The sequence below is a fragment of the Thermobia domestica genome, chromosome 2 (assembly GCF_964235325.1).
Source record: "Thermobia domestica chromosome 2, izTheDome1.hap1.1, whole genome shotgun sequence".
Taxonomy (NCBI): domain Eukaryota; kingdom Metazoa; phylum Arthropoda; class Insecta; order Zygentoma; family Lepismatidae; genus Thermobia; species Thermobia domestica.
In genome coordinates, this window is record NC_137455.1 from 141,551,038 (window position 1) to 141,623,126 (window position 72,089).

Consider the following 72,089-nt stretch of genomic DNA (forward strand, 5'->3'; position numbering starts at 1 on the left):
GGAATCCTGTATCTCTTTCTACTTGAACTAAGAATCATGAACTAATCAAAGTACATAGAATTTAGTTGAGTTTCGAATCCCAGCCTTTCTTAACAAGAACAAAATTAGCACCCAAAGACTGAGGATTACTTTATACAAGATTAACACGAAAGCCCCCACTCCAAGTTGCATTATGGTATGGAAGGGAAAGGACACCGTTGGAAAAGAAATTTTTCATGTTGAAATAGTATTTTGCATTTGAAATATTTCTGCAGGAAAATTTATAAGGGGTAACTCGAAACCACTAAATATAGACACTCGCTCGATGTTGCAAAACAATTCTGAAATTTCATCCTTTATTCATCTATTGTGAATTCAAGAGCAATTTATGGAAAAAGGAACTCTGATACCCTTAACAAACAATTTAATAACTAGAGAAGGTGTCACCTCTTCACTTCTTACGAGTTCAATGGAAATTCTGTAAAGGATTCTCTCACTTAGTTTGCTCAGTACAGAAACGATTCCTGAAACCGGTTATTTATTGGGAGATGAACAATGGCTCTTGTGAAACTGTTTTTCTCAACTCCATACTGATTTTTTTTATTATTATTATTATTACAAAAATTCAACTTATTCATCCGTTGGATGTTCAAAACAATCGCTGAAAATGTGTCTCTGGCTCTTAATCTCACCCTTATTAGAAATTGTCTTGATCTGAGAAATCTATAAGAAAAACATTTTCATTATCACGTTTACTTTTAAGTGAAAAATTTTGTATTTTTTTATTTTTTAAAAACGAATTGCTATACACGTTATTATTATTATTATTGAAAATGAACTGCAACAATAAATAAGTGGTGTTTATTATTTTCCTGTAGCAGCAATCAATTCCTTCTACACTACATAATTCACCTCGTATCTACAGCGACGCAACAAGGCTAGTTGTCGCCCGGGGAAAGAATTCGCCTTAGTGCTCCTCCCCACGACCAATCAAACCTAAAAGCTCCCCGACTACACCTGATATTGGCATCACTCCATTTTTTCTTCAAGTAGTAAAGCTTTATTTTATCATTTAATTTTTAGTACAAGATAAAACACAAAACTAATCAGTATTTAATTGCCAAATAATCTGAGAGTGGCATGCTTGACACATTCTTATAGTCGTATCATAATAACTGCAAATCACAATGTTTTTGGAATTATCGGGATGTGCATATGTGTAGAATGAATCAACAGTCTGTTGCTTTAGAATATAATATTTAATTATAGCAAACAGTCAAGCTGTTGTCTCGAGTAATACATTTGGACAGTTTGCAAATCTCTTAAATCGATGTAAGTTAAATGGAAACACAAAAAACTGGAACTAAAATTTAACTTTGCGCGTTCTTTTGGCTGCAAAGGTTTTCACAATGTCCTCAAAAGATAGTTTTGAAGCTAATTTATGCTCTATGGATATGATCCTAAGGTTGTGATTGTTGTCCTGTTTAGCTTCTGAGATTTTTTTTTATCATCTTAAGTTTGCTTAAATTCCTTTCCTTGCCTTATAGTGAAAATAAATATTTGCCCAGTTTTGTGCTGCCCCAATCCAGCGCCCGGGGCGCAAGCTCTGTTTGTCTCCCCTTACTTACGTTAATGTGTTTCTACGAATCTTTCTATTTCAAAACATTCATATCAAATCATTTTAAGAACGATAAAAGGAATAACTGCTCACGAATGAGGCCTCCCTCAACTTCTAAAAAAAGTCATACGTATATCGTAACATCCTGCTAAATGCAGATAATGGGCAAAGTACGGGATATTAATACAACGACAAATTAAGGTAATTATTGCAAAAACATATAATGTATTTTGCTACATTCTGTTGCTTAGCTGGATTGGAGATTAGCGTATCTTTTAACACTGACACTATATGAGACGTGGACTTACAGTTTACGGTAGGAATCCGAACCACAGTAATGCATTCAAATTTCAAGCCCCTCCAACAAGCAAATAAAATGAACCCGGAGTTCCGTGTACCAAAGGCGCGACCACAAGCTACTAGACCGGCGGAGAGGGTTCTACGGAAATTGCGTGAAGTGCCTACATTTCTCTGTCCTTGCTCCCGGGGCCGAGCAAGTTTTGATGTAACAAATAAATCCCATTTATTTACCAATTTAAAGCAGAAGCAATTTATTTTAGTGGCTTCCAGAAGCTTTTTAAAGCTGAAATTTATAAATTATTATTACTTGCAACCAATTATGGAACACTGATATCGAAATCTTATTAGTTGTCAATTAAAAGTGAATTGACTAAAGGTATTGATTTTGATAAAGTATTTGACGTTAGTAAAGGAAATTTATGTAGTCAACATATAGTATAAAGTACTAGGGACATGTGTAGTACGGTAATTTATGGGGGGAAAAGCGAGACCAGGAATTACAGCAGCGGATGATATTAATTCTAGTGACACTATTGACTTATTCCATCAATGTCTTCTGACAGAGAAATTACGTCGAACTCCACTTATCTTCTTCACTGGAACTGGACACCACATCGCAAACGGAATGAAGAAACTCTACACTTGTGTTCTCGCAGAATTTAATGGACCAAGAGTAAAACAAAATGTTTAATAAATACCTCGCACTTTGTTTGCAATACAAATAACTGACGATGGAAAGATTTATCGAGAAGACCAGGAGGAAAGAGAAATACCCATTGGCATGATATTGGCAAGTCCTTCACAAACTCTCAGCCTCGACCAGTATGCCACATGTACCCATTTTTCACAGATATAGCAGCACACGGCAAATCTGCTAACTACGAAGGTAAAATACAGAGGTTGTTCAGTCTACATTTGGCCAATTTCGACTTGCCTAAAAATTTAGAAGAATCCTTGGCGCCAGGTCCGTAAGTGCTCGATGTGTTTTCCTTGATTCCTAACAACAGTCTGACAGCGTAATAGGCTTCTTTGAAGAACTGGGAGGGGAATCTTGTCCCATTCCCTTTGCACAGCTTTCCAAAGTCCTTCCACAGTTGTCACACGCCGTTTTTCCAAAGCCCGCTTCAGCAATCCAAATCCACACTAGTCTATAGGACTTGCATCTGGAGATTTAACAGGTATCTCATTGAAAGGTATCACCTGTATACCACTTGCCTCCTCCATCTCACTGTAGATTGCGAGGGACGATCGTGAGGTATGTGATGAGGCCTTGTCCATGTGAATGCGCACCAGATTGGCGTCATTTCCGTACATTGTTGGAATCTCATGCTCGTAGATCGGCCGCATAATCTGCTCCTGAAAATACTGCGAATTTATTTTGCAGTTCTTCGCCACCCTACGAATCTTCAGTTTACCTCGGTAACTGTAGCCAGTAATGACCATGAACCCTTTTGGGAAGGATTCTTTACAGACACGGACCCACCTTCTGAAGTTCTTGGTGCCTTTCTCTCGGTACATGATGGCTCTCGGTTTGCCGCAGTCGGAAAGGTAAATCCATGCTTCATCGAGCGTTACGACGTACATCCACCTTTGTTTTGCCAGATGCCGTTCGTACAGCTTCCGGGCGTTACACTTTCGTTCCTTTTGGTGGGCATCCGTAAGAAGAAGATCGTGAGCTTTCGTAACTTTTTTCAGTTTGAGTTGATGGTGTAACGTCTGGCTCACAGTCCCCAAAGACACGTCAAGACGATTAGCCATACACCTTTGTGCTGGCCGATTTTCTTGCATTGCCATTTGGCGAAGTTTCCTCTGCATGGTGAAGGTGGCCTTGGTGCATTCCCGCTTCCTAGGCAACTTCGTTGGTGATCCAAATGGTAGAGCTTCGTTACCCTTGTACTTTTTAATAACATTTTTCATTCCACTTAAACTGATGTTGCAACCATTCTTCTTGCACTGTTTTCTAATGACAGAAACACTAAAGTGGGCGTCATAAAGAGCTGCAATACAGCCTTCCCAAAACCGGCTTAGTTTGGGTGGCATTTTGGTCACAGAACGGAAACCCACACACTTGGAAACAAATTTAACACAACTCTCACAACAATGGTCCTGTTTTGTGCGTTATTGTAATCTGCGCGGAAAAACAACTCCGTTCCTAGGAAGCCACTGCACAACACTGTAGGACACCACGAGCCAGGTCGGGTGAGTCCATTCTGCCCGGGAGGAAAAGGAACGAAATCGGCCAAACGTAGGCTGAACAACCTCTGTATATTCTTCCCTTGACTTACCACTTTCGTCGATATGATATATATACAGGGTGTAACAGCTCGTTGTTTACAACACTTAGGAGGTGATTTTAGACATGAAAACAAGGAAAATTGTCTATGTAACAAAGTTGAATACCGCATCTATCCGGAGTTACAGGCATCCGAAAGTGTGAAGAAATGAACATCCACTTGGAATTGTGGCAGAACGACGAGTCATAGAACTGTGGCGACAGGCGGCACACAAAGAAACAGTACGCAAATAAGCCAAAGGCGCAGTAATCGGTTGTGTACACTGAGGGCGCAAGAGATCCCCAAAAGAAAGAGAGGGATTCCTAACAGTTTTTTGACAGATACATGGACCAAAATAGGCGAAATGCAATCACCTTCATGCAGTCTATACGACATGCTTTGATGGATGTTGATACTGTACGCTGATTCAAGATGGCGGACGAAACATGATTTGCGGGGTTGCATACCCACATGCAGGAAGTAGTACATGCGTAGCCTAATGGAGCATGTAATTAACACATTCCCAGTGATGGCATTACAAATATTGCACACTATGGTATGCTGATTGGAATAGCAAGAATATTATCAGTTGGATAAAAACATTTTGCCAGTCGGTAAGCCGGCGTTCGATATCTTAAGGCGGCCACGTTGATCAGGATTTTGCAGTGTTTCTCATCATCACACTAGGCAATGCTAGGACGACACCTTTCCTGCATCCCTGTCCTTTTCCCTACCCTGGCATCGTCAAAGTTGCTGCAATGTCATAAAGAGCGTTTAAATGAGGGCGGCCTACCGTCACCTTTCATAGCCAGTTTGTGGGTGGATAAGGGGACATATGCATGATGTCAGCTAACTCCATCAGGGATAAGATTTATATGCTTGAAGGAACACCATCATTTTCAGTGCACGAGTTATACATACATTTTTTTGGGGGGGGGGGGGACGGGAGAGCGACGGAGTGCTACCTGTAGACAAGCACTGACAGACAAAAACAAAAAGCAGTGCTCTGTTTTTCATTTGTATCAAGAATACCACAGGTACAGGTTTGCAGGCAATCCGCTAGAGGTCTTAACAAGCTAGTTTTGTGTGACGCTTGCAGTACTTCGCTTTGCAGTCAGTGTTTATACGATAGATTGCACATTACATCAAATTACATCCCTGAGTTAAAGTGGGTAGTTACGGAACGTGTGATCTGAAAGAATACAGCAACGGGAAGACAAGTGTTTTGGTGTTAACTGAGATAGTTGTTTGTATGTGATATCACGCTGTGTCCAGGATGGCACATCTCTCACTATCTGAGCTGGTTGATATGCATCTCATATATGGGGAGGCAAGGAGTAATAGTGAAGAGGCGAGACGGTTGTATAGAGATAGGTTCCCTAGTCAACAAATACCGTCTCATGTCTTTTTTCAACGACTCGATCTTCGTCTTCGAGAAACAGTATCTCTGAGACCCCAAGTGGATACTGGAAGAATTCGAGGTGTGGGAACTGTTAGGTTTGTAGAGGAAGTTGTTGCAGCAATTCAGGCCCGTTCTCAATCAGCACACGCGGTATAGCCCAGACATGAGTGTGTGGCGTGTCCTCCATGACGAAGATATGCACACACACTCAAGTTGCAGAAAGTGCATGAGCTATTGCCAGAAGACTTTCCCGGCAGTGGGGACTTTTTCCAATGGTACTTACGTCAAACTATAGCCATTCCGAACTTTCCAACTGTGATTTTGTGGACCGACGAAGTAATATTTATCAAGACGGGTCTCAACAATCATGTGTGGGATTGGAAAATCCATATGATACTTTAGTGCCTTACGTGTTGCCTAACCGCCTTCGTCGTGACATGTAGCTCACATTTCTCCGTGAGGTCTTACCGGAACTTTTAGAACACGTGCCCTTGGCACTTAGGCGGGGGGCTCCAACAAGGCGGTGTCCCTGTGCATTTTGACCGTCATGTTAGGATCTTTCTCAATGAAACGTATCCTGAGCGGTGGATTGGCAGGAGTGGACCTGTGTTATGGCCACCTCACTCGTCTGACATCACACCGCTTGATTTCTTTCCGTGGGGAGAGATGAAACAACTTATGTACGAAATCCCTGTCCTAATAGCCCAGATCTCACTGCCCGAGTTGTCACAGCTGCAGCGTTTACTTCGGACACGCCAGGCATATTTGATCGCATGAGACAAAACCTGCTTCGTCGGTATCATTTGTGTATTGAGATAAATGGTCGACAGTTTCAACACCGTCTACAATTATTATTATTATTATTATTATTATTATTATTATTATTATTATTATTATTATTATTATTATTATTACTGCGTAGCAGTATTTGAAATATGTGTCTACTTCCTGAGATCATTATGCACATTACTACGCCTGTGTACGTTAATGTTGTCCGTATTGGGTATGTAGTGTTGTCACTCGATTTTTACCTGTGCGCGTATCCTTCTTGCGTGTTGGTACGCAACCCTGCACAACGTGTTTAGCTTACGCTATTAACAACCATCAACGCATGTCGATGCACTGCAGCAAGGTGTTACATGCGCCTATTTTGGTCCATGTATCTCTCAAAAAACTGTTAGGAATCCCTCTCTTTCTTTTGGGAATCCCTTGCGCCCTCAGCGTACACAACCGATTACTGCACCTTTGGCTTATCTGCGTATTGTTTCTTTTTGTGCCGCCTGTCGCCACAGTTCTATGACTCGTCGTTCTGCCACAATTCCAAGTGGATGTTCATTTCTTCACACTTTCGGATGCCTGTAACTCCGGATAGATGCGGTATTCAACTTCGTGTTGCATAGACACTTTTCCTTGTTTTTATATCTAGAATCACCTTCTAAGTATTGTAAACAACGAGCTGCTACACCCTATATATATATACTCACATTCAACTAATATCGATCAGTTCACAGCAATTAATTAAAAAAATAAAATCTCTTTTATAAATTCTACAGAAATCAGTTACACTAACATATTACCAGAAAAAGTACGTACACAGAAAATTATCAACTATTTTAATGTTGTAGAGTTCAAGAAATTAAATTATCCTTTAAAAAAAAAATACTCGATCGTTAAGCCGAAATGTTCTATTTAGTCAAGTAAATTACAATTCCACCACATTCGTAACAAAACTCTTATCCATTAGAAATACAAAATTCAAGCCTACACACTAGACTCCACAAGCAGATTTCTTCATTCACTCTGAACTTGGCCACTGAAGGAGAAAAACAATTCACAAGCATATTTCTCACAAATGAGCATCATGTAGACGAATAAATAAATGCATCTACTTACAGTTTCTTACATGATGATTCACTTATAGGAGAAACGGATTTTTCTTCTTTTTAACAGTAACTGAACCAAGGCAAATTAATACGCTTATTACGCTAAAGAAAAATTTAAAACTAGCAATTATTATGTGCTCTTATCTTCTAGACTATTCTACGACAATATAGTAACTAATGTATACAAAAAATAAAAATATTAAGAAATACAATATAGAAATTAGCAACATTACTCAATTGGGATATGTAATACATGGTATATCCTACCCTGAAAATGTACGTTTCGGAAAACCAGTTGAAAGAACACTTTCCAACATCGAACGAATCTTACAGCACATGCAAATAACTACGAGGGCTACAAGTAATGCAATATTGTTGTCGTTACCAACAAACCAGGTTTTGCTGTTTTCAGCATGTCCAAAGGAAAACAATAGTATTCAACAAATTCAATGTCACCGGTTAAATCTATGTAGACGGTACCGGGTTCTACATGTCTCTTGAGAAATCTGTGGCAATAAAGTTGATCCACATCGGACGGCCGCACATCAACATATACGAGCCCATATTCCTTCATGATAATGCCCGCTGTTGTAACTTTTAATATTGTTGTGGGATTATTCGAACGCTATGAGTACTCATAATCATCATCCACGTTTCCCTGATATTGACCTCTGTGACTGATCACTTCATCAAAATCAGGAAACACTGAGGCGTCAGTGCTCCCATTTTCGAAATGCTGTCTTGTATGTAGCAGAACGCTATTTCGCCTTCAACAAACATGGCACAATAAAAGTATCAGCTTCTCATATACGGCTACTTATTTTATAAGTATATTGTCACTACTTTCCAGCCCTCGTATTTATTTAACATTTCTACTAAGAGAAAACTATAAATAATGATCTGAATAATTTTATTTTTTAATTCTTTTAAAATTTCTTGTACTAAAAGATACTGCCAGTGTTAAATTTTTGCAATTATTCAAATATATGAACATGGAAGCCAGCAGTATTTTCTGTCCGTATTTCTGAAACTTTTATTTAGATTCAGGGAATTATTAACGTAAGAAAATATATATATACGCTAGAACTGCAATACAAATACCTATTTACAGTATTGTTATCCTATAGCAAATTCTAGTCCGTGAAATTTGATGTACACAAACTTTACACTATTTTACACCTATGATGATACCTGTCACGTTGATTATACATTTTCTCTATTCTAGATACTCCATTCAAAACAAATCAAATAAACAATATATTACTTCCGTATACTACATTTAATTTTCAACTTAATATTATCTCAATTATAATAATACTCTTTTTACGGTATATCTTTAAGAAACCTTTTTTAAAGTACTTAGGATTTAAAGCTTTAATATTTCCCTATACTTAAAATCTCCTTGATGCTGCAGGCTCTAATAAGACTATATAAATAGACAATCAATGGACAATGTATTAATACTCATTGCAGGTATTAATGAATTGCGAGACCGGTATTCGGAATTGAGTTGATTTTAGTTTAGCGTCCCGTTCAGCAGCAAGGCTATATGAGACGTGGACCTACTGATTAACGTGGAATCCAAACCACATGAGCTCCCGCCGGGAATCGAACCCGGGTCTCCCACGCCACCGGTGTTCGGAACATATCATCGCAAACAATTCCGATTGCAATCCTGATCTATACACTGTAATTCATATTTTCTTACCGGAACGGAAAGCAAACGCGAATGCCTTCAGTTTGAGTACTCTAGATTACTTTATTGTCTATCATGAGTAATACACTTGAAAAAATAAAAGACTAAACCGAAGAACTGCTTCAATTAACAGAACATTCAAAATATATACATGGAACCAAAACACTAGTTCACTTTCGTTAAGTCAACACAAGCTCAACACCAAATTCAATTAACTGATTTTGCTTTTATACATTAATGGGCACGCAGACCGTTATTCAAGATCTTTGACAGAGCGGGCCATTCTAAGAACAAATTAAGTGAACATTAAAATACACTTCTAATCTTTACCTATGCACGCACATCCATACATATTGTGGTTTGATAATGAAATCTGCGTACCAGTTTGGCAACGACTGAACAATACTCAAATGTATACTTACATACATACACACGCACAGTATTGCTAATTAATCAAACATGAGGGAGGTGATGTAAGAAACTTTAAAATTATTTCAATGTAAAATATCATTACTCTTTTCTTTGTTGTAATTCACTCGCTTCATTTTTCCGTTCTATTACAATGAAATGACAAAAAGGATAAATACGTGTGTTCATTACACAGAGTTAGAAACAATGAAAATTTACACGTAGTGTTGTAGCTGCAAAGCTACTGCGAGGTATGAAGAAAAAAAAATGAAGTAAAATAATAAGACAATTTCGTTGTGAACACATCTCTGATACCAATCCCTGAGCTCCGCAGATAAATGCACATTATAATAATTAAAAAAGAAACCATGCATATGCATCATCAACTTCGTCAAACATACGATATCTTCTCATATTTTTACTTAAAACATGAAGTACCTATTACATTATACGTAGAATCAATTATACTTTCCATTACAACACTGTTAAACTATACCTTCCATAAACCAACACAGGGCAGGAACCATTGGAAGACATTTGACCCGCGAATACTGTAAGATGTGATCATGATCCGGGTTAAATACACTGCAATATGAGTTACAACGAATTACTATCCCACAGATTACAACGTATATGGAGTGAGCATACTTTTTAAATGCTCCTACCATTCAGTAGGTGAAAAAAGAAAGAAAAGAAACAAGAATAAAATATACTCATTATATTCATCACAGAATAAAATACGATTTCATATTTGCACTATGAAAAGCAAGTGTATTTAAGAAGGTAAATATAAATGAGAGGAAGTAATATCAAAATTTAACCACTTCATATAAAATATTTACTTTCATATTTGCGTGTTTCTGATACTGGTTACTAGATAACACAAACAGATTCCCTATACACACAGTTTTTTGTGCTCCATACAGTAATAAATATATTTATACCGAAAACATCATATTTAAACGTATTTTCCAAACAATAACTCGCTGTTCTGCATATTTTCTTAGCAAAAGTCTTTTAAGAACTCTTAAATTTAAATTAATGAGATTCCTTTTCTGCAATAATAATAATAATACTCATAACAGAGACTGGTTTCGCAGTTTATGAAACTACTAATCTCAAACACACATAACAAGCGGGACAGGCTTTTTCGTAAGTTTTCTTTCTCCATTCATTTGAGAAATGACAATTGTGAAAGTTCAATGTGCTTGAACATAAAACGTATAACAAAGTAATTTAGTATGATCTTAAAGCAAACACAGAATAAATTAAAACCGAAAAAGAAGAAACATTCTCATTTAATACAACCTTTAATGAGAACATTACTTCGACTATTAGGTTGTAAGAATAGAAATAAAAAATGGTATCTCTTGCTATTTAGTACATCGATACTTTTTTTGCTAACACAATACAAAATCTTCAGTCAGTTTAATATAAAAGTTCAAATACTGCTAGCTTCCACATTAAATTTTGTCACAGTTAGTTCAAACAACTAAAGCTTCAATTCATAAGACTATCTTTAATATCCTAATAGAGTAATGTAATTAAAATATCGCATACTGTGAAAGTGAAAAAATAAATCATTACTTTATATGCACTAATATGCCAATCTAATTACAACTTCTTTGTGCAATGGACCTTCAGAAATAAAATCCATTTATCCAATGGCCTCATAATACTGACAATGCATGTAACATGAGGCACAATCTGTATTGCTACCTGTTACCGAACGATTGCTTAACCAACCATTACAAAAGATCATACATTTAGGGAACACTTGCTAAGTATACGGGTAAATTTGTGGAAAAGATTACAACTAAGTAAAACTCGGGAAGTTATACAAACAACGCACGATAAACGAATTTAAACGATTGTCTGGCTCACTACTTGTTTGTAAATTATCGCATCGAATCCAATATTAATGTTAAATCACTCTTCATTCCTCTGTCACAAATACGTTAGAAACATAGTATAAATGAGTTTGTACATACATTATTAACCATTCCGAGATTAGAATTAAAATGTATCTACTATACATATATATAATGTATTTACCGATACATAGGTGTCATTGCTACAAACTTAAATATATATTTAATATATGTTAAATAAAGTCTTTTCTTTGCATGTCATACCGCGTACAATTTTTCATCTATTAAAATATTTGAAAAAATAAATGGAAAAACTAATTTCACCGTCACCACACTAAACCAAAAGGTAAATAGGGGAAGGTTAATAGTTTTAAACAAGTGGTTTTCTTAAGAATGAAATGACAAAGTGTATTACATCAAATTCTTTTTTTTTTTTTTTTTTTTTTAACATTATTTTGTTAAACCAAAGAAGACAGAAAGAAGCAAGTTATAATGAAAACATCATTATACATCAAATTCATACACATGAGTTCTATTTATACTCCCCGTCTAACACCCTGTACACAAAAGAGGCAGTTCTGGTTGAAGACTGGAGAAAACTGTCTCCAGCTGAAGATATGGAACACAGTTATCAGTATAACGTACACACATGTTGGTATTTTGAAAAAAAAAAAAAAAAAAAAATCCATTGTGTACACGAAAACTGGTAGTTTTAGGGAGAGCTTGTGGATCCGCCCATATCCAGACGTGGCCTTTTCCTTGATCCAGTTTCTTCCGATTGTTCTAAGTTTAAGTGATCCCGTTTCTTCTGTGAATTCTATAAGAATTACATGAAAAACAAAACAACTTTACTTTGTATTCAACAATACGAAAAACCAATAAAAATGACAACTATATATTGTATACATGATATTCTGGTTGCATTTAAAAATAAAAACACTAAAAATAGCTATTAATACATTTAATAATAGATTATGGAATGATGAACATAACTCGCAAAATAAAAACAATCCTACTTTTTTTTTTTTAAGCATTTTTTCTTGTCTGCATTTATTTGTTTATTTATTTTGAGTTTTAAAGTTTCTTCTCCGCTTTAATTCTTTATGAGACAAGAACTTACCACAGAATTTGAATACCTAGTACTTCCACTGGGAATCAATCTATGGATTCCTGCACCACACATGAGACCATTAACTAACTATGAACAAGCTTTATTCCAATTCTTACATAGTAATTAAAGAAGTTATTCAGCAGATATATATATTATTATCGCCATTTCTTTCCTTTCAGTAACTCGGATTTCTTTGGTGATTTTCTTTCACACAAAAAGGGTTTTAAAAAGTCTCTGAGAAACGGAAAGAACTATAGCTGCTAAAATGAATGTAATTTCCCAAATGAACAAGGTGCGCCTGGACCAGAGATCGAAACCATTTTTCACTTTTCAATATAGATCCGTTTTAAGCACTATGGTACCTACTCTTCTCCCACCCCAACTAGATATTTCACTCTTTGAAACAGGCTTTCTACGTTTTATGTCCAACGTGGTGTAGACCTGACGTCTGTTGATCTTGAAAAAACAATAATAATTTTTGAATGATTAGCTGAATTGTTTAATTACCAATATAGCAAGTAAGCACTACTTCGGTTTAGTATTAAGGACAGGACAGAGTTTTTCATACACCTAATCTTCAGGTTGGACTGAATAACATAGTTGTTAACGCACCGAAATGGTAAGCCAACGACCTGGACTTGACACCTACCTCAGTTGCACTGTTTCACTTTTGAAATTCAATGTGATTTCTTGTATGGTAAAATGTTGAGAAAAAGCAAAGCAGATGATACCTACATTTTTCGGAATAGATATTAAAACTGACAATTATATGGTATGTTCCAATGTCTGACTCTGCTTCACACTTTTTTTTTTAAATTTTGATAAATGTAAAGAAAAGTCTCTTCTCAGCCTCTTCCCCAGACATTAAGTCCTGTCTACACTACTGAACCTCGTAAATTATAAACCGTGCAAGAGTGTCCAACAGTGAACGTATTCTTTTGGTTCGAGTTTTCAGCAAATACGCTTCATTCAATATGAAGTCATGAAGTAATTTTCTACTGCGAACTGAGTGCTATCTGCTTGCCACTAGTGCTTATCGAAGCAAGCGTTAGCGAGCCTCTACAATTCGACTCGATCGGAATTTCTGTGTACGGCTGATTGCCTGCCTGATCCACAATAACTCTCGTAAAACTTACCCTATTTTATTGACATTCGGTATGTAGGTTCGTCCAATTTTTCAACATAACCCTACAGTTTAGAGTTGTAATAATCCATGAAGAATAAAGGGATAAATGGAAGATAAAATCAACCCAATGTTGCAAGTTTGAACACATGCATATAATTTTGCAGGATTCACGTTACAATATATTAAAAAAAATATTCGATTTTGACAAAACCTAGTATATAATATTCCAATAGGGTTCCAATGATCCCACGGCTTAGTGTTAAAATCTTTCAATAATGAAAAGATTAACTACCCCCCCCCCTCTCAATTTAAGAAATATGCCCCAAAGTAAATTTATTTAAAATGTTTGATTTTGATACATTACGACGATTTTTTTCTTTGAGGCTTCCGAATCATCACCGATTTTTTTTTAAATGTTCCACGATAATTTTCGTAAAAATTCTTCTCTTTTGGTATAATACTATAAACATTTTCTTTGAGGCTTTCCTACAGTCTCTAGTGTTTGGGATTACAATCTGCAATTAGGAATGAATTAACTCCTTGATGCAGAGTGACTCCCCACCCACTCCGATTTAAAAAAAATATATATATATACATGATAACGTGCATAAAAAATATAGATTTTATGATAATACAAGGCATATTTTTTGAGGTTTCACAGAAATCTCCACTAATTGGATTTAAATCAATTGACAACTAAGGAGTGAACTTTAGCATGCTTTTTGAGGCTCTCATACAGAATCACCAATGCTTGGAGTTAAAATCGGTCAAAAATGACGAGTCACCTTATCGCTCTCCCCCCCACCAAGAAAACACACACAAACTATGATTTTTTTTCGTAAAATAAAATCATTCGATTTTGGTAAATATGAAATAAATTTTTCCCTGAGAATAGCCCATCTTTGCTGAAGAAGTATAAATGAGTCAATAATGGAGTAGTTAATCTGCCCTTCAATTATAAATAAAGCATTCCCCTGAAAAATTCGTAAAAATACTCTAGTTTTTGTAAAATATAATGTGTATTTTGTTTGATATTAGAGGTTTACTCGTATAGTTCAGGATTGAAAGTAGTGAAAAGGAGTGAACTAAGTTAAGAATCGCTTTCTTTAACAATGTACATAGTGTATGACTTAAGAGAAGCATGTTCGATGAATAAACGATGTTGAAATATGGCCATGGCATATAAATGTGCATTTAAGAGCAACATACACTAAGTTGATATAAGGTTACCGTAATTTCCGGTGAAGAATAAAGAGTATTGTCCGCCTTTAAATTTTCACAGATAATGTCTAAGTACTTTAATTTTTCGTTTGGCAAATGAAATCTAACGCATCTCGGTTATACCCTTAAGAAACGATGGTTAATGAAAATGAATGACAATGGAAGAATTCATAGTGAAGAAAAGTGGAGTAAGCATCAATGGGAAACCTTCAAGCAACACAACACACAAGTATTTTTCTATTACAATATCCTCAAGAGTATCATAGTTGGGATCGAACCAGAATATCATATGTCATACTATAATAATAATTCTAGCACTGAACTACAATTATTTAATGAAAATACAAAACAAATTATTGTAGTTTTAAAGTTTATTCTAAAGAATTATAGAAAAAATGATAAACCTACTAAAGCAATTGTAACCGAACTTGATACACATATCACTTATGATCTGATGACACTCCCGATGCCATTTAAACGACCGATATTAGTCCATAGTTTTTGGGGGGTCACTGAGATGAATAGTAACACCTCCGATGTCATTAAAGTCCAAAATAATCAAAATTAGTGTTAAATTGATAGTTTTCTGAGTCGATAGCTAAGCCGTTTGAAATGACTTTTCGAACATAACAGCAACCTTAAGCCTTTTTATCATGTCACTTTGACTAAAGGGTATATGTTAGGATGGACAGGGTGTTTCAAAATTGGGCCAAAAGTAGATTACCTTATGAAATTTTATAATTACATTTTCATTGAAACACAAACCGTAAGATATAAGGGGATTAAAATATTTTCCATAAACCTGTATTCTTCCTGTCCGAAGAATGGACATATCAGCTAGTAAATAACATAAAATAGAATAAAAACGTATAAGCTAGTCAAGCAATTAGTACTGATTAATTTAAAATTAATTGATCCCAACATATGCAAAATTATACTAAATTAGAGTTCACTTGAATTCAGTTTATTTAGGAACAAGACAGAAATTACATGTAAAAAATTTAAGAAGCTTTCTACTGTATGTGTTTTGTGAGCAATTTGACAGCATGATCAAGCCTGAGTTCTAAAATAAGAATTCTGTGAGTAAAAGTCTATTACATCATGCAATTACAAACACAAATGTAAGTCATATTACAGGCTTATTATATCAGCTTTGTAAGACTAAACAGAACAAAGTACATCAACATATTTCGAATAAAATCTCTGGTCAGCCTTTAAAAAAAATTAATTTAAAAAAATTAAAAAATACTAACAGGATGTGAACATATTGAACACAAAAGCAAGTTATGAATATACGAGGTTCTAAAAAGACATCTAATTGCTGTATCTAACCAACGAATGATACTGGATAGAGTAAGTAAAACTCACCTTTTTATCCCATTGCTGATGCAGAAACCTCAATAAGATATTCGTCTTCTCAGTAACTATAACTGAAATGAAATCAAGCCATTTGATAACTATTTAAAATATTATGAAAGAAAGTAGTAATAAATACATATTTGTAAGAAATATGTTTTATTACAAAATTTAATTATTTTGATTACTGAAATCCTATGTTTATGAGTATGCATTTTTTCTTAATTTCAAAAGGTACATAATCAGATTATTTGTTAGACTATCTGACAACAAGAAACGATTGCTGTCCAAGATTTAAATGGTCGCGAACAGGAGCGCCTAAGTGTAACTATAAACATATCATAGTAATAATTTAAGAAGAAAGTTTGTTACCAAATTTGCACATAAATAATAATCACTTTTGTTACGATCAGAGCTGCGAAAAACCCAATTAAAAAAAAAAAACTGTGTTTTATTGGGCAAAATTGGATTTTTACTAAATTTTGTACCCATATTTAAAGCCCTACTCCCATTTCCACTTAAAATACTATTTAAGCATTCATGTTTTATTGTACACATGAACATATGGCATTCCTTTGTGGGACCGCGATGGCTCATATCTGGCGCAGGTTCCTGGTTCGATATCAGCTCTTGCGAAGTAGGCTTTCTGGGGACGAACACCTTGCGCATGAGTTTCCTCGAGATTCTCCAGTTTCATTCTACTTTCGTCATGCTACCACTATTATCCATCTCATCATCACTGTCTCTCTCTTACCTCTGGTGCATAACCGTGAGACAATGAACTGTTAAAAAATAAAAGATAAAATGCCGTACAAAGGCATCAATGAAGCCCCATCCGCATTTCGTGGGACACATTTTGCACCACTGACATTCTTTTATATTTCAATTTCTAGAAAGAAGTATACAATTTTGTAGAGTAACAAACAGGTGCGAAATTCTATATAATACAAAGCAGGAATAAAATCCCCTATTATACATTATACCTTTCCAGTCAGGATTATATAGAGAGGACTTACTTCAAAGTGCAATTCGAAAAAAATATTCCAGTTTTAATCCGACCAGGAATTGGTAACTTAGACGAAATATTTACTTAATTGTTATTATAATCCTTTATGCTCTTATTATAATTCTCGATAAGTTATGATTTTACAATTACAGAATGAAGAACGAAAATAAATGTAATATTCCATTTGTTAAGAAAACCTTTTAAACTGATGATTTCAGAGGTGACCTGGGAGAGAATTTGAGACCCCCTCGAGCTTAGAAATTTTCCCCTTCGGCGCCATATCTTCGATCGTGCTCAATGTGGACTACCAGTATTTTTACAGTACTCTCGCTCCCCCCCCCCACACACACACATTGACAACACCCTCCCCGGGGAAAATCTTATGAAATCGCATTGTTTATATAGTTTTTCGTTACAAATCAGACAATAATAATGAAATCAGGGTGGAATAAAATCATGATTTTTTTTAAAAAATAATTTTTGTTGATTTTTTTTATTTAAATCGATTTTTTGATTTAAATCAAATCTTTCTCTTTGTATAATACAAGTCGCGAACTGAAGAAAAAGCATTAGGAATTAGTATTAAATGCTAATTATGCCATTTAAGTGAAAGTATTGGGGTTGAATTTTGAATTATCCCCAATCGTTAACCTGTATCAATCCCAAACAATGTTTCTTAACCCTTTTTAAATTATACTTTCAGTCAAGCAGCTACAGCATCATCCCTATTTATCCTAGGATCATGGTACATACATCACTCTCTTTAGAATAGAACAGCTTTTGAAACGGTAACATTCACATTTCCCTATCATGTCCCTGAAGCGGGAAATTTTGAGTAATCGGCATTTTTTTAAACTTTTTTTAAAATTTTGATCCCCTCTGGATTCCCCTGTGTTAACGCACAGATCTCAAAATCAACTGGGAAATACTAAGAGGTGTACTAAATGTGTGTACAAAATTTCAAGCTTCTATCTTGAGTAATAAGGATGAGGAAACTATTTAACAATGAGCTAAGAACATTCCCACAATGCCCCAGATGACCCGGATGTAATATAACAATTTCCTCAGACATCCCTATTTATCCCAGGATAAGGGTTGGCAAAAAACATGATTTTTATTGAAAAAACAAAAACACTTTTTTTGGGTTTAAACTCGTTTTTTTTTAACCAAGTTTTTTTTTTTGTTTAAATAATTTTCTCTACGTACTTATACCACATATGGACAGAAACAAGTTTTTTTTTTCCCTGGTGTTATTATGCAACAACCGGGTTATGCTAGAAGGGGTCACATAAGCCCAAAGTGGAATCCAAACCGCTTCTCTGTTTACATCCGAGAAAAATTATCCTCCGTTTGAATTCTGAACCGGGACTAATTGACCACAAATGCGATACGTCTGCCGACTCACTCACGAAGGACTCCTGATAAAAAAAAATACGTTGTACTAATCTTTACATACTTGTTAATATAACTGTAAAGAGTCATTTCATTAGGAAAAAAGATAATCAATTGCACAAGTGAAACCATTATACAGAATTACACATATACAATTTCAAAGTACTGCAGAGTACAGAAGAACTAATTTTGTCCAAGTTAGTTCACTACGACTTTTATTAGTCCAAGTTAAAGAAATACAACGACTTACTGTAATTTGCGTATCAGTAAGAAAAGTGAATAAAGATACAAATCATTTGAGTCCACTTTGGCTCTGACCCATTTACACATAAATAGTTACAAAAGATACTTCTGATTTCAATAAATGCCTCTCGTGGGGGTTGTATACCCCTCCCCCAAAGTACGGCATTTCAATCTATTTTATCAATAGGAAACATTATTAAAACGAAACAATATTTAGAATTTCTTGGATTGCAGTAACAAACTATAAAAAAATCACAGAGGAAACATTCATAAACTTATATATTAAAAAAAAAAAAAGTTGCTTTTGTAGTATAATCTCTTTGAGTAATGAATGGGGAATTTAGGTCTGAGTATAATACGAATAATATACGGGAGTGAAACGTGATAACCCACAAATGTGTGTTCATCAAGATTTTACGAACACTTACACTTTTACGACATTTTTCGTTTTTTGGCTTAAGCCAGCTGGTTTTAACCACCTTGGTTTAAACCAGCCAACCCTGTCTAGGATCATGATTTGTACATTATTCTCTTCAGAATAAAACAAATTTTCAAACGGTACCCTTCAAATGTCTTCATCATGTATCTGGGGCGGGTAAATCACGAAAAAAAGAATTCTTTGTTAAAAATATATATTTTTTAAAAATTTTTACCTCTGTGGACCCCTCCCCCTGTTTTAAGGCAGAGATCTGAAAAATACTGAGGGATGCACTGAGTAAATGTGCAAAATTTCAATCTTGTAGATGCAAAAGTAAGCCCGCGAAAAATAATATTCCACAAATACCCCAGATTCCCGTATAAAACAGGATCTCAGGTAACAATTTCCTGAGGCATCCCTATTTATCCTAGGAGCATAGTGAATACATCATTTTCTTCAGAATAGAACAGCCTTTCAAACGGTACCATTCATATGTCTCCATCTGAGGCGGGAAAATCACGATCCTTTTTTTAAACATTTTTGCCCCTCTGGACCCCGCTGTTTCCACGCAGAGATCTGAAAACATCTGAAAATTATTAAGGGGTGCACTGAACGAGTGTGCAAAATTTCTGTCTTCTGAATACAAAATGTAACCCGCCAAAAATTAATAATACGCATAACAAAAAATATCTTTTTAAATTTATGACGTCATCACACACTATGCCTTAACGCAGAAACGCGTGAAAGCATATGTAACGTGTTCTAAAATGCCTCCAGTCTTGAAGAAAACGAAGTAAAAAGCCTTATTGGTACTTTTTTAATCGAATAATGAAGATTCTACCCTATCACCTAAAACTAGGTGATATAATTTAAAAGGTTAACCGTTAAGGAAAAAGTACAGCAACGTTTATGAAAATGACACTTTTTTTCACAAAAGTTATTAATATTTGGCAGGGGCCTATTTTTAAAAACTCAGAACTAGCTTGCGGCATGAAATACATAAATTTCGCGTAAAGTTATAAAATTAACAAACAAACAAAAAGGAGATAGAACCCCTCTAAATACGCCCTATTATCTGGGAACAAACAAAGAGGCAAAAAAGAATTTTCGTCTTAAATGTCGATGGTGATTTCCCCGTTGGAATAGTTAACGATTTTAAAACGCAAACCCAATGTTACGAAAAGAAGAAAGCAGGATTGCTACGTTACCTGTTCAAAACGGGATTTTCCCTAATCATCCTCTGCATGACACTTGTTTTCATACTATACTGTACATTTGAGTCTCATTGTATTATGATTATTAACTTCCATAATCGAAATAAGAAAACAGAAACGGGATTTTACTTATTTTCACTTTAAATTAATTTATTTCGGAATTCGATTTAAATCAATCCACCCTGAATGAAATAGTGAACATGCTCAATATTTTGTTTTCAGCTATGGATTTTAGATTTGTAATACGCATAATTTTCCTTTCTAATCGAATTGAAGAAACGGAATTGCCAAGAGTTATTCGAAGAAATTGTTGTTTCCGGATGAAGATAGAAACATAAAAAAAAAAAAAAAAAAAAAAAAAAAAAAAAAAAAAAAAAAACCCTATGCGATCATGTCTTGTTTTGATTTTTGAGTAAAGAAGTTTTCTGATTCCCACTCGGTTTTGTTTAGATCAATACGAGTATGCGTTTGCGGTGAATATTTGGAAGTTACAGCTCTTGCAATGTATAAAAGATGTTGTGAATACATCACATTCGACTTTACGTCCTAATAGCTTATATAAAAAAGGTTGAATTCGTGAAATGATTGATGTAGGAGTAATTGTAAATGTTTTCATAGTTAGAAGTCTGGATATGCATACCCACTTAAATTGGGGACTTACTTTATTGAAATAAGGCACGTCTAAGTAGACATATACGAGCTAGCATGAGAGAATGAAATTGACAGGAGCAAGAGGAGTAATAGCAATAGGAAAGATACTTTTTCAAAACACCAATCAATTCTTTCTTTTTTCAATTGTTAGAGCCTAGGAAAATGGGTATAACTGACTTTCAGATTTAATCGGTGCTACTGCCGAACACCAGCCCTAAATTAGCAAAATTTTGAAAGAAATTTGTTACTTTACCCAAAAAGTGCTAATGCACTGAAGTTGTGCAGGTTGATATGACTGAGAATGCATAATTTCGGAAAGCTTATGCAATACTATGCTCCCCTTACTTTTCATAAAATCAATATTAGTGAAGTTTGCCCATACCTTTTTTGTACGTTCGATCCTATTCTCTTATATGCTAATTTATTTCTCTGTATTTTTACTTTCAAGCGTCGGTAAGAAAGAAGAAAGTATGGAATTTGTGGAAACAATCGAGTTCGAGATATCAACAAGTTTACACGTTCCATGGCCCATATATTGAAAAAGTGATTTTTGTATATCTGTCCGTCTGTTCATCCATTTGTTTGTCTTTCCCAACGTATACACTTGCCTAAATGCCATACCGTTCAACGTATCCGGACTAAATTTTAAACTTAAGGGTTTTCGTAAGTCCAGTGGTTGTTAACCAGTGTCCAGTGTCGAAAGTAAGTCCAGTGATCGTTAACCATCGTGAAAACTTGTTCCGAGAGAATTGTAACTGTCTAGCAGAAACACAGAATTCCCAAGAGCAGCAATAAACTGCCAGGTCGTCCACATAAAACATTCCATGAACGGGAGAGACTATTAGTCAAAGTACCATTTATTACCACTGCAAAGAGAATCACACTTAAGACACTGCTTTGCGAAACGCCAATTTCTTGTAAGAAGGCGGTCGAAAAGTGTGAATCCTAAACGGATCGATCTTCAAGAAACTGATGTAGAAAGAAGCCTGGGATCGAATTAGGGACTCCTAGCACTAGAGGTGAATGCTTTACTACTATGTCCTCACTATGAGTCACTATGCCCTCACGTTTACGGTTTTGTTAAATACTTTTTCCACAACGAACTTCTATATATACACCACCCCACTATTCAGTAAAAACCAGTCATCAAGACAGGAAGTCGCTTAATAGGGAATGGCATTCTTTCGTTGCCTTCTTTTTCATTTTAAACACAGCATCGTTGCTACACATACTAAACACGTACAGTAATGTGAATGTGGGCAGGGATTCTTTTCAGAAGAAAGAAATTTGAATTAAAACTCTTACATTGTCTTACAACTACACTAATATCCGTTTTTCACTACTTGGAATTAAGCTGACTGTTTGCACAGCTAAGGAGTAAACAGTTGTAAGCTGTCTGTTTGCTATATTTTCTCAAACCTTCTCAAGTTAGTGTAAACATGTGAAATAAGTCATGAATACGAGCTTTATCATCACAATTTATAAAATTTGAATGTTATGCAATTGCTGTACAGTTTTCAGTGTTTCTGGCTATAACACTGATGTCTCTTTCGCTGACTGTATACTCAGAACAAGAAAGAACATAATAATGCATTATTCTCCTTTATTAATCAGGAACTACAGCTGTCATATACAATAAAGACAACTGAGTTTAATTACAAGGATAATTTCACACTCCCCGATACACGAAAGTACTTGTGTTTTTCTCCTCTCTCTCTTTCTTATTTCTGTTGTCTGTTTCTGTTTGCGTAAAGCGTCACAACACACATAATACAATTCATGAGTTTCTCTAGTCGTGTGTAAAGGTGAGGAAGAATGGCTTCTTATGAAAGGACTAATCTAAACACACATCTGAACGGATCAGTATTGAAGAAGTACTGAAGCAGTATTTTTCTCGTGTCTTGACAGAAGTTTTGGGATAAGTCAGGAAATTATTAAAATAGTAATGAAGATGGACGATAATAGTTGTAGTAGTCACACGGCTATAATTTTACCCATTAATAGAAAACTCTCTCTCTCTCTCTCTCTCTCTCTATATATATATATATATATATATATATATATATATATATATATAGGGTGTTAATGAACCATACCGACAAACTGTAAGAGATGATTCCTTACATCAAAATAAGAGAAAAAGTTCATATGGACCTATGGCGAAAAGTGCATAGTTTCAGAGCTAGGCCTTCCAAAATCGCGAAAAAGCTAAATTTCAAGAGGTCCTATTTCGAATTCTAGAAACTGTGGATGATGGTTCTTAACAGCGTAAAGGAAGCCAGGCATACACAATCCAAAAGTGCATATTTCATTAATGTTCAATGGCTGTACAGAGTATTCCATACAGGGTAAAATTCCCACACATGCCATCAACCGAATTTTGTGATATGCTCTGACTTTATGATTGGTCCGAAGTAGGCAAACGATAAGCCTTCATTGTAGTGAACATGGATTCCTTTGACACGATGTCGGAAGTGTTAAGGATCGTCAGCAGCATGGTTTCTCGTACTCAGGAGAACGCATTCTGCAATGTTTTCTTTCACGCTTATAAGTGAAGAAAACGTGAAATATACCGTCACGAAATACGTCGCATCACACGTTATTCAGAACACAAAAAGACATGAAGCTGCCGGTTCCTAACATTTCCAACTCCCTCCGAAGCACTGGATGTCCATAGTTGTGAATGCTTATCTCCTTCTTATTTTGGGCCCTCCTTGAAATCAGGGTATATCTGAAAACTCTATTGAGAGCATATGTGAGAATTACACCCTGTAGGAAATGCCCTGTACACTTATTGAAAATTGACGAAATATGCACGTTTCGATTGTGTATGCGTGGCTTCCTTTACGCTGCTAAGGACCACCACCCACAGTTTCTGGAATTCGAAATAAGACCTCTTGAAAATTGGCTTTTGCGAGATTTTGGACAGCCCTAGCTCTGAAACTATGCACTTTTCGCCATATGTCTATATCAATTTTTTTTTTTTTTTATTTTGATGTGAGGTATCACCTCTTACATTTGTCGGTATAGTTCATTAACACCCTGTATATATATTTGATAATGCTCACGTTCATTAATGCGAAATCTAGTTCGACGTCAAATGTTAAGATGAATACGTAGCACAGATATAGTATACAGTTTTGATGCTACATTAAGAAAAGAGGCACTATTGAATACATTATCTTATTAAGTAATCTTAATAAGGAAGGCTTTTCCTTATGGCTTTTCTCAATTTTGAAAATATTAAATGTCTGGAAAATTGGAAGGAAAATCTATCTTCGTGTTTGTATTTTATGTTAATATAATTGAATTATCTGTTCTACCAGACGAATTGAACATTTTGTATATCTAACAAAGTACCAAAATTTCATGATGCAGAGAGTAAGGGATTTACTTCAGTTGAACACGAAAACCTGAACAAGTAACATTATGTAATATTTGTCAAATTACATAATTAAATAACATTATGTAATTTTAAAAACCTGTAATTTATCTTTTTAAGAGAAATCCGGTAAAATTTCGAGTTTCGAAACCATAGAACATGCAAACAGTTAATGTTTCACAGAGAATATATGAATATATTAATTATCTGTAACTGAGGTTATAAAGGTATTGAATTCAGTAGCATATAACCTTATAAAGAGGATCAATTTAAATTTTCTTCCTTTAAGTGCTAGAAGAATGATATGTCCCGACAACTATCAAAAGCTTTGAGAAAGCAAAGAAGCTAAATACTGTTATGACACCTTTCTGAACTATTTACTAAGGTGGTTGAATTCTTCAATTAATACAACTCGAACTTGAGCTAAGTAAGCAGAAAAAAGTATTAAATTCTTTTCGAAGCTTGAGTTTAAAGTTCGTTAACTCATTATCATCAATCTCTCATTGGGTTTGATCAAATGTGTTAGGGATAAATTAAAAAATAAATTCACAATTTTGTACATACGACAGATAGTGATAACTTAGGATAACGAGTAGTATCCTAAGTTACTAAGGTTGGTACAGTTTCATTTCTGTATACTTGGTCATGATGCATAAGTTGACACCCTCTTACCGTGCATAACCAACTAAACTGAACAGAACGTAAAGCCTACCAGAACATGATCTATTATTAATCTATGAAAGAATCTATTTAAGGATTTGATTCGACGTGTATTTTACATAATTTGTAAAAGCTTATTGCAATCAAATACTTTTTAATTTCACTAAACTGTTTCAGTAATCTCTGTTGTCTTCGTTAATAGACCTGGGAAACTCACATGAAAGGTTTTTAATTCTCAGAATTTCATTTTGCACTTCATTTCGTGTCTCAAATTGAAAAATGATGTGGTTTAAGCTCTTGTTAATGTAACCTACTACTGAACTATTACTGGAAATACTTCTGCACTAGAACTTCTTTCATAACTATGTATGCAATGAACAATTAATTTGGTAGAATTATTTTCCCTTTTGAAAAGCACTTGCAAAATAACTCTTGTGGTTATAACCATACTGTATGATTATATATGTGCTTTTCAAACTTACTACGCACTCGAGCAATAGGTACATAAATGTTACAAATTTCAAATCTGAGTTTCCCAGAGCTACTGACGAAGGTAGAAGAGATTGCCGTGAAACAGTTTAGTGAAATTAAAGTGTATTTGGACGCATTTTATATATATATATATATATAAATTACCCACTACAACAATCCTGATGATCCAATATAATTTGAAAAAATCATGCCTGTAATTTCAGATATTTTTAAAAGTAATGCATTACTGACAAAACTGTCATGACATATCAATATTACAAGTCCTGACACGTGCACACACACCATCGAATGCATCTGATTGTCTACAAAACCGAAGCTCGAGCCTTAAACGTTGGTTCCTCTACTGCCAAAAAATACACATTTTTCGACTCTGCTTTGAAGCAACATGACTTATGTAAACGGCCATCAACTTACGTACACATACAGTGTTATGATAATACTACTTCATTACTTTTTTTAAAAAAAAAAAAAAAAAAATAAGATTTACGAAATATTACGCTTAAAAAATCACTAATATCCTACGCCAATTTTCCTAAAACTGTATCCATGTTATTAAAATTAACTAGAAATAATGTTTTAAATTACTTATGAGAGTTTTAAATCAAAACTTACTTTGTTCAGAGGGATATTCTTTAGTTGGAAGATATACCGAGGGACGTTTTACACATGTCCGGCTTCCGTTATCACTATGGAATCTAGCAAAGTTATTTTCATTGTAAGAGGGTAACCCCTTCAGGAACTCCGCCACCGACTAGAAGAAAAGAAGACAAAATAAATCTCCATACGCAACATCCTGAATTAAGTTTTTGATTCATTGATCAGACACTGATACAGCCAAATATTAATATACTATTAGTATCATTCTAAAACAAACATCTATACAAAATAAAAATGCTTTACAGATAGTTTCTAATTCTACACGATTGATACGATACTTATTACTACATACTCTCTCACATACTACATACTATAAAATTTAAGGTACAATTTTATTTATTAATCTAATTACAAATAGTTTAGCAGAAAAAATCTGCAAACGGTTTCTAGTCATGCCTCCTCTTCCTCAGCGCGTCTAAAGAAATTCTGTTGCTACATAAAAGACATGATGTATGAAATTCTCTTCGCTTATCCATCTCATAGAATAAAAGTGACGGGGTAAGTCTGGAAGCTTGATTTCCTTCTCTTCCTATTTATTGGTGATGAAAAAGTACCTTGATATGCAGTTCTCTGTAAGATCACAAATAACAAACATTCAATTCAGAATCTTGAAGCAACATTTACTTCACTTTTTTTTTTAAATAGTTATATAGTAAGATAATAAAAGTAATCTATATGCATTGGGAAAGGTAGAGATAAGGTACCTTTCTGTATAAAATGTTCTGAGGAAGAGGGGAAAAAGTGTCTCGAAACCGTTCGCTTTTTTTTTTTAATGTTTTAATATATGAAAATTTATATTTACTATTAATAGATATCCATAGTATAATTTTGTCTACAACAAGAATTTAATAAACTAGGATATGAGTTAAAATCTCGTGCATCTTATTAGATTTTATGTAACAGGTTAACGTCATCTTTGTTTTGACAAGGAATTACGTTTACGAAATTGAAGAAAGGTACTTAAGAGAATAATTATTTTTATTTATTTATAAAATCACATAATCCACCTGAAATCAAACAATATAAAATGTAACTTAATTCCTTCATATTACGGAGCAAAACAACCTACTGAAAATATATAAATTAATTTCGAAATATTTAGAAGAAACCAGTTGTTTGAAGTTAAAAAGGAACGTGATGGTAAGTAAAATTGAAACTATCTCAAATTACTGACCTAGTAATATTTCTGTCAATATTTCGAATGTGACATTCATCAAGTCCTTTCCGACAACAAGACTGTCATATATTATGTCTTAACAGTAGTAATATATGAATTTTGCTTAAATTTTGTCGATGCTTACGATTGCCTACCTTTTCGAATACGTGATAGGTTGCTCTTATTATTTTATTACTTATAACAATATATAGTATGTCCTAATGTTAGTGCACTAACTTATATACTGATATCCTTTTTTTAATTAGTGTTTTAAGTTTTCCTTCCAAATTAATCGTTACATTCGTGTGAATGTAATAGTTACATCAGTACAGACACTAGGACATACACACATATATTGTTAAATAGAAAGATAATAAGAGCAATCTATACATTGAGAAAGGTAAACCATCATAAGTACCAATAAAATTTACGCAGCATTAATAAATAAGACATACATGCCCACACAAAGTGGAGACCGTGCTGTGAAAAAGAACGTAAAAAAGTGCACGAGTGTCTCACTCGAAATATTGGGAGGAAAGATTGACGATAAATATTACTAGGTGAGTAATTTGAGGTATTATAATGTGTTCCGTACGCTCAATAAGTAATTACTTATATAGTTTATTTATTGCAACTTAAGCGACCAGTGGCACTATGAAAAAAAAAAAAAATCCCGGCCGGAGTTCATGTGGTACGGATCCCACGTTAAGCTGTAGTCCAAGTCTCATATAGCGTCGCTGCTAAAAGGGACTTCAAAACTCAAAATCAAATCAAAACTAAAAAATAATGACCACTACCATTGTCATTAAAAAGTACTTACCCCAAAAGCATCGATAATTATCTATTTGTGATCATTTCAGTAAATAAATGTTATTGCCTTCTTCAGCATATATGTTTCCAGAAAACTAAACGGATATACTTGCTGATGGATGCTATGCGATACATGCCAATGAATTATAATTAACTTACATTTGTATCTCGCAAATAATGTCTGTTAATCCTTGTGAATAATTTCGGACCTAGCTGGGTCCTTCTTCAACACCTGCTACAGCTACAAACTTTACTCATTTCTAATGTTTTACAGCACAACAACGTTATTGTAGCCGTAGCAGGTGTTGAAAAAGTGTCCAGTGGGGTCTGAATTGTTCACAAAAGATTAGTAGATATTATTTAAGGTAAGCTAATTATAATGGAATGTAGCTCTACAGACAACGTTAGATGTGTTCTGAGGAGGGCAATAACATTTTGCTGAAATGTTAAAAAAAATATTTTTTAGTACTTTTGGAAATATATATATATATATTTTAAGTTAAACATCGCACGATTATGTCCTTTAGGCTAAAAGAGACGGATAATAAATGAATGTGAATGATAGTGAAATTAAATTTTTGAGGTCTCTTACTGGGAATCGAACCTGGGATCACGTGTACCAAATGCATACGTGCTAGTCATTAGATAAGCGAGGAGAGCTTTGGTGCTTTGGGGTTAAGTACTTATTAATGAATATAGAATATGACCGATTCCATTTCAAATGATCCAGGCAAAACAAAATTGGTCCCCATCATAGTCTCAGATTTCATTCATTTTTTTTTTTTATATGGGATTTACATACACTATTATTAAACCTGTATCTTTTCTTTTTCCTGAAAAAAATTTTCCTTCCATATACAGCCTTCCAAAATGGCTGCCCTCCTCTCGGATTGCTCGAAAAGCTGAAAAACATGTCAAATTAATATTTTTATTGCAGAGAAACGAGTGTACTTAGTAACATAATCGCAATAGCAGGAAGATTATAAAGTAGTGTGTTTCGGTGGAAGGAAAAAATTCGTCTGTTGGTCCAATAGGAATTGCACAATTCACTCGCAATGATGCCAACTTCGGTGAAAATTTTGCTAATTTCAAACATTTTTATTTCCTTCCTCACGAGCTATATCAACCATCTGCTTCTACCATCGAAATCTATTCGATAAAGTCTCTTGAAAATGTAACGGACTTGCGTTTCTGATTATTACATCCGTTATACCATAATGAAAAGCTGAAAATTTCATTAAGACGCCATGTTTGGCCGCCATTTCCTGAAAAAACCCACCTCTAAAGTCTGAATTTTTTACAACTATTGGAGAAGTACCTAAGTATTTAATATCTGTTAACCGTTCATGCGGCTGCAGCCCCTAACGTTCGCAATTAATAACTGAAAATTCATTTTTTTTTTTTTTTTTTATTGGAATGTAAATATTCCCTATGGGCATTTAGGTCCTATACACAAGGCGACTTGAAAAGCACTATGAACACTTTGAGAGATGAATCCTGACACCAAATCAAGTAGAAAAGTTCCTATAAACATGAGTCGAATTTCGCTTCGTTTCTGAGTTACAGGGTTTCCAAATCGGGACCCAAAATCACCTCACGACAATGGAAAATAAAATATATATTTCGCGTTAAATCAGAAACTATGCGTTAAAGTTATGATGAAGTTCTGAGAGTTGATTTATATCAATATGATGATTTTTATGTGCGTAAGGGCGATGCAATTTGGTTGGAGTGGTGCCAACTTGGTAGATCTTTTATTTGTTTCCAAACGACACTACATGGGTTTTAATTGATATTTGGTATTCATTAATGATTGTAAACATCACATCACATGAAGTACAATTTTCCCCATATCACCACAGTTTTCGAAAAAACATGTATTTTATTAAAAGGTTTTATCTCGTGCGTTGTTAATAGTTTGCAACATTCAGTGTGAATTTCACTTAATGCTCACCATCATTAGTAAAACCAAAATGTCGAATAAAAACTACGTTTGTGTAAGTTGTCATAAATAATAATAATACAATGAAGAAGAAGAAAATTATTCCACCAAATGCAACTTATAGTGGACAACACTGTATACCTGCTTTCTCACGTCTCATCTCACTTTCTTAATTCCACTATTGCGTTCATCATCATCATCACAGTTTACCTTAGCCTCAGAGAATAATGGTGTGACGTTAAACTAAAAAATCGGCAATTACGAAAGGTTGTATAACTTACCTCTATTGATTGGTCATATATGAAGTTGATATATATAATATTTGGTCTAGGAATTAATTCGTGCGGGTGGACAAGAGATGGCGCAACGAACGGAGCGTCCCACAGTTCCGTGTATCCACACATGTGTTGCAAACCCCTGTCATCGCGTATCGTTCGTAGTATAGGGCAGTGGATTAAAGCGTCAACAACAAGAGTTTGTAGTTAAGTGAACATGGCGCAATTTGTGCCTGATAAAGTGTTTTTGCGGGGTGTCCTGCTGCATTACTTTAACATGCAGAAAAGTGCGACTGAAAGTCATCGTATTTTGGTGGAAGTGTATGGTGACCATGCTCTAGCTGAGCGAACGTGTCAGAAGTGGTTTGCACGGTTTAGAAGTGGTGATTTCGGCTTGGCAGACCAAGAGCGAGCTGGACAGCCAAAAAAATTTCAAGACGAAGAATTGACAGCATTGCTCGAGCAGGATTCGTGTCAAACGCAGGAACAACTTGCAGCAGCATTAGACGTTGATCAAACAACAGTCTCCAAACGCTTGAAAGCCATGGGAATGATTCAAAAGATGTCACATTGGGTTCCACATGAATTGAAAGACAGAGACGTTGAAAGACGAAAAACCATTTGCGAATTGCTGCTTCAACGACAGAGCAGAAAGGGGTTTCTGCATCGAATTATTACGGGTGATGAGAAGTGGATCCATTACGAGAACCCTAAACGAAAAAAGGCCTGGGTGAAACCAGGTGAACCAGGTCCATCACAACCAAAACGAGATATTCACTGTGCAAAGGTTATGCTGTGCATATGGTGGGATATGAAAGGTGTGGTGTACTATGAGCTGCTGCAACCGGTGAAACTATGAATGGAGAACGTTATCGACGACAATTAATGCGTTTGAAGCAAGCTCTGGCCAGAACACGACCAGAATGGGAGAACAGACATGATAAACTTATTGTTCAACATGATAACGCTCGCCCACATGTCGCAAAACCGGTCAAAACCTATTTAGAAAATGTCGGATGGGAAGTTTTACCCCACCCGCCGTATTCACCAGACGTTGCTCCTTCGGACTACTACTTGTTCGATTGCATGAACAACGATTTGATTGGACAGTGGTTTACTTCTTCAGAAGATATCGAAACATGGGTCTCTGACTGGATCGCTTCCAAGGATGAGGGCTTCTTTCGCCACGGAATCCGTACATTGCCTGACAGATGGGCGAAAGTGGTGGCTAGCGATGGACAATATTTTCCTTAAGGTATTTGTGTATTTTGTGTTTGTACTACAGCTTCAATGTGTGCGTACCAACCGCACGATTTAATTCCTAGACCAAATATATTTACCCACTTGAATTTTTCTGTCCCTTTAAATTGACAGTTTGGCAACAACGCACTCGAAGCATTTTCAACACACTTTGTTCATTGTTCTTTAAAATATTCAGCTACTATATTATTACTTAATACAGTGATACAGTGTTACTATCCGAACAAAACAGTACCCTGGCAAATGCAGAAAACTTTTTGTAGTTACAGAACATACATACGCTTTTCGACCAAAAAAAGAGTAAAAAGCAAAGAGGGTTGCTAAGGAGTTCCTTAACTATCAATACAACTGAAAGGCAGTCCTACATTTGTTTCAATGACTGTGCGTGTTAAGTTCCTTCTTCATGTTGGGATTCAAAATCTTTGAAGCTGGTTGCTTTTATTAACCTTTTTCTATTTAAAAAAAAAAAAAAAAACTTTTTCACTGTTCTTGGTTTTTCAGTTTCTGAATTTATGATTCATCTTCTTCCTTCTTTCTTCAGGAAAAGTCACGCTATTCACCGTTTGTATCTGCTATTTTCCAAACACTAAGGAAACGAATAACCTGAGTATTTTTTTCTTAAGTATCTTTCGTTTTAAGAGTACATAGACGCTACTAAACTGTTACTAATATGGGCTAAAGAGTTTACTCTTCACCGTGTACGATCTGACGGGGAAAGGGGGGGGTATGTCAAGAATTTCCCCCTAACTAAGGTATATGCCTCCTTGAAGAAGAAAATTTTTATTCTTGGTAGGTATACCTTTTTCCCCCTATAGAATTTTTTCGAATGTTCATGAGGAGAAATATATATTCTTTTTGTACTATAATTACGAACAAAGCTTGTTAGGAGATTGGTTTACAAGAATTCCGTTATATATTTAGCCTGCCAGTCCGTCTGTTCGAGAAACCAAAAAAATCTCAAAGACCATTTAATGGATCACAACTAAATTTGGTTAGTATGCAGATCAAAGGTTAGAAATCGAGTTTCGCTTATGGAGGCATTATTCAAGCCGGGCATGACAGAAATAAAACATTACCAGCTTTTATGTTGATCATATAGAACAAAAATGGTAATGGATATCGAGAACCTGTTTTCTGCGATCGATTAAGCGTCCCAAGAAAACATTTAATGAATATCCTTTTACTCTCTACTAAAACTGGAAGCGAGAGAAATTCACTACAACTTTCGGTTTCAATGCCGATCCACACAGGAAGTTACATTTTGGATTCATACAGAAACATGCACTGCACTAAGTTGTGCAACATACAGAAATTATGATGTAGATACATTAGTATAAGACAAATAAACAAATAAAGGTAGCTGTTAAACATAAATGCAACTATGAACTTTAGTTCAATATTGGTATACCTTAGAAAAGCAAAAGTGCAACATTTCTAATTTGTTTTTATTGTTGCGTGGAATTGTTACTATATGCGAAATGACGTAAAGATAAATAAACTACTGAAATGCTAGTAAGGAATGCTGTTACATTAATTCTAACTTTCTTTCAGTTGTCGGGTACTATTAATATAAAATTCGTACGGGTTATTTAGTAAAACATAAGTAGTATTTTTGTATTTTAAATATTCAGATTTCTCTTCCTGGCAAAAGGTAGAATTTTAAATGAAATTTAGCTCTAAATAGTTTTTTTGGGGGGGAGGGGAGGGTCTAATCTAAAACTAGATTTTTTTTTTTTTTTTTTTTAGTTTTAATGTCTTACGATTATGTTCCGAGGATAATGGAGACGAATGATGAAAGTGGGAAGAAAAAAACGAGAGAACTCCCAGAGAACACCACTCATAGTGTTTGTCCACCACAAATTCTAGGGACCTCATACATCTGATTTTTCTTGGTTTCTTGAAATCCTTAACCCATGTACAAACATTAGATTCTCTTAACATCTTATGCAAAAGATAGGTCGGATGAATCACATGTTATACTAGAAAACATCAGAATGTTTTAAATATTCTTCCTTTTTCCCCATTGAATTCGATGGGTTTTCGCTAACAACAAAGGTATGTTTTGGGAAAACTGGCAACGACGCAACTGGTAAATCGCGTGAAGCAGATGGTTAATCATTGTAATCTATCTGTAGTTATGATATTTACCTTACTTCCATCGCTTTTTAAATCGTTCTAGACTAAAAATTTAGATGTATCAGATTTGCGACTTCAAATTTCCGTAACTTCCTGTATGTAGCTATTTCTACAACGAAATTTTCATTGCACACTGCAATATTATCGTTCAATTTCCACCTCTGACTGTGACAAAAATTCAGAGAAACCGATCGACCTAAAGGGAATTCGTAAGGATCTAGGGTCATTTTTTTCAGACTTAGTCTAGAAAGTAGCCTAGGTTTCCGTGACCAGAAGTGTACAACGTGAAACCCGTTTGTTTCAGGGACGTGGTGACTGGCCTGGAAAAGGAGGACTCGCCTTACAGATACTTGGACTGGAAAACAATCAGATGACTCTTTGGTTACGTATGCAAGATGGGAGGAAAATTAACTCATTAGGAAATAAATTTATTAAAACACTATCATTTCCATTGATACCTTCATTAATGGACTTGAGAGACGGACAGTGAAAGCAGTAACACATCAACAACTGAGGAAATTTCAACAATAACACATTGCAAAAGAGAAGCGACGTGCAGGGGCTTAATAACTATGTTTAGTGTGATTTTACTGACACCTGGTCTGGACTCTGCCAAAAGAAGTACAAGGTATTACTGAAGTAATAATTAAGTTTCAAATTTTACAGGAGTCACTTATTTCCAAAACAGGACTACAAGTGTTGAAGTTAGAGGACATGGCTCAGCATATGCATTGTTGACAATAAGCAAAATTCCTAAACAACTGCAATCACGGACAAAAAAGATTATTATCTCTGATGGTGGACCTAACCACTTCAAAAATCGTTACCAACTATTTGAATTGACGAAGTCGCTTGCGCCAATGAAGTGGATATAGTGTTGCTGATTATGGGAAGGAACCTTGCGGCGGTGTGGGAGGTTTGTTGAAATACCACAGTATAAAACATAATCTATCCAGCCCAAATACAGCTGCAATTCAGAATGCTGAGGATTTACAAGGATTGTAAAGTCATATACATTGACTCCTATTGCCTGAAGAGGAGGTTGAAGAATTGCGCCAGCAAGAAAATAAAAGAATGATTCAAAATAACTACCGAACTTACTTTGCACGAACCTTAAAGAGCAAGAAAGAAACATGCAATTTCTCTAATCAAGATGTCATAAACGGCAGGAGAGTATTCAGATTCACAACCTACAAAGAGGGATGTTTGTGCCTGTGTGAATGACTGTGACATGTCTTGCACAGATTATAGATATCAATTGTGAGTTAAATGAAATAATCATAAACATAATGCTACTACATGGACCAGCTGCTGGATATAGATTGCTATCTGCATGACAGTAACGTCACCATCAGTGCTCACTTGCAAGTCACGATGTTTTAAAGGTTGTGGGTATCTCAGTTCCTATTAGTTTAACAGAAAGGCATCACTACTCAGTATCAAAGGAAGATACTGACGCAGTTGAACTAGTTATAAAATAACCATTAGAGGCTCAACTGACGCTGTAATCGCGTTGCCCTTTCGTATGGCAAACCGTACTGATGTATGGCAAAAGTGCGCATGCATGACATTGTATATTATGAGTGACATTTGTTTGGAGGAAGAAACTATCAACTTTTTGTGCGGCTATCGCTATATACAGAAATTTGAGAGAGAATACGATACATCGTTTCATGCTCCAGTTACACATTATCTTTAGATATCGGATTTACAAAAGTATCTTAAAGTGTAAAATCAACGCTGTTGTCGTAGCCCACTTACTGGTTCCTTGAACAACAGCGATCTTGATCAATTGCCTTAAAAGCTAAAGTTCAAATTATTTTAATCATATATGAGGGAGATGTATAATTCTTTAGAAAACTTCAAAGCAATTGATAACATATCTACTAAAGATTAGTGACAGTCAGGGAAGTACGCAGGGCATAGAATGTATGGTTGCAGAACGGAATAAATATGTTTAATACAGCAATCATTGTTTAATATTAAAGCAATTAGTACATTTTTAATATTCACAGACATACAAAGTGATTGAAACCATAATATGACGCATCGATGTGCTATATCTTTGCTATCATTTTCTTTTACTCCCATTGATTTAGATAAAATATGTCTATGAATTAATCATTCTGCATAAAATAGTACGTATCAAACTGAGTCTTTGATACATCATCATCATCGTAGGTATTCTCCCATTATCTCCGATTGTACGTCTAGGGTTATTTTATAACTCTATGAGTTGAACACATTTTTAGTTCATTGAATTAATAATTTCACTTCTTGGTATGCTTTGGAACGTTAATATGTTTTAGAACACGCATATATATTATGGAAGTATTAAAATGCTTGAAAGTTGTATATATTACATATCTTTATGCAGAATTAAAATGTTATATATCAAATAACACCAGATTTTGATTTTACAAGACCAAAATGTGAGAATGTGATAAGGATAACTGGCTTAACGTATGGTAAAATTTTCAAATGTTTATAAATCCTGTTCAACCCAAAAAGGAAATTCTCCTTTTCAGAACATGTACCATATTACTGTATAGTACTGAACAGTTGTCACAAAATCTTTTTTTTTTTCCTTTTTTGGATAGGCATTAAATATTTTATTATTATTATTATTTAATTCAGAAGGCTACAGGACTACTTGGATATCATTTTAGTCAGTAAACTACTATGTTTCAAATAAAACAAAATACTTCGAACTGTTCCCAAGATCGAGCATTTTAATATTTTGCCGAAATTTGGACGGAGAAATGGCGCCTGGAGTAAACTTTACAATACACACTCCAGCTGTGCATTGATAAGTAGGACTGCTTTAAAAGGGCATAGTCGAGTTAGCTTAGGGTTAGGGAAGTTTGAATCCATTTCGTTAAAATCAATAATAGTGTGTAATTATAGGCTCTGCATAAGGATATCAACTGGAGCGGGCACCGTCAAGTTAACCCGTGGCCTGTATGTAGAACATTAAAAAAACTGAACTTTAACATCTGTGAAATTCAGTAACATCTGAGACTATCAAGGTAAAGTTTTTTTTCTTTGTCTGTTTGAATTGATCTGGACTATACCATAAGCAATTTATCCATTGTGTCGCAGAGTAGGTGCAAAAAGTTAAGCCTTAGGTTAAAGTTTCCTGCACCTACTTTCCGGCATTTAATCCAAGCAAATATTCAGAATATAGTATAGTGTCCCATATGTACGACCTCAATCACATGATTAAGTAGATACACGAAGTCAAGTAACCCTTTTGTTATCCCTCCCTCTTAAGATAAACTTTAGGAGTATAACTGAAGTGACCCACCTATCGGTAGTATGGAAGACATTCCTGTTAATGCCCCCTATACGTTTTTTATGAGGCAAGCCAACTTAACCTAAAATGATATCAAAAGTTTAATACAAAATCGAAAACAGAAGTTAAACCACTTCATGAAACATTTAACAGCAGATTTAGATACATCGCCTTGTCACAGGCTAGATACACATGGTAAACAGTGAAGAATAAACCACAACTTGTACTATTCGGAAAGATGAACCAAACGCTGAATACATCTACCAACATTCTAAACAGAATGTGCTTATATCTATAGGACAACTACGTTAACACTGGTTCACTATGAAACATAAATTACGAAAGCATTTGCTTAATGCTGAACTTTAAATCTCTGCTTCAGTTGATATCTTTACGCAGACACGAAAAATTACACTCGATTAAATTTAGCAAAATGGATTATACACGTCCCTAACCCCAAGCTAACTCGACCCGACCCCACCAGATCCGCTCCTATTCTATTCTACTCTACCCTTTTAAAGCAGTCCTGCTTATCGATGCGCAGTTGGACCATGTATTGTATAGTATACACGCTAGAAATCTATGTACCGGTAACGAGAAATTTAATTGCATGCCTACAACTAACACCGTTAACGTGCAGGTTAAGTTTTGACACACCACTCGAAGTAGGGCTAATTGTTGAAAAATTATAATTCTTTCATTAATTTCCTTCTCATTGCTTTTCGAAAGATCTGCGCTGGGCGACACATTACTCTATTTACCATAGATAAAATTCAAGAGGGGCATTAAAAGAAACTGTTTAAAAAGTAATATTCATTCATACTTTACATATAAATACGACGTACGGTCGCATAGCATAGACACTACAGTGCAAAAACATAAAACAACTTGTTCTAGGTGGCACATAAAGTACGCGAATCCTATCTAACCGAGTCAAGGCAGGGCGAAACTTGTGGACAGTGCGATAACGCCGGGGCGTGTCCGAAAGGAGCAGGCGCGTCAGCGATGGTGTGTACGCGTATGCGAGGGTAGTGAAATCAAGAGGATTTTGGCAATGATACGAGTTTCAAAAGCACTTGCTGTGGTTTCACGCTAGTAACGTTCCACTTGAAAACATAAAATACATCCTTCTGTACACTCTGTAGACATACACCACCAGCGGAAAACAGTATCTAATACAGCCATCTTTTATATGACTAATTTACTCTATCCGTCGTAAAGCACATGCAATGAATTTGCACTAGTAACTCTACACTTGTAAACATACAACGTGCAGGTTTACTTTCGGCACACCACTCGAAATAATTGTTGAAAAATTACAATTCTTTCACTAATTTCCTTCTCATTGTCCCCTAAATGATTTGCGCTGGCAACATGCAAATATCTCACTTGGTATAGACAAAATTCAAGGAGGCCACCAGAAGTAACTGTGGAAAAATTACAATTCTTCTACTATTTCCGTATAAATACCTGTACAAATACGGTAAAAGTACTGTGCAAAAAGCACAAACCAACCTGCACTCGGTGGCCACAAAAGCACGAGTGCTATCTAAGCGAATCAGAGAAGAGCGAATCTGGTGACGGGGTGCGTCCCAAGGGAGCAGGCGCGTCACCGACGGTGGCTATACGTGTAAGTTAGGATAGTGAAAATAAATTGTTTTTGGCAAGCAGAAATACACTGCCGGTGGAAAATGGGAGTTAAGTGCTGTATAACCAGACCCATTTTTAAATTTACCGGGTGAATTGGAGAATTTAATTAAGTTTGTGAGGACGGATGAGTGAAAGTCAGGTAAGGTGAGTAGTAGTGGTTGTTTTTGATGTTGTAAACGGCATTGTATGTGGAGGCGGATGGATTGTTTTGCGGAGAGGTAAACTTGGGGAAGGTTCTAGAACACAGGTCCCCCCATATAGGTTAGGTCCTTTCTATAGCCAAGTTTAATATTTAATTCAAATAGTATTGCCGAGCGAGCGTCAGCGAGTGAAGGCGGGTTAGAGCCCCGCAGGGCATGTTGTTTTCGGTCTTTGTTACAGCTAAACGGGAAGGGGGACCTGTGTTCTAGAACCTTGCCGTAAACTTGTTTTACTATACGGATCCATAGATTGTAAAATGTACAGAAAAATTTGGACGTCTTCAATTTGCCCATTTCGAGAATAGAACCCAACCAATCCCTGCGGGGCTTCTAACCCGTTCCTACTACTACTACTTATACTATGGATCCGTATAGTAATACTGCACTCCTAATGTTTTGTAGCTTGTTGTAATCCAACCAAACATAATCGAATGCAGTGCATTTTTGTACTTATTTTCGATTTTCAAATTGGACCGGCGATACAACACTAATGTCGAAAATGATATCTAATCGTCTTCCTTCGCATGCACTCACTTATTTTATTTCTCGTAAAACATTTGTAATAAATTTAGACTCGTAACCATACAATAAAACTGTATTATTTTGCATTTAATTGTGTCGTCAATTCTAGAAATTTGTTCCTTGTAAGTGTCTTTTCGGGTAGAGTATTGAATTTTACCTGTAAATTTACCAAAATATAGTATGCCAAAAGTTGACCAGCATGGCAGTTAATTTCGGAAAATAGCAAGCATTTGTACATTGAATATTATCTTAGAACAGAAATAAATAAGCATAAAATGAGTAAATAGTCTAGAATGGCACTTAAGATTAACTCAATCACATTTGTGATCACTTTCTGTAAGAATATACTCAGTTAAAGTAACTGTTAGTAAATATTAGTTACTTATTAATATATTTCTCTGTGATGACTTTAAATCGTACTTGTTATTTAATTCGCAACCTTCTCCCTGTTCTACAGAATATTAATATTATAAATGAAAACCATGTATTCAAGTTCGAAGCTACTGTTACAAAATTACGTTAATATACATGCACCATCCCCTCCCCCTTGCCACACCTCAAGTTTGTCAATCTTAATTACATGAGACATTTCAATTTCACATATTATTAGTAAATGCTTATCAATATCCTCGCGTTCAGCTAAGGTATGAGTGTCCCTTTCTATCAATCAACTACAATATACTAGAATTCTTCATATAGCCTACATCCCACACAAACCAATGATCGACTAGAACAAAATCGTAAGAATACACTGATGAATAGCACATTGGTTGTAGAATCTAGGCTATCCAATATATTACGGTGGATTTTATAGCACATCTAGCTAATAAGAAACGAGATATGCTTATCACAAAATCTTTCATGTGTTACATTGATATATTTAGTGCATTTTCTAAACATTAATAATAAATTACATCTTAAAACTTACCATGATGGACGATTGGTAGAGAAACGTCACACTGAACAGATGATTGAAAGCTTCAAAACATATGACAAACGAAAACACAACGAGCAGTGTTGCAGTCACTAATATCCCATTTTGACCTATACCAGTTTCATAATCAAAGATTTTTTTAAATTACATATTTTCTTTTCCTTCCTTCTGCCTACCCGTCGATTTCGCCAACATTCATTAAAATCTTCAACACATCTTCAATTAACGATATTCTAGAATTTTAAAAATTCATTCACTGGATTATCACATCATAAAAAGAATAGACGATGATTATCACATCATAAAAAGAAATAATAGACGATGGAACTTGACAAATTCTCCGACCCTGATTTTAAATAGCTTTTTAAAAGCGTTTGAACACAAAACCTCGGTGGCCAAAATCTCGCAGTTCAAAACCACGCGACTCAAAATCTTGGCTAGCCAAAATTTCGCTAGACAAAATCTCTCCCAGTACAAAACATCTTATATATTATTTCACAAAGTAAAATATTTCAATATATCGCTGTATAAAAATAGAAAGTTTCAAAACAACACCGCAGCCGCTGAAACATTTTAAAATCTCATCTTGAGAGAGAGGAAAATCTCATTTTGCATCTAAATTTCTCACGTTCTTCTAAATAATAATAATAATAGACCCTAATAATAATATAAAATAAAATTTATGTATGTCCTGTATTACTTTTTTTCAATTTCTTGGTGAATTATCATTAAATTTTTATCTTCCATGTTTACAGAATAGTTTGTGAAAAACTATTTTCTTTAATCGAGAACAGGTTTAGTTTGTTAAGTTATCAGAAATGCAGTGATTCCATCACACCTTTATATTATCATACCACCTATATGGTGACCAAACGTACTGATTTTCGCAGTACAGCACTGTTTTTCAAAGAGCTGTCCTGCGTGTTTCGAAGACGTCTAGAAAATCGAGAAATGTCCTTCTTTTAAAAAATGTCCTGACTTAATTTATTTGCAGTATTGAATCGCAGGCGCTTTTCTTCTGAATGATGAACTGCTGCGTTTGTCAACGCTCCTCAACATTGTTCTTAGGGAAGAACAACTAACAAATCATTTTTATGCAATACATTGTTTTTACTAAGATAGTCTTCTTAAGATATCGATAAGGTAGGACAGGTTTCAAGTTCAGGACAGTGATGCTAATCAAGTTAAGTAGAAGTTCTCTCGTGCTGGTCCTAATTTTCACTCATTCCTTAAAATAATCCATCTTTTCGAAAATCGATTTTAAAAGTCTTTAGCCCTCCACGAAGTTTCACTGTACGTTCATAAAAATAAGCCACAAGCGCAAATATTAATTACATGTCTAATTAATTATAATACAAATTAAATTATTTGATTATAATAGAAATTAATTTGATTCGCCCATTTGCGACTTGCAGCGCGACGTATTTTTGCTTCCTTCAGTAGTGTTGATTAAGTACATTAGTGTGAACAGCTAGAGCCTGATATACAGCTTGCGAGAATTCTTTATAATTTAATTGTGATTGTATTTTTTCCGAGATGCCTCTGACAAGTAAACCTTACGTTTGGGTGAATCGAGTTGCTGACTGAGACACATATGAGAAAGTAGTACTAAATGTGGTCAGTATTTCAGTGAAGTTGTAGGTGCAAAGCTCCAGGGGTTTAGGAGATACAGCTACCAGAACATTACATGGAAGTACAGAATAGTCTTCATACAGTTGGGGGTAAAAGCTCTGTAAGACCTCTTGTAACGATAAAAGGTGAATAACAAATATATGGGTACATATTAGGGCTAGGGAGAAGTCATATAGTAAGGGTATACCTGACGGCGGCCATCTTGAAATCCGCCATTTTGAATTAAGGTTAAGTTTTTAAAATAGGAATAGGGTCATGTGATACATGATTTAAGGCGCAAATTTAATCAGAAGAACAATGGTGACGTTAATTTTGATTTACGCGCAATTGTAAAAAGTTACAAGGAAATTAAATATTGTTGCAGCATATGTATTAGTCCTTTACCCCACCTTGTAAATTTTGTGTTAATGATAATAATTAAATAAAAAGCAGGTGGATAAATATTAGGTCTATGGTAAGAGTTGCCTTGATGGCGGCCATGTTCAAATCCGCCATTTTGAATCAGACAAAGGTTTTTAACAAAACGCATAACAGTGACACCTTATTAATAGAAAATTTTATCATAAATCCAACGGTATAACCATTTTTTGCTTTATCATTAACCGGCATTTGTTATCGCATAAACAAGTTGCTAATTTAAGGAAAAATGACCAAAGTGGAATTGAGTCATTATTGAACTTGGGTCTTTCTTCCAGAAAAGTCCTCAATTAGTACAATCAAAACCAAAAGACATTAATATAAAACCATTTCCTGACACACACAGCCATTAACCTTACCCTTTCACAAAAAAATCAGCATAGCAACAAACAAGAGAGATGTTGTCGTGTGTGCGTGGCACAGACAAGGTAAGCAATAGTACAGTGAGGACAAGAGCTAGCGAGAAATAGATGTGAACAGAATACAAGAAAAACAACGAAATGACGTGCAAGTACAGCATCAAACAACTAACATTGTAACGTCACCATTGTATTTCTGATTAACTTCTAGCCCGAAGTCATCTATTGCATTACTCTATTCCCATTTACTTTTGTACTGGTTAATGATAAAGCAAAAATGGTTATACCGTTGGATTTATGGTAAAAATTTTCTATTAATAAGGTGTCACTGTTATGCGTATTGTTTAAAACTTTTGTCTGATTCAAAATGGCCGCCATCAAGGCAACTCTTACCATAGACCTAATATTTATCCACCTGCTTTTTATTTAATTATTATCATTAACACAAAATTTACAAGGTGGGGTAAAGGACTAATACATATGCTGCAACAATATTTAATTTCCCTGTAACTTTTTACCAATTGCGCGTAAATCAAAATTAACGTCACCATTGTTCTTCTGATTAAATTTGCGTCTTATATCATGTATCACATGACCCTATTCCTATTTTAAAAACTTAACCTTAATTCAAAATGGCGGATTTCAAGATGGCCGCCGTCAGGTATACCCTTACTATATGACTTCTCCCTAGTCCTAATATATACCCATATATTTGTTATTCACCTTTTATCGTTACAAGAGGTCTTACAGAGCTTTTACCCCCAACTGTATGAAGACTATTCTGTACTTCCATGTGATGTTCTGGTAGCCGTATCTCCTAAACGCCTGGAGCTTCGCACCTACAACTTCACTGAAATACTGACCACATTTAGTACTACTTTCTCATATGTGTCTCAGTCAGCAACTCGATTCACCCAAACGTAAGGTTTACTTGTGAGACAGTAATGCGTTCTAAATTGAGAACTACACCCTCTCTACCCATTTATTAAGAGACCGAAGACAGATAGTGATATACATTGTGGGAAACGTTCAGCTCAGTTTTCCATTGACAACAATGGAAAATCTTTAAGTACCCGTAGAACGACAGGTGAAAACGAGAAAACATAAACCGGTGGTCAGCGCATCTGCTTTCAGTGCAATGGTATTTATATACATGTTTTTCAAAGTGATGATTTCGGTTAAAAGGGAGAAATGCTCGGGGCAGCAGAAGCATGTTCTGCATTCCACATAGTGATGCATCAATGTGTATAGAGTGATGCATAATCAGTCATTTCGTTCGACAGACTGTAATTCTAAGCTCATCAAGAAATGCTTCGAACCCTAGTATTCATGTGCAAGAATAAACTCTGAAGCTATTAAATGTTATTAGCCCATATGCAACTTCAGAAAGACTTTGGATGAAATAAATTATATTACTATATATACATATTTTTCAAATCATAAGTCTACGAAACTGTTTACATTATTGGTTCACTAGTTTCGTCCTGTGAGTGGAATACGAGTTAAATTTCTCGATTTTCAAGACCAATCTGATGAAACGCCTAACATTGTGTCCACATATATTCTTCCAACATTACATGATTACAAAATTGAAAGGAAAGTCGTAGGTTTGTGTACTGATAATACCAATTGCTACTTTGTAGGTGCAGCAAGGAAAGGTAACAAGAATGTTTACAGTATTCTTTAGAATTCGTAAACAAACCAATTGTTGGTGTTGGCTGTCCTGCACATATGGTGAATATCTGTATATAAACTGCTGTAGACTATTTACAAATTTACCTTAACAGTGTGTCAGAAAATATGTTCATACTTTTATATATATATACCGTACGTAAAGTTACATTGTGTGAATTTTGTAACTTCGTTTAAGAGGGAGAAGGAGTGCGCCACAGCGGCCGGAATATTGGTGTTCAATTTAACATGGGATCTCAACAATTTTTTAGGCAAATCATGGTTTCATTTCGTTCTTTCGCAAAAATGTCTCAATAGCTGACTCAATATGATGCATCTCATTTTAAAGGTGTAATTTGAACGCTGTGTGTGATATTTTCTTCTTATAAATACAGATAATTATAATCCAAATTCCCATAAGAAAATGATCAAAATTAGAGGGAAAAGTCTTCTGTTTTTTTACAGTAAGGAAAAGAGCTAAAAACTTCGGACTTTTTTGAGAATGGAGTACTATCATTGTATTTGTGCGCTACTGTACTATTTTTTCGCTGTTACCAAAGACATCCATTTCACAATCGATGAGAAATTATATCCTTCATCATTGAATCTACAGAAATCAAAAATCAGATTTTTTTCGTGTTCACGTACTTGGCCGTCTAACTGCTAGATGGCACTATAGTCATTCACTCATCCCACTTTCCTTCTCAGCGGGAGCCAGCCTTTTGAAAACCTACTTTGAACTTCTTAACAGGGGCGGGAGGAAGGAAATCATTGTGAAGAACGGGAACTTCAAACACGAGGAATGGCAAAATTTATGACCTCTTTGGTTGATGGTTTCTGTTTCAGCAGTGCATTTGTAGATGGTTTCTATGAGAAGAAGTAATTTGTGTTTGTAGCGATAAAGTCAATCTTTCGACAAAGATTTTTGTGAAGGAGAAGCCGAACCAAAGTCTTCGTTTATCTATTCCAAGAAAGAAATGAAGACTTCCTGCAGGACTGATAATATACATGCAAGAGAAAAATAAGAAACATTATTATAATCTTTAGGATAGATTAATCCCCGAAATATTCTTTGTTTACCTGTCAAGAAATCAAGAATAATATGGTGTAAAGCTCTTTCATCAGCTTCCATCGTACAACGTACTAGACACACACATATCACACACACACACACACACACACACACACACACACATACAGTGGCGGATCCAGGATATGATCAAGGAAGGAGCTAAACCATAGTTTACCTCTTTATCCAGAGTAAACAGGATTGAAGCCCATTTTATGCAGTGTATACCTGAGCGTCCAGGGGGGGGGGGGGCTATAGCCTCTATAGCCACCCTTGGATCCGAGCTTGTATATGTATACTATTTACAGTGCCGGATTTAAGTATAAGCTAAACAAGCTATAGATTAGGGCCCCGCTCTCTTGAGGTCCACAATTTCTAAAATATAAGAAAATTTAAAAAAATAAAATAAAATGTATATATACGTAGCAACAGTGCTTCCGAGTCTGTCTGACTTCATCGAGGGAGTCGAGGGACTCGAGGGACTCGAGGGAGTCGAGGGAGTAAAAATATTCACTTCAGGGAGTCGAGGGATTAAAAATATTCACTCGAGGGAGTCGAAGGAGTAAAAATTTCCACTCGAAGGAGTAAAAATATTCACTCGAGGGAGAAAAAATATTTACTCGAGGGAGTAAAAATATTCACGCGAGGGAGTCGAGGGAGTAAAAATATTCACTCCAGGGAGTCGAGGGAGATAAAATATTCACTCGAGCGAGTAAAAATATTCACTCGAGGGAGTCGAGGGAAAAAATATTCATTCGAGGGAGTCGAGGGAGTAAAAATATTCACTCGAGGGAGTCGAGGGAGAAAAAATATTTACTCGAGGTAGTTGAGGGAGTAAAAATATTCACTCGAGGGAGTCGAGGGAGATAAAATATTCACTCGAGCGAGCAAAAATATTCACTCGAGGGAGTCGAGGGAAAAAATATTCATTCGAGGGAGTCGAGGGAGTAAAAATATTCACTCGAGGGAGTCGAGGAAGTAAAAGTATTCACTCGAGGGAGTCAAGGGAGTAAAAATGTTCACTCGAGGGAGTCGAGGGAGTAAAAATATTCACTCAAGGGAGTCGAGGGAGTAAAAATATTCACTCGAGGGAGTCGAGGGAGTAAAAATATTCACTCGAGGGAGTCGAGGGAGTAAAAATATTCACTCGGCGGAGTCGAGGGTGTAAAAATAATTACTAGTGGGAGTCGAGGGACTAAAAATATTCACTCGAGGGAGTAAAAATATTCACTCGAGGGAGTAAAAATATTCACTCGAGGGAGTCGACGGAGTAAAGGTATTCACTCGAGGGAGTCAAGGGAGTAAAAATGTTCACTCGAGGGAGTCGACGGAGTAAAAATATTCACACGAGGCAGTCAAGGGAGTAAATATATTCACTCGAGGGAGTGGAGGGAGTAATAATATTCACTCGAGGGAGTCGAGGGAGTAAAAATATTCACTCAAGGGAGTAAAAATAATTACTAGAGGGAGTCGAGGGTCTAAAAATATTCACTCGAGGAAGTCGAGGCAGTAAAAATATTCACTCGAGGGAATCGAGGGAGTAAAAATATTCACTCGAGGGAGTCGACGGAGTAAAAATATTCAATCGAGGGAGTCAAGGGAGTAAAAATATTCACTCGTGGGAGTCGAGGGAGTAAAATATTCACTCGAGGTAGTCGAGGGAGTAAAAATAATTACTAGAGGGAGTCGAGGGACTAAAAATATTCACTCGAGGGAGTAAAAATAATCATTCGAGGGAGTCGAGGAAGTAAAAATATACACTTGAGAGAGTCCACGAATTAAAAATATTCACTCTGGGGAGTCGAGGGAGTAAAAATATACAATCGACGGAGTCGAGGGAGTTAAAATATTCATTCGAGGGAGTCGAAAGAGTAAAAATATTCACACGAGGGAGTCGAGGGAGTAAAAATATACACTCGAACGAGTCGAGGGAGTAAAAATATTCATACGAGGGAGTCGAGGGAGTAAAAACATACACTCGATGGAGTCGAGGGAGTAAAAATATTTTCTGGAGGGAGTAAAAATATTCACTCGAGGGAGACGAGGTAGTAAAAGAAATCTTTCGAGGGTGTAAAAGAAATCACTTGAGGGAATCGGGGGAATAAAAATAATCACTCGAGGGAGTCAACATATTTAAATTTTTCATTCAAGGGGGTCGAAAGTGTAAACATATTGGCTCGAGTGAATCGAGGGAGTAAAAATAATAACTTGAACATGTAAATGTTTTCACTCCAGGGAGTCTAGGAAGTTGGAATATTGAGTTCACATAGTCGAGCGTATAAAACTTATCATTGGTGTGTCATTTCTTCCTTTTAGAATATTTGTACGACAGATCCATATAAATTACTATAATTTTCATTAAGCTTCATGTGGTTTGAGTACCGTCTTCTTCCACCGAAGTTTATTTGTTTTGAGGGTTCGAAATATACTTTTTGATCTAATATAGAAAAGTTACTACCCTCTTCATTTATAATCATGGTAAGTTTTCATTATTAAAAATACTAAGTTTTAAATTCATCTTCCAAGCTTTGTTTATTTTTGCATTTTTTACTTCTCTTTTCTTGAACTTTTATTAGCACATAATTACCAGCAGTGATCAAGTTATTTCTGGGTAGTCTCTAATATTCTAGACAGTTTGCTATTCTCTCGTACAATATGAAATTCATCAGTAGAAGAGACGCATGGATAAGTTTTGATTTCCTTTCTTTCTATACGTCTGAATAATTATATTTTAATTTTACCTTTTTCTCTGTTTTTAATATTACATAAATATATCATTTTGAGCGAGTTAGTCGAGGTGATATATTTTATGATTATATTGTTACTGATTATGATTTTACTGCCTCGACTCCCTCGAGTGAATATTTTTACTCCCTCGAGTGAATATTTTTACTCCCTCGGCTCCCTCGAGTGAATATTTTTACTCCCTCGACTCCCTCGCGTGAATATTTTTACTCCCTCCACTCCCACGAGTGAATATTTTTACTCCCTCGACTCGTTCGAGTGAATATTTTTACTCCCTCGACTCCCTCGATTGAATATTTTTACTCCCTCGTCTCGTTCGTGTGTATATTTTTACTTCCTCGTCTCGTTCGTGTGTATATTTTTACTTCCTCGACTCCCTCGAGTGTTTATTTTTACTCCCTGGTGTGAATATTTTTACTCCCTAGATTAAATCTTTTTAGTCCTTCGACTTTCTCTTGTAATTATTTTTACTCCTCGACTCCCTCGAGTGAATATTTTTACTCCCTGGACTCCCTCGAGTGAATATTATTACTCCCTCGACTCTTTCGAGTGAATATATTTACTCCCTTGACTCCCTTGAGTGAATATTTTTACTCCATCTAGTGATTATTTTTACTCCCTTGACTCCCTCGAGTGAATATTTTTACTCCCTCGACTCCCTCGAGTGAATATTTTTACTCCCTCGATTGAATATTTTTTACTCCCTCGAGTGAATATTTTTACTCCCTCGACTCCCTCGAGTGAATATTTTTACTTCCTCGACTCCCTCGAGTGAATATTTTTACTCCCTCGACTCCCTCGAGTGAATATTTTTTCTCCCTCGACTCCCTCGAGTGAATATTTTTACTCCTTCGAGTGAAATTTTTTACTCCCTCGACTTCCTCGAGTGAATATTTTTACTCCCTCGACTCCCTCGAGTGAATATTTTTACTCCCTCGACTCCCTCGAGTGAATATTTTTACTCCCTCGAGTGAATACTTTACTCCCCGACTCCCTCGAGTGAATATTTTTACTCTCTCGACTCCCTCGAGTGAATATTTTTCTCCCTCGACTCCCTCGAGTGAATATTTTTACTCCTTCGAGTGAAAAATTTTACTCCCTCGACTTCCTCGAGTGAATATTTTTACTCCCTCGACTCCCTCGAGTGAATATTTTTACTCCCTCGACTCGTTCGAGTGAATATATTTACTCCCTTGACTCCCTCGAGTGAATATTTTTACTCCCTCGAGTGAATATTTTTACTCTCTCGACTCCCTCGTGTGAGTATTTTTACTCCCTCGAGTGAATATTTTTACTCCCTCGACTTCCTCGAGTGAATATTTTTACTCCCTCGACTCGTCCGTGTGTATATTTTTACTTCCTCGATTCCCTCGAGTGATTATTTTTATTCCCTGGTGTGAATATTTTTACTCCCTCGATTGAATGTTTTTAGTCCTTCGACTCCCTCTACTAATTATTTTTACTCCCTCGACTCCCTCGAGTCCCTCGACTCCTTGGACTCCCTCGAGTCCCTCGACTCCCTCGATGAAGTCAGCCCCGTGCTTCCTGCTGTGTAGCCTACGTTCATGTAATTAATGGGGCTCCTTCTTGTACCAGACGTTAATCTTGAGCCACGCATTACAGGTAGAACAAATACTCTACATTGAAAACATTGTACTACTGTATTTCGGCTTTACTGTGTTCCTTTATTACGTATTAATATTATTATTATTAATAATAATAATATTTCTTGATGATTAGATTTTCTCGATACACATTCAAACCAGTAGCGATATTCCAGATTTCGTCGGGGGTGAAAAATCACCCACTAACATAAGAGTTACATTTTTTTTATATTAATAAATTTGTATACAATTCATTAAAAGCATGTGCTTCTCAAACTCATGCAGGTAATTGCCCCTGCAAACCCCAAATGACGCCCCTGTTTCAAACCATTTTGACATCCTCCTTCGTACAGAGTTTCGCAGGATCTTTATTATAGATTGATATATGTCACGTAGTACATGGATTGCACATTGAACATTTATAATTAGAAAGAAATATTTCAATGTTCAATGTATGTGAGTAATATTTGTTTATTTTCATCTCAGTAAAATGGATCATTAACATTAGTTTGCCTTGCCCGGTATATGTACAGTGCATGATTCTTCTGAGATATTTTAAAATCTACACCCGTGCGTTTCAATTAAAGGAGTCAAATAAAAACGTGTTTCATGATAAGCTGATAAAAATACAACGAAGTAATGTAAATTTCTTGGTCATGCATCCCTTCCAATCCACCCCTCACCGTTCAAAAAATGATTAAATGAAGTTGAGTTGATTTTGAGTTTAACGTCCCGTTCAGCAGCAAGGCTATATGAGACGTGGACCTACCGATTAACGTGGAGTTGAGTTGATTTTGGGTTTAACGTCCCGTTCAGCAGCGAGGCTATATGAGACGTGGACCTACCGATTAACGTGGAATCCGAACCACATGAGCTCCCGCCGGGAGTCGAACCCGGGTCTCCTACGCCAAAGTCGCGTACGCTAACCGCTTAGCCACGAAGGAGCGTGAACGAAGTTTCCAATACTTACCATGTTCCTTAAATTTTGCAGAAATCGAAAGATTGTGTTTGCAGCAATGGGAATACCAAAGAGTACGGGTAGGGCATATTTATTAAAGCGTCTCCCTGTGATATTTAGAAGTTAGCTCAATTCAATTTTTCCGTACCAGGTTGTTTCAGCCAATTGGTGTGATTTTAAATTAATGAACCATCTCTCCTTGAAGCTATAAGATTAAATATTTTAGCACTCACATAATCCTTGGCCCAGGAAAGTTACATTAAGTCGACGCATTATATTTCTTTTCTCATAGCTTTATATATAATTTCTGTTCACTTTTCTAAAAGTAGATACTTGAAAACGTATGTAAAAATATATAAAACACTGTATTCAAGAAACAATGGAAGGCGAGTTCACAACAAATAAGCACGTAGCATTGTCCTTTACGTAACAATTAGTTTTCGTAGTTGCTATTCCTATCGTTACAAATTAAACAATCAGTTATCTAAGTGTTTTCATTTTGGTACGCGTTTATTACCTATAAAAGGCCTCATTACGTACAAACATCACTCGCTAGCTATATGCCGGCGAAAGCAGACCAACGGTCCCGTAGTTTCATATAAAAAATAGTGTGGTACCCTTAGTGTTTCGTCGCAGAGCGGAGTAATACTACGGATACTCCAATATTTTGAAGTTGCATATCGTTCTCCCCGATTGGGCTGAGGAACTATGCAGAATTCCCATTTGGCGTCTAGTCTTCGGACTGAAATTTTAGTACGAACTACGGAGTAATCAGCTGGCTGCCGGCACACATCATCTGCAGTGTGACTACCCCGGATTAGACAACTCTACAAATGACTTCACAGATTATGACAAACCTTGACTGCCGAAGATATGTGTGTCGTTATGAAGGACAATTCAAGTCCCATTTGGAATTGGTACTCGATTGGATTGGTACTCGTACTGCAATTCAACTACGAGATGGAAATCTTGAAATTTTGCCTGTTAATGATACTTGCTTGTGAGCTGCGTAAGCAAATCTTAGCCAAGATGGCCAATTGTGATTAGTCTCTAAGGATTTATTGTGGACCTTCAAAAAAAATCCATGGTTACAAGTTTTGAAATTCCGATTTTGTATACAAGTTGCTTCTAGATACATTATGGTTACCTTAAGAACCCAGCTAGTACATCTGATAATTATATACTTTGATCTTATCCTGTAGATGGAATGCACAGAAGTTTCCTGAAATTGTGCTGCGTGAGCAGATCTGGAACCAAAAATGAGTTTAGAACATTACCATAAACAGATGCGACTCAATGGGTGCACATTTTAATTTTATCCTGATTTGTAGTTTTTTGTTAGTGGTTGTACCTGGTTGGCTGGATCCTGGTCTTCCTATCTACTGGACACAAATTACTTGTAATGCCGAGGTCATGAAAATTTTCCATCAAGATGATTTGTTCATTCTGGGATTAAGAGAATGTGTTGTAGCCACATATTTCCAATACATATAGACAGAGGTAGTGCCTGAATAGCAACCTGGATCAAGAAACTATTAGATCGATATTTTTGTTGAAATCTTGCAGTTAATTTGTGGTTTTGTGTAACTATTATGAAGTTTCAAGAATAAAATTACTTGTATTTTAACTGTTGTTATTTGTCAACAATACATTAATCATATAGATTTTATTATTATCTTAGTTACTTATGTATTATTTTCGTTATAATCTTTTATTTTCCTTATGGAAATAGTTGTTTCAGCTATGTTTGCTTGTCGGAGAACAGAGAAATAGCAAAAAGGAAATGGAAGATAAATGAAAAATATTACTACTAATAACAATTTGTTCAAGTGATGGGAACTTGTAATACTTTGTATAAATGCAATACAGACCTTAGACCAGCGTTGTTACATAGTTTTTGGTTACATGGTTGGTTCATGTTTTGTGTAGAATAATTTATAAAGCATAAGTTAATCGTGGTCGTGCAGTGAGTATTCAGACGTGCATTTTGTGACCAGCAAGGAAGAGGAAAAGTACCATCAAGAAAAACAATACGTAGGTGGGGCACACAGTTGTACACAAGTAAAGTACGTTTGTTTTATCTTGGCACACTTCCCGCCAGTGCACTTGCTTGGCTTTTAAAGATTTTCTGCTAGCACTCACGTGAACGTTTTAATCCAATAAAAACGTCTTACTGGTTTTGTCGTATAGGTGACGTTAGTTGTTAGCCAGTCCATCAAATGAGGTCATTACTGTTTGGCGGGTAGTTCAAACGCCTAGTTGCCACATGCGAACAAGTGTGTTACAGTGATTTGTGAGTGGTGCGGCATTTTACTGTGTTTCCTAGCGTATTGTAACTCTGAACTCAACCGTGGCGTGGCAACAACGTGTAGCAGACAGATCCATCTTTTAGGCGGAAAGCGTGCCAAGATAAAACAAACTTACTCTAGTAATGTAGGTGACAAAACACCCACATAAGAAAACAGTCCGTTCATTCGAAAACACCGTACCCGTGCGTGAAGCAGTTCTTGCAAGTCCCAGACGTTTAGACGGTGACGTTCCTTCACACTGAATCTTCCTCGGAGCAGTGTTGTACGAATGTTGCGATATGATCTTAAATTTCCCCCATACAAAATGAGAGTGGTGCAGGAATTACCGTAGGCAGATAAAAAGAGTGCGAGTGTAGTGTTGGCAGGCCATACAGGAATTAATTACCCATAACCAAAAGATTCTTGATTCAATTCTTATGTCAGATGAAGCGAACTTCTTCCTGAAAGGACGTGTGAACAAATTGAACTCTAGATATTGGGCACCTGAAAATCCACGTCAGTTATATGAAAAGCTTTTCCATAGTGAAAAACGTGTGGTGTGGTGTGGTGCAGGGGATTACTTTCTCATAACCTCTAGCTGAATGCGATTATTACAAGCTAAGATTCAATTTACTTTCTCATAAGCTTTGGCTACGCGATGATTACAAGCTAAAGTTCAGTTTATTTTCTCATAGGCTTTGTCCACTAAGATGTTTACAACTTATTATTTAGTTTATTGTCTAATAAGCTTTGGGCGAACAGAACAGTTCGAAGTTAAGGTTCCATTTATTTTCTGACAATATCAAGAAGAAAGAGACCAATATTGGGCTGAGAAAGGACAGTTCAGATGGAATTTCGAAGAATATATTTAATATGGCGCCATTCGTTTACATTTAAATGAAATCTGAACAAGGCTATAGGAGACCCACTCGAAGCTATTTTATATTATAATAGTAATCACCAAATCAGTAATAATAAAGTTCTGTTTGGTCTTATTTTTATTTTTATTTAAATTAAGCTCAGAATGAGCGGGATTTCTACAATCAGCACCATCATAAGTATTCTGTCATTACTGGCAGGTCACTTGCCGCAGCTGAGAAGCTTTTATGCACCACGGTCTTCCGCTAACCTCTTCGTCTTCACGTACGATTTTTTTGTTTTGATATCGTCCATTAATTATAGTCTCCTTCGCCTCCACCCACTTTGTCACCATACCCTCTAGCATGTCCGTCATGATACAGTTTCTTCTTAGCCAATGTCCCAATCGTTTCTCTTCCTCTTCTTAATAATATTTAAAATTATTCTTTTTTCCCCCATCATTTCTAAGACCCTCTCATTCATTTTAAGTTCGACCCAGTTAATCTCCTCCATTCTTCTCCACACAACGTTTCAAAACTTTCCAGTCGTTTCTTATTATTTTTGCGATTCTACAAAACACTTATTAAGTTATATCAGATTTAATAAACCCAATTCATTGCCACGGTTAATGTCAATGGTATAACACAGTCATTTCCAACTGCCGGTTCTCAATCTGAGGAAAGCACTAAGGAATGGAGGGCTAGGAATAACGAAGGAGAGCAAGTGTTGGCAGTGCAAACTCAGTCATGCATCCACGAGTAGTATAGTCGACTACGCTATCTCGATGTTCTGGTTTGCCTGTCACTCACCACTGCCTTTTTATCAACGTTAGGTTACCTGCCAGCTCTTTCCTCTCAAACTAAAGTAGGGAAGGAAACTGTGACGTCACAGAGCATTCATTTGGAAATTACTGTTATAAAGTAACCCACATAACACATGTCCCATGCCTGTCCCGAGATATTCGGGCTCAGAATAAGCATCTTTAAGAATGATGGAAATATCCATACGATTTCCTTTTAGACGACAGTCACGGGACAATATTTGAATGTCCAAGTATCCTTGACTACCCTGCAAAGAGCCCAGATATGCCCCATAAGAAGTCCCGTTTTCGGGTCATAAGTGGATGTCTAATGAATGATCACTGGTAAAATTGGGACGTCGTGTGGACATTGTGATGCTCCGGGATTGACATCCTATGGCCGTTCAAGGGAATTTATCTGTAAAATGTGAGGACATCTAATGTTCTATTTCTTTCAATCCTTCAGTTTAACGTCTTGCGATTATGTCTGTTAGGCTAAGGGAGATGGGTGATTTAGGCAAGTGAATGAAGGTGAAAGAACTGGTAGAATGAAAATCTGGGAGGAAATTGGAGTACCCGAGAAAATCCACAGAGACGATGTTGTCCAATACAAGCTTACTTGGTCGAGGATCGAACCAGGGCTCCACGTATCAGAGGTAAGCACCCTACCAGTGGCGGCGTAAGGCAAACTGAGGCCCGGGGCCAGTGAAGTAGATCGGGGCCTTTTTTCGAACAACATTAATTTATATACTTCTATTTTTGACATTCATTTGCATAATTATTCTTTCTGTTTACTACTCCTCCTTTCCCGTTGCTGTGTGTGTTTAAACCATCTAAATCTGGGATATATTAAATAAGTGGGGTGTCATCCTTATCTATTTTTTAATGCTTAGAACCGCCTTCAGGCTGGTATCTAAAAATAAAACTAGACCCGGACCATCATTGCATTTTTTTAAAATTATTATTCATCTTTAAACAAAGGACACGATAGAAAAAGAATTAGAGATACAAATGTAACGGAAACTACAATGGACGACAGAAATAACGTAATCTTAAGAACAAAGAAAACATAACAACAACAAAGAATTCAAAATTTATCCTACACCTATACTATCCTAGTTTCAACGCGTGTTGTAATTAGATAGAATAGTGGAAGTAATGCTCCTAATAATGCATTTAGAGACAAATTTACGTACAAAACGTAACAATGAGCTGATATTGAAAAAATACAAATCTATATATATAAAAGAGAACGCACAAATCCTTTGTTCCCTCATCACGCTAATACGGCTGAACCAATTTCTTTCATTTTTGGGGGGTTATTAGGATTTGGACCCTAGATGGTTTTTATCATATCACTTTAATTTTTAATTACCAGTGTCTTGAGATAATTGACCATTCAAGTGTCCATAACGTACAAATCCTTTGTTAGTTCATCATAGGTAAAAATAAACGTATTTATATGCAACCCGCATGACCGTGTCACTCGGCGGGTTAACATAAATGACAGGCGATATAATGTTAACATTTACTGCAATTTGAAAGCGAAAAAGTAAAAATTATCTAAGTAACAAAGTTTATTGCGTTCCGGGGTGACCGCAGCGAAGCGGGGTGAACGCTGCTAGTTATAATATAACCGATACAATTTCTAAGTGTAAGCTCTATGTTTTCTAGAATTTTCTTGTTCAGTTCTCGCCTTTGGTGTTTCTCCTGTGCAATTTCTCATATGGTTAAGTTTATTCATAGTTTCTCACCTGTCTGAGTTTACGCTACGTGGATTTTATTTGATTAGATTTTTCTCCTACAATTAGCCCCATTCACTTTAACATTCTGTTTCTCTCCAGTCATCATACACGATTTTTTTTTCATAAACCGAACTATCAATAAATCATGGAAAGAATAGATTTCCCTCCTGCGTGTTTTCTTCACTTATTATTATTATTATTATTATTATTATTATTATTATTATTATTATTATTATTATTATTATTATTATTATTATTATTATTATATTTCTGAAACTGACAGAAAATAATGATAATTATGTACCCATTTGTACTCCATCTTTCACGCAAAAAGAAATAATTGAAACAATCAGTAAAATTAAGGGAAGTACTACACCTGGGCCTGATAACATTCCATATTATATCATTAAAGCCTGTAGTAATGAAATAGCGTCAAATTTAGCTATTATATGTAACACATCGTTAAAGACTGGAGTATTTCCTTCAAAATGGAAGCAAACATATGTTGTGCCAATATACAAATCTGGTGATAGATATGATGTTAAAAATTATAGACCTATTAGTTTGGTAAGTGCATTCTCTAAGATTTTTGAATTAATCGTACACCAACATTTATATTTTAATGTAAAGAATATTTTAAGTGATACGCAACATGGTTTTTATAAAGGTAGATCGATTGCAACGAATCTAATTCATTTTACAGATTTTACGTACTTTGCACTAAAAAGTAATTTACAGGTTGATGTTATATATATTGATATGTCAAAGGCCTTTGACTCTATTGATCATAAATTACTTCTGAATAAATTATCAAACATTGGCCTATCACCGTCTTATATTAAATGGTTTGAAAGTTACTTATCAAATAGAACTTTTAAGGTAAAAATTGGCAAGGTAACATCTACTCAAGGTCATATAGGGAAGGGAATACCTCAAGGGTCTCCCCTGGGTCCGCTTCTTTTTTCTCTATTCATCAATGACCTACCAGGAAAAGTAAGGTATTCAAAAATACTATTATACGCAGACGACATAAAGCTCTTTAGAATAGTTAATAATGAGTATGATAATTATCTCCTGCAGAAAGACTTAGATGCAGTAAACCATTGGTGCGATAATAATTTATTAACTATTAACTCTGGAAAAACTAGATATATGACATTTACTAATAAGACTCAATACTTTGTAAGTAAATATAAAATTCATGGAGTAAGAATAAACAAAGTAGAACAAATTAAAGATCTCGGTATTATTTATGACAGACAATTGAAATTTAGTAATCACATAAATGACTTAGTACAATCAACGAGAAAAACCATAGGTTTTATCTTTAATCAATGGCCTGATTTTTTAAATGGTAGTTCTTATGTGTACTTATATAAGACACTTGTTAGATCCAAACTTGAATTTGGTTCAGTCGTTTGGAACAGCTTGTCTAATATACTTATTAACAAACTTGAAGCAGTACAGAAATGTTTTATACGACTACTATGTTATAAAATGAAAAAGGACTACTATTCACACGAGTATGAATATTGGTTAACTTTTTGGGGACTTCATTCTCTAGCAGAAAGAAGAAATTTTATGGATAAATGTTTTATTCAAATGGTATTGGATAATAAATATAGTAGCAATTACTGCTTGGAAAATATAGGAATAGGAGTGCCGTGTTATAGTGTAAGAAGTCAGTCAACATTGGTAGCACTAAATTCAAAACGCGAAATATTGAGAAGAGTGACAATGTCTTATAACAGCTTAAAATGAACATATGTTGGGAGAAACAATAGAGCAATTATTTTATTTAATTATATTTTTTTTTCCAAAGATTAATCTGTTTTAACTTCACGACAAGGGCCTTCATTTTATTATTATTATATATCTTCAGAATATCTTTATTTATAACATTTTATTCAAAGAAAAAATATTTTATGTGGAAATGTGACAATAGGTAACCAGGATCTTTTTACATAGAAGATACGAAATTTTAAGCAAAGTTGACTCATTATTTTAACGATACTTAAATGAAACTTTAATTTCCATAGTTCTGTTAATAGTATTTTATGATACTGACTGTATTTATTTTAATCTTATTTTATAATCAGCTTTATTCTTGTAATGTGAATATATTAAACTTCTGACAAGGGTCTTAACCTACTAATATTCATTCTATATCACAATTTTTCTGGTCTGTTTAAAATGATTGTATAATAGTCTTAACATAGTGCTGTATTTTTGCCAAAGAGCTGTTCACGGCACTGAAAATAAAGTTATTATTATTATTATTATTATTATTATTATTATTATTATTATTATTATTATTATTATTATTATTATTATTATTATTATTATTATTATTATTATTATTATTTACCAGGTTTCTCTCCACTGATAATGTACAGTACGATCTATTTAAAAAAAAAAACATTGTTCAGCGTAAGCTCTAAACCCCGATAAACAAAATATTTGTATCCTTCCGCTTGTCACAAATACGATTGGCTAGTGATGTATCACTTCCACTCCCCACGAGGAGGAGCAAATTATACAAGTGCATTTTGACAATACTGTCTCGTGTTGTCCAGATACAGCAGCAGCAGAAAAGAAAGAAAAAAAAACTCGAAAGATTAAAAAAAATATTTGAATTTCGCTCGTAAACAATTGTTGCTTAGTGAGTAAATGTTTGCCTTGTTGGTGTTTCACCACAACACTCGCGGAACCGGGATTCATGCCAGTCATCTTTCAGACTTTAAAAGCAGAACACCCGTCCACAGTTGAGTTGGCGCCATAATTACTGCGCATGCTTAGTGTTTATTTCTATTGTTTCATTAGCCGCACTCTATTGCAGTATTATTAGATAATCCGTATTATATTTTTGTCATTTATAATAATATAGCAGTTTCATATGAAGCTTCATAGTAAAAGTAATAATGCAATCACATGAACTATTTTGCGGAGGAGTACAAGCGTCGGTATTACAACAGCAAATCAGCGAGATTTAGTTTCACGTGGCTTTGTTTATCGCAGTTTAGAGCTTACGCCGAACACTGTATAGTCCCACTGCTTTTGCGGAAACATCAATGAATAGTTAAGCACTAGAATATTTCCCTCCTGCTTGTCTTTTTATTATTATTATTATATCCAGATTTCATACTTATTTTATGATATTATATTTGTATTTAATGATTCAGTCATATTTATAATCTGTCACTTATGACTATTTCCATTATTACTTACTAACATAGTTAGTATTTGAATACAGCAAAAAATCCTGAATATATTGAATAATTGGGAATACATCATATATTAAATATGTAAGCACAGAATTCTACTACGGCTTGTACCATCCTACTTACCACCTATCACCAGTTAATTGACAGATCTTGACGGCTTTTTACTACTCTTTTGGTACTTTTGTATTTTTATTGTCTTAAGTTGAAACATGAAACTACTTTCGATAATAATTCCACTACCATATTAGCCTGTGTTCCACCAGCATTCAGAATGCTACTACCTTCCTTGCTTTGGTAGCTGCGAAAGTCTCAACTATATTATCAAAATCCAAAGTAGATGCTATTACATTTTCGATAGAAAGAATAGCCAGATTCGTGAATCTTTCTTGACTCATTGTGACCGCAAGTATGATTTTATCAATTTTATTTTGCTAAAAGACCTTTCACATGATGCGACAGATATGAGCACTGTTATCAAAATGTAAAGAGCGGTTGCTAAACTTAAGTAAACTTCAAGCCCCATTGAAGATACATATTTCAGTATGCCTTGTGGGGAAAAGGAAAGTTGTTCTTTAGCTTTCTGAGCACACCTTAGTGAACGGATTATATCCTTACAATTCTGAAATAATTCTATGCCATCCAGGTTTAGTCGGGTAGAACAAAGCCAAATCAGAGTAGCATGCTTTTAGCCCTTCCTCACTCTCATCATCTAGCTGCTGCACAAAGTTGGCGATGACACACAGGAATCCAAATTTTTCGTTCAGGTCACGTATCTGAGTAAAACAGTCATACATTTGTTGTCTCATCTCATCTGGAATTTCACTGATATAGCGCTTCAGTTCGGCCTGTGCAGTCAGCGGTTCATTCTTTGCTTCTCCAAGCATGCATCTCCTTCTACTGTGTGTACCCACAGTTATGTTCCATGCTCTGCAACTTTCTCCAGCTGCGGATAAGATTTTCTTGACCAGCTCAAGTCTCCAGGTATCAATGGTGTCAACCAGGCTCTGTAACTGAATAAGAGTTTGATTAAAACTCATATCCTGAGATTGAAAGCATTTTTGGATCCGATGAATATATGAAAGAACTTCAGACCAGAAATACAGTAAAGCAATGAAGTTAAATGACTGGATGCTTGCAACAAGAAGACCAGCATCTCCTCTAGTATCAAGCGTTTCAGTGGAAGTGTCACGCAGTTCTTCCAACACATCAATTACTTCATCCAATTGACTAGAAAGCGCCTTATCAGTTTCTGCTTTTGAATTCCATCTGGTGTCACTTTCAGACCAATCTTTACGTGCTTTAGCAAGACATTTCATCGGTGAGTAGATCTAGAGAAAAATACAAACAAACTTTCCATTGCTCCAAACAAAGTGACCGCCAGAACGTTAACGTGTGAAGCATGTACGCCACAAGGTTCAATGGATTATTGTTACAAGGAACAAAATGGCCAAAGTTTCGTATCAAAGTTTGAACTCCAGAATATTGCCTGGCCATTGTAGCCTGTTTATCATAAGACTGACCGCTGCAATCTTAATATCAAGCCTATCACGTTGAAGTTTCTCCAGTATTTTAGCAGAAATACTCTCAGCAGTCTTTCCTTCGACAGAGATGAAATCAACAAATGCTTCCAGAACTTGAACAGAATCACGTTGTATGTCAACAAATCGAATGATTTGTGACAAGTGTTCCATATGAGAACAATCAGGAGTTGAATTAAATATAATGCTGAAGTATTTTGATTATTTGAACGCTTGTTTTCTTATTGAACATTTTCTTCACTCTAAATTTGTGGGTTGAAATGTAAATTCATACGCCAAAAACAAGAGCAGAAATGGGGAAACCAGGTAAGCAAAAGGGTTTCGCTCGCTGAAAATTCGACTTGTAAAGGACAAAAGAATAAAGACAGAAGGAAAACAAGTGAATCAGCGACTATAGCGTCTGCAGCAAAGAGCTTTTAATTAGGAATAGAATGCTAATACCCTAATAAAAAGCATTATATACGTTGATCCCTTCTTTCTACCCTTCTCTTGAACTGATATATGAATAAATAAATAAATAAATAAATAAACAGTGATAGTTTAGGAAGCAGGCTAGCAGACGGGGCTCAATTACTTGCATCATAAGACCTTAGAATGTAAATAACACAATATACTTTAACTTTCATTGTGTTTTAATCTACACTCAGCTTTTCCTTTAAATTTATCTGAGGTTGTTGAACAAAGTGAAACTTTTATTTTATTCATATTTTAGTCCACATATATTTTTTCCTTTAAATTTCTTTGGGGTCCCAAGAGAGTAAAAGTTGTATTTTATTTATTTTTCACCTACATTAAACTTTTTTAAAAATTTTCTTGGGAGCCCCAAGAAAGTGAAACGTCTGTTTTATTTTTTCGCCTGCATTCAGCCTTTTCCTTTAAAATTCTTTGGGGCCCCCAAGAGTATGAAACATTTACTTTATTTTTCACCTATACTCAGAGCTTTTTCCTTTAAATTTCTTTGGGAGCCTCCAAGATAATGAAACTTTTATTTTATTTATTTTTAATCTACATTCAGTTTTTTCTTTAAATTTCTTTCGGGTCTCCAAGAGAGTGAGGCCCGAAGTTTATAGTTTGTTTAGCTTATACGGAAATCCAGCACTGATTAGCTTTACTAGACAGATATTTCTGTTATTTCATCCGTTATTTCGTGTAATATTGATTGACAATTAATTGCGTTTACATTTAGGAAAGGTGTGGATTATAAACCTTGACGGCACTTGTATGGCTCATGCTAACAAGGTTCCTTAGTAATTATCTTTTTTACCTACCGTCAGGGGCCCCCCGCAAAGTGGGGCCCGGGGTGGGGGCACCGCTCGCCCCGCCCTTACGCCGCCACTGCCCCAGGCTGAATGTAACATTGCGGCCCTTTCCTGTTGTAATAGGAAAAACTCAGGATGGTCAGCCACTGGTATCGAACCCCGGACCATTCGAATGTGACGGTGAGAGAGAGGGTAAATCTGGTGGTCATATTTTGAAAAGAAAATAAGGAAATGGATTCCACTAAAAAAGAGTCACATTGTCAATACATTTCAGATCTTTGTCTGGGTTTTCTCCTTTCAATTCCAAGTTGTTGTTTTTTTTTTAAACCACGAAGGCCCTAAATAAATTAGAATATCGACTCTCCCGTGTTTTTTTTTTTAAATATTGGCATGGTTCTTCATTTTATATCAGACTCTTCCCGCACTATTCTGTTATTTACCATAGGTAGAATCCTTTGAGAAAGAGACAGGCGACAAGTGCTTTAGTTCTCTATGGTATGTTTGTGACCGATTCCATGTCAGAAGGGCCCGGACAAAAGGGCGAGGACAGAAAGGCCCGAGTCAAAACGGCCCCGGTCAAAAGGGCCCTGCGTCAAAAGGGCCCCGGTCAAAACGGCCCCACGTCAAAAGGGCCCGAGTCAAAAGGGCCCCGCGTCAAAAGGGCCCGGGTCAAAAGGGCCCCGCGTCAAAAGGGCCCGAATCAAAAGGGCCCGAATCAAAAGGGCCCGAGTCAAAAGGGCCCCGCGTCAAAAGGGCCCGGGTCAAAAGGGCCCCACGTCAAAAGGGCCCCGGTCAAAAGGGCCCCGAGTCAAAAGGGCCCGAGTCAAAAGGGCCCCGCGTCAAAAGGGCCCGGGTCAAAAGGGCCTCACGTCAAAAGGGCCCCGGTCAAAAGGGCCCCGCGTCAAAAAAGCCCGGGTCAAAAGGGCCCCGCGACAAAAGGGCCCGGGTCAAAAGGGCATGAGTCTAAAGGGCCTGAGTCTAAAAGGCCCTGCTTCAAAATGGCCCCGCGAGAAAAGGGCCCGAGTCAAAAGAGCCTCACATCAAAAGGGCCCCGCGAGAAAGGGCTTGAGTCGAAAGAGCCCGGGTAGAAATAGTCCCACGGCCAGAAAGCCTGAAATCAAAACAGAAGTGGAAATCAAAGATGCACGAGGGGATAGTGCCACCTTAATAAGAAGAAATGATTGTCCAATAGAAGGAAGAATATCAGTGGTTATTACAGACAAAAAGGAAACTTGAATGGTGTTCTTAATTTTGTTTGGTTGCTGTTTGTTCTGCAACAATCCCTATTGCTTAAGTCGGTTCTCGATGAAAGTTTGCTTTCAACCGCGTCTCTCTGAGTTTGTAGACGTGGAAGACCCGTGTTCGATTCCCGGCGGGATCTCATTGGTTCGAATTCCACGTAATCAGTAGGTCCACATCTCATAAGCCTCGCTGCTGAAAGGGATGCTAAAGTGAAAATCATATCATATCATATTTCTGAGTTTGTATTCTCGAGACCTAGCCTAGTCAGACTATCTATTAATGACTGTTTCCTTAGTTCTAAAATTAAATTTCTGCCCCTGAATCAAAGTAGAAAAATACGTATTATATGAATAATATTATCTTGAAAACGTTTTTTTAATTTTGGTGTATGTGGATCTCCATACACGGTTAGTCAAAAGTATTGGGACAGAACAATAATAACGCGTGGACGGAGGAAAATCAAATGTTGCAATTGGTGTTATTGCAAAAATTGCATTGGCTTGGAGTGTGGTTACCGTGGAAGCCATTTTGAATTACACTATATTGCGGATCGTACATTTTTTAATGGAAAAGGATATGATCTTACACTTCAGTTTAGGCTTATATTTCCACAAATGTGAATGTAAACTCATTTTTGACACATTACCATTTGTTTATGAGACAGGGTGTTTGACATATGTATCTAATAGAAAAAAGTATCATGACAGGGCAGTAACAAAGAGACAAATGGACAAAGGAAAAGCAAATGTTACAGGTTGGTATTGGTGTTAAAATTGCGTTAAATGATCATGGCACCCAACTTGAATTCCGCATATTATATACCATAAAATATTTTCAAATAGACAGGGGTACTTGTGTCACATACATTTAGGCTAGAATCTTGCTACAAACGATAATCTGAATTAGGGATGCGCACGAGACAAGATTTGAGGCTGTCTCGTCTCAAAAATGTACTGTAAATGTGATGTCTCGACTCGAAAAATGTGCATTTTTCTATTGGAAGAGCTGTGTCTCGACTCGGGTATTATCAAGAAAATTCTGTCTCGACTCGTCTCGTGCGCCTCCCTTACTGAGTCGACTTTTGACCGATCTCTATTCATTTGCGCGATAATGTGTGCTAAGTTTGACATTTGTTTGTAGTAGAAGAAAGTATTTAGACAGGTAACTAATAAATAGTACTTTATTGTGTTCTTAACGTTTCTGTTCGTTTGCTTGCGTTTTTAAAATATTCAGAAGTTACCACATATGTATAACATATTTTAATAGTAAGTATATTTGTGATTAATTGTTATTTTACGACCATAAAGCAATAGAATGCTTTTAATGTGCAGTTTCGAATATTTGGCAGAGCTCAACAACGTCGTTCAAATAGTAGTGGATGATAACGATGTTTCTTCTGGTCAGTGTATTGTACTATGTAGAGTTAATACGGGAAGGATATAATGGTAGAATTGCTAGAAAGAAACCATGTATTACCCAAATTAAGAAATATAAGATACTTAAATTTTCTAGAGCTTTTGAAAATAAACCCAAAAACTGGTGGGAATGTTTTTTATCGACGAATTTAAGTTAAACCTGCATGAATATGATGGTAGAATAATAGTGTTTCGACAAGTAAATACAGAAATAAATGTCAGGAACTTCCAGCCTACTTTAAAATACAGAAGAAATATATCTTAACGTTCTTAGAAGGATTTCTAATTTTATCAAGATATTGATCCCAAACAAAGTATATGTTGTAAAGAGAAGATTGCTTTAAAACTGCCCAAAATTGCGTTAAACTCCACCACACAGTACCGGCTTTAATCCCATTGAGAACCTTTGGAACGAATTGCAACGTAAGGTCAATATATACGAGTTATGGTGAAAGAAGGTTTGAGAAAAGCATTACGTACAGATTGGAACAATATTTCCCCACACTACACCAGGAAAATTGTAACAACGATGCCGAAATGCTTAAAGAAAGTTATAAATCGTTGTGTGTTTGCTATTAAATACTAACTGTATTAACTTGGAGGGATAAAATAATTTTGGAGGACATTTTATAGTAGTTTGTTTAATAATATCTGAATATTTATGTGATCAACAGTGCCCACATTCCCATTCAATGTAGTTTTTGCAACAACACACACTTGCAACATTTGCTTTTCCTCCGCCACATTATTATTTTATTGTCCTGATACTTTTGTCTACTACACACTAATGTCAAACATAGCACACTTTCCTCGTAAAAGGATGAGGATTGGTAAAGAATGAATCATATTCTCGTTTGTAGGAAAATTCAATCCTAAATTGATGTGCTAAACATACTCCTTTCCATTTAAAAATATTATGCAATATCCAATATGGCGGAATCTAGGATGGCTGTCATTATGTCCACGCGCTCACTCAGTGCAGTTTTCGCATCAACACACCTGCAACCTTTTACTTTTCTACGTCTACGTGTCTCTTTGCCTGTCCAGATACTTTGGTCTACTAGATACAAATGTCAAACGTAGCGCCCTATCTCGCAAACGAATGAAGATAGATTTTTTTTAAAAAAAATGAGTTCTTCTTCTCATCTGTGGGAACATTCTAGCCTAAATTGATGTGTCAAACCAACTTCTTTCAATTCAAAACATATTGTGTGATATCAAGTATCGCAGAATCCACCATCTGCAATATTTACTTTACCTCCGTCTACGCGTATCGTTATTACTGCTCTGTCGTAACATTTTTACTAACTCTATATTTTTCCACATGTATGTTCTTTCAACACAAATAAACACGTATGTCCACGTAATATTTTTCATCTAATAAGTATTTTTATACTTCTAAAGTTTTGCAGGCTATATCTCAGATTTCTTGACGTGGGGCCTTTTTGTCAGGGGGCCCTTTTGATCGGGGCCCTTCTGACCAGGGTCCTTTTGACTCAGGCCCTTATGACTGGGGCCCTATTGACTAAGGCCTTTCTGTCCTCGCCCTTTTGTTCGGGCCCTTCTGACGTGACACCGGTTATAGGATAAAAAGAGATCATATACAGAGGTACAACAGTTATTTAATGCTACATTTTCCGAACGTAACCCAATTTCGAAGTAAACTGCCTAAGAGACCATTGAATGGTTTGCAGAAAGGTACCGCATGCGATCACGAAGGCCGAAACAATGTAGCAATTTGGCAGTTTCTTTGAATTTACAATCTTTTGTGGAAATTCCGCATTCATTGATAACCAGTTGCTAACAAGCTAGGTGTTTCCCACAGTTCAGCGCAATAAATTTTTGTACGCTATGCTCTTTATGTAAAGTCATTCTGAAGTATGATTAGTACCATACTAAAGACTTCGATTAACATATGTTAATTGCAGTAGTCAAACCTTTATTCACTAATTGTACGTCAATTATACGCTAATCTTACGTCAAAACGACTCTGCATAAGGCGGTATAAGTTTAAACCCTAGGAGAATGCGTTTAGTGCATGAAATAACGGAAGACGACTTTGATCACCGCATTGAGTTTTGCGAAGTAATGATATGAAATATCGATGACAGCAATATTGTCGTAAATGACATGGTATTCTCTAGTAACTTTCAGACTGTCAGTTTAACGTCCCACATTATGCCCTTTAGGATGACGATGATTAAAGCAAGTGAATGATTATGAAAGAACGGGTGAAATCAAAAGGAAACGAGGGAACCCCGGGAAAACTCACGTATACAATATTGTCCACCACAACCTTACTTGGCCGGGAATCGAACCAGTAGTCCTACACACCAGAGCTAAGCGTTCTACCACTGAACCACCGTGCCCCTCCCTCTGGTATTCTTTGACGAAGTGATATTTACCTTATATGGTCTGGTGAACCGAAAAAATTATCACTATTGGAGTGATGAAAACCCACATTGATGGGATGTTATTTCCAAGAACAAAAGTGCAGAAGCTACTGACAGAAATAAACTACATTCTTAATTAGAAATATTACAAATGATATAAGAGAGATCTTAAATTAAAAGTAGGAATGCAAAATATTTTTTGAATACGAACTGTGGTTTAATTAGGAATACAGCTGGTAAATAATAATATTGGACTACAAAGAAAGGTATTCAGAAGTCTTGCTAGAGGAAATATAAATATATTGAGATTATTATTATTATTATTATTATTATTATTATTATTATTATTATTATTATTATTATTATTATTATTATCGAATTGAAAATTCAATGGTGCATCTGAAATCAGGTAAAAGATCTGAAAAAAGTACGTGTAGCCAACAAGCGGTAAGAAATGTGTGAAGTATTAAGGGCTTGCATTGAGGGTGCCAGGTAAACATGATTGGGAGCCACTGATATACGATATTGCATTGAGGACAATCCCTTCGGTACACGTCGTTCTTTGTCCAGGCCTTACTGACATGGAATCAAATAAAAAATAATGAAACAAGAAGTATATTATAAACAAAAAATCCTTACTAAAAACTATTATATATATTTTCTCCACTAAATCTCATCAAATTTTATATATATAGATATATATAATATTAACAACTTACATTATTCTTATTATATATTAACGGTGCTAACCTAACACCAAGCCTTATAATAAGGATTTAAAAACGGTTGAAAGACAAATGACAAACATTACAAACAAATAGCATTTGTTTGTATTTTCTGTTGCATCTGATCAGATTTTATACGTATATATTTATTTTACATTACAGTATATTTTTTGAACAACTTGACTTTGGTTAACATTACATTATGATCATTATATTTTAGAAGTACCAATGTTGCATAAAGTCTTAATAAGATAAAAAGAGTGAAAGAAAAAGACATTACTAACAAAAAGTATTTTTGAGATAAACATATTACATTTATTATATTTGAAAAGTACTTACTTAACATGAATCCTTACAAACAAAGAAAAATCTTCATATCTTGTCGATTAAATTATATATATAATACGTGATTCGGGTGTAAAAGGGAGAGTGTCACTTTTTGGCAAAAAAATGAGATGTTCGTCAAATTTTAACGCCTATAAATGGATATTTTCTTTTGCAAGAAAAGCAAATGATAATATGAATAGTATATATACTCCAAACTACTTCGTGTTGACATTAGACCTTTTAGTCCCAAGTCGCAGATATATAAAGTATGTGAACTTACATTGAAAAATTCAGGCTACTTTAATCTGTTTTGAAATTCTTCCAACTTATATTGGAATAAGTTTATTATCATTTTTCCTTAACTTTACAAATGCCAAATACGATTGACATTTGTCTCAAACTGCTTACGTGGATTGCAAATTAAAATTGTGAGCCAAGCCACGAAGATACAGATGGTGATCAGAAAAATAGAAACACCTGAACGAAATTGCAACTTACCAGATTAATATGGTGTCGGGCCACATTTCGCCTTCAGAACAGCCTTGATGCGACGTGGGATGGAGGCATAGAGGTCGTGAATGGTAGCAAGTGGAATTTTACACCATTCCTCGTGCAGGGCATCGGCCAGTTCTGTGAGAGAGGATGGAGGTGGAAATCGTCGCCGGAGTCGGGTTTTCAAGACGGACCACAGATGTTCAATTGTGTTGAGATCTGAGAATTGGGAGGGCCAAGGGAGGTGTTGAACTTCATCCCGATGTTCCTCAAACCACGCTGCAACAACGCCAGCTGTATGAATGGGTGTTTTATCATCCTGGAAGATGGTGTCATTGTCCGGGAACAACATCCGGACCATAGGATGCAAGTGGTCTCCTAAAATTGCGACAAAATCGTTGGCAGTGATTCGTCCGCTAAGTGTGACCACAGGACCCAATGAAAACCATGATATTGCGGCCCACAGCATCACCGAGCCGCCACCATGTTTCACAGTTGGGCGGAGACACTGCAGATCATAAGCTTCTTTGGGCGTTCTCCACACATAAACACGGTCCGTGGTTGGGAATAGGGTGAAGGATGACTCACGACCATATCACACGTTTCCAGTCCTCAACGGTCCAAATTGCATGGTCGCGGCACCATTTGCGGCATGCGAAAGCGTTATGGTCCCTGATGACCGTTTTGGCCCGTGCAACACGACCCCGTAAGTTCATGTTATGTAACTCGCGGCGGACTGTAATTGTCGAAAAAGGGTGGGGGAGGTGCTGATTGACCTCTTCCGTCACTTACTCCGCAGTGGCACGATGGTTCTGCGTGCCAATGCGCTTTAATACCCGGCGTGACCTGTCACTCATGATTTTCTTCCGCCCACTGTTCCGCTTCCCCGATGTGGTTTTCCCGTGTATTGTGTAGGCCGTTATCACCTTCCACCTATCACCTCACACTGTCCCACGCGACACACTTAACACAGTAGCCACTGCCGTCACACTCACTCCACATATCTGCGCACCAACAATTTGCCCTCTTTGAAAATCTGAGGGGTCTCCATTTTACACTACCTCCGTCTACTGCAGCCACTGGACACTGCTATTCCACTGTGCCTGACGTAGTATGGAGACCGACCTAACACACCACTACCAGCGGTCCGGCTCTGCGGGCGCCACGACACCACTGCCAACCCATAGAACTGACGTGTTGCCAACTACAGGTGTTTCCATTTTTCTCATCACCATCTGTAGTTCTCTAAAGGTCTTTGAGCATATTCCTGTACAATAGTACGTACTCGACTTCCAGTTACTCTGTATTTTTTTCTGCCGGTGGCCAATACTTGTCTAGCAACTTCTATTAATTTGATCAACAGAGTGCTCGTTTAACCGTGTATATTCGACGATAACCGTTTGCGATAAGATAAAATTCGTTGCGCCATATAATTTTATGATAAAATTACGCGCATCTCTTTACTTTATTTCATAGTTATACCATATTCATTTTTTAATATTCGGCGATAGTTGCCATCGAAATTCATACAGTTATACGCATAATAATAATAATAATAATAATAATAATAATAATAATAATAATAATAATAATAATAATAATAATAATAATAATAATAATAATATCAATTACGTGAACAATACCTTCGAATAAAGAAAAAAATAACTGTCACGTTGGGATTCGAACCCGGGTCACTGAAATGGCAGTTCTCTGCTTTCACTTGATACAAAGATAAGAAAATAAACTAGTAGTTATGTTACATAAACATAGCACACACTATTTTTACACGTGTTGATGCAATTCAAAGAATGCGAAAATAATCTCTGCCGGCTTTTCTTCTTTAGAAATTAGAAGTTACGGTCAGGAAGAATTGCAGTAATATAAATCGGGACCAGTTAAAAACAATGAGGTAGCCTCATCTTGAAGAACGCTTCGCGATATTTTCCTCATTGACGAAGGTCTATATCACTTGTTTTTGAGTTAAAGAAGGAAACCTCGAGTAAGTCATTGTGATACTCATAAGGAACGTCTCCTTATACGAGTTTTAGTACGAGTATTTTGTGTATAGTCTTACATGCAATGCTTTTAACTAGCTAATAGTTTAGGCGGAAGATGAAGTGACGAGGTGGGTAAGTGTTTAGCGCATTGAACTTATATTCGGCGGACCCGCGTTCAAATCACGGTCAGGTTCTAACTTTTTCAAATGTTTCAATTTCAATTTCAATACATACCCCCTTGGGGATCCTGGCTTTTTGGGCTATTTTTTAGACTTTCAGTCAAGCAGCTACTGCATCGTCACTGTTTATCCTAGGATCATGGTTCATATCTCATTCTCTTCAGAATAGAGATGGCTTTCAAATATTATCACTTGCATGCTCATACCATATACCAGGAGAGGGAAAAGTGATGTCAAAAGGAAAATTTCAGGGGGGAATTTTTTCAAATTTTGGGCCCCTCTGGAGCGGCCCTGTGTGAACATAGAGATCTAAAAAAATCTGATAAATAGTACTAGATAGACTAAATGTGTGTACCAAATTTCAAGTTTCTATCTTGAATAGTAAGGGCGGGAGAAATTTTATCAAGAATCCCCACAATGCCCCAAATTACCGCAAAACACCATGATCTCAGGGGAAAAATTTCCTGAGACATCCCTAATTACCCAAGGGTAATAATTCGACCGTCATTCTCTTCAGAATAGAACTGCCTTTCGGACGGTATGACTCACGTGTCTCCATCATGTATCTAAGGCGGGAAAATCACGAATTACGGAATTTTTGGGTCTAAATTTCC

General features: G+C 35.9%; 1 protein-coding gene across 1 annotated transcript; it reads right to left on the minus strand.

Moving 5' to 3' along the window:
• Positions 1 to 7,241: 7,241 nt before the first annotated feature.
• LOC145675780 (DET1- and DDB1-associated protein 1) lies at positions 7,242 to 40,660 on the minus strand. The gene is made up of 4 exons (XM_081746477.1): positions 40,534 to 40,660; positions 26,315 to 26,453; positions 16,257 to 16,318; positions 7,242 to 12,247 (listed from the first exon to the last, which is right to left on the minus strand). Exons 1-4 carry the CDS (start codon positions 40,534 to 40,536, stop codon positions 12,143 to 12,145), a joined length of 309 nt encoding a protein of 102 aa, XP_081602603.1. The 5' UTR covers positions 40,537 to 40,660; the 3' UTR covers positions 7,242 to 12,142.
• Positions 40,661 to 72,089: the final 31,429 nt, after the last annotated feature.

What these genes read in the sequence shown, in the direction of transcription:
- LOC145675780 (XM_081746477.1), bottom strand. An exon ending in AGAATATCCCTCTGAACAAA is followed by an intron (nt 16,319 to 26,314) that starts GTAAGTTTTGAT and finishes ATTTCATTTCAG; the next exon opens with TTATAGTTACTGAGAAGACG. An exon ending in ATCAGCAATGGGATAAAAAG is followed by an intron (nt 12,248 to 16,256) that starts GTGAGTTTTACT and finishes TAATTCTTATAG; the next exon opens with AATTCACAGAAGAAACGGGA.